The 72,089-nt window shown below is 35.5% G+C and overlaps 2 protein-coding genes across 2 annotated transcripts; one reads left to right on the top strand and one right to left on the bottom strand.

The window, feature by feature from the left end:
- The first annotated feature begins 20,271 nt into the window (after positions 1-20,271).
- On the top strand, positions 20,272-21,310 carry CT83 (cancer/testis antigen 83). Its single transcript, XM_087426417.1, has 2 exons — positions 20,272-20,349; positions 21,104-21,310. The coding sequence occupies exons 1-2, from the start codon at positions 20,272-20,274 to the stop codon at positions 21,308-21,310; spliced, it is 285 nt and encodes a 94-aa protein (XP_087282543.1).
- A 2,280-nt stretch (positions 21,311-23,590) lies between these two features.
- On the bottom strand, positions 23,591-46,724 carry SLC6A14 (solute carrier family 6 member 14). The gene is made up of 14 exons (XM_087427129.1): positions 46,653-46,724; positions 45,521-45,683; positions 42,059-42,190; positions 40,626-40,787; positions 39,681-39,816; positions 38,384-38,516; positions 36,623-36,763; positions 31,473-31,701; positions 29,528-29,653; positions 28,186-28,304; positions 27,587-27,686; positions 27,254-27,363; positions 24,887-25,054; positions 23,591-23,853 (listed from the first exon to the last, which is right to left on the bottom strand). Exons 1-14 carry the CDS (start codon positions 46,704-46,706, stop codon positions 23,701-23,703), a joined length of 1,926 nt encoding a protein of 641 aa, XP_087283255.1. The 5' UTR covers positions 46,707-46,724; the 3' UTR covers positions 23,591-23,700.
- Between the last annotated feature and the right edge of the window lie 25,365 nt (positions 46,725-72,089).

A 72,089-nucleotide genomic window follows, 5' to 3' on the forward strand; every position in this document is an offset into this window, starting at 1 on the left:
TCACCCATGGTCACCATGTTGGACAAATTTCAGCAGAGCTTCCAGGCTAAGAAGAAGGACCTGGCCACCCACTTCTGGAAAAAATGGTCATGAAAACCATATGAATAGCAGCGGAGCATTGTCTGATGAAGTGCTGGAGGGTGAGAGGATGGCACAAAAAGACCGGGCAGGGTTCGGCTGTACTGTACACAGAGTCACTAGGAGTCAGAATCAACTCCACAACACTAACAACAACAAATTCTTTAATGCCTAGGCTTTTAAAAAATTAATGCTTAGTTTTGTTAATTCAGAAATGGGTGTTGAAATTTAGCAAATGCTCTTTTGGACATCTATTGAGATAGTCTTATAACTTAGTTTTCTTTTGACCTATGGATAGATATGGTATACTAAGAGATTTCCTAATGTCGTCCTGACATTCAGAAATAAATTATATTTGATGATATTATTTTCTTTTTAATATTGTCCATATTTTATTTCCTTAGTGCTTTATGTTAGATTTTTGTTTTCATTTTGAGTGATCAGTCTTTAAATTTTTTTGTGCTATAGTTGGCAAGATTTTATATTAGGGTTATGTTAGCTTCAAAAAATGCATTAGAGTGCCTTCCCTCTTTTCCCATAATCTGATTTTTTAAATTACTGGCTAATTACATATTCCAATAAATCTGGAAAAAACCCATAAATAAGTAGTCTGGGAATTTGAATATAGCTTCCCAATAGAAGATAAGCTGCAAGGAGGATTTTTGTCTGTTTTGTTCACTACGGTATCCCTACTGTCTAGAACAGTGCCTGGCACAGAGTAGGTAGTACTCAGTAAATATTTGTTGAATGAATGTAAAGTAATGAATAGTTTCCCCAGACCTTTTGTAGAGTTGTTTGGAAAGTTTCTTTTTTTCTGATTTATCCCATGTTTTGCTCTATAAAGCTTTTTTAGGGTATCACACATGCACACACACACACATCTAAAAAAAACTAGTTTATTTTATACAACTCTAGTATAGATGTTACTAGAAAAACCATGTATTGTACTTAAATTTTCCACGAATATTAAGAACAATTATTAAAGTTTTCCAGTATTTTTCATTATTACAAGTTATAAAAAGGCTTGAAATTATATTTTAAGAAAATTTTCAAGTTGGCATTTTAAAGTTTCAGTGATAGACATAACTGCTAAAGTCTCAGTGTGAGATGGACATGTAGCTCATTCTATTAGTAAAAAAGCTAGAAGTAATTTCTCTTCCAAGTCCATTAATACTTTCCGGACCATGTTATAGATCTAAAGGTTTCTCAAAATAAGCTTTAAATGTCACTTAAAGTAAAACATTGCCACTGAAAATAAAATACCAGATTTAAGCATCATCACTCAGATTATATAATTTTTTTATTTTGACTATATTACAACATTAGAGGTGAAATGGGGGTAGAGGAGCAAAACATGTTTCAGGTTAAGGTTGATCATAGTATATATAGTCTTTATCCCTTTTAAAACAAAGAAAAAAAATACGGTCTAGTAGTTTTAACTCAAATATGATTAATTTTAAAGAGCATGTCCTCAGTAAAATACTATGGTAATTTATATGTAGTGACTTCTGCATTGTGGTGTCATAGATCAATGATCTGTGGTATATTTCGCAAATGTAACATACTACTCATTTATTTGACCCTGGATAATATGGTGCAATTCCAAGTGAAAGGAAGCTATAGCTTAAAAGTACAGCACAACCAAAACATGAAATAAACCTACAATGCCCCCTGTTGATGAAATGTGTGACTAGAGAATGTGTGATCAGAAAGACAAAAATTCAACATACGTTTCTTAGTTAATTTTTGTTTGTTTAAATTAGTTTCTCTAAAATATGTCCTAACTATTTAAGTTCATAAAAATTAATATTATTCTGTTTTTATAGCAGTCAGCTCAAAATTATGTAATTTTAAAGGAAAAAATGGCAAAATATAAATGGTTAATGCAGTAGTTCCGGACACATGGCCTTAAATAGGTATGATCTAGTCTGACCTTGTCTAGGAAAATAGCAGTAGTGAGGGAAGAACCATTTTTAGACAAATTCAATTAAGGCCAGGTGGAAGAGGTAGATGGGTGGTATTCTGAACAAGCCAGACTGCTGTCCTCCCCTTCATTTTCCCTAATCTTCAAATATGAACCAAATCCTCACAAATGATGGAGTTCGTTTGTGGCGTATAGGCACAAGGATGGGCTGGTATCCTGAGACAAAATCTAAATCCCTTCCTCTAGAAGGTTTTACAGCGATTGAGAGACATTCTTCACTAACTCTTTTTCCTCTCCTTTTTTTTTTTTTTTAAAGATTTTATTTATTTATTTATTTTTCCCCCACAAAGCCCCAGTAGATAGTTGTATGTCATAGCTGCACATCCTTCTAGTTGCTGTATGTGGGACACGGCCTCAGCATGGCTGGAGAAGCGGTGCGTCGGTGGGCGCCCGGGGTTCCGAACCCGGGCCGCCAGCAGCGGAGCGCGCGCACTTAACCACTAAGCCACGGGGCCGGCCCTTTCCTCTCCTTCTTAGTAGCATAACCATAAATTTTGGTTGAGCACATGGGTACCCAGAATTAATACTGTATTTCTCAGCCTCCTCTGCAGCTAGGTTTGGCCATGTATCTACATTCTGGCCAGTAAAATGAAAGTGGTAGTATATATGACTTTTGGGAAATGTCCTTAAAAGAGAGGAGGCACATCCTTCTTCAGCTTTTCCACCACCCTGGTAACTGAGAGCAGCCTGGAAACGGGTCAACATCTTGGACCGTGAGGTGAAAGATGTATGTTGAAGATTACAAAGCAACAGAGTATAACAAACTTGCATTCCCAATACATTTATGATCTCCCCTATTCATGCTGGACTGCCTGTCTCCTAATCAACTTTTGTTTTGTTTTGTTTAAGTAATTTTTGTTTTGGATCTCAGCTACAGCTGAATCTAAGCCTAAATGAAACAGAAGGAATATTAGGGTAAAAATTTTCAAAGAGACTATGACTTGTGTGCTATCAAACACCATATGAGTAGGCAATAAAACAACCACCCAAGCTTCCTATCTATTTCATGTACCTGTAGAACCGAAAAGTACAAAAGAGGAAAACAATGACACTATCAAGCATTAAGACGTTGTAAGTTACTTGCATTTACACAACCCTTACTGCATTAATCAAATACACTTGAATTGAATTTTTATTGAGTGTGTTAAAGATATGTTCTATAAACATTAGGGTAAATTTTATTATTACAGAATGAAAAATTTGGTAGACCTTTCCCATTGTAATACTTTCTGGATACCAATTACTTCTGTGGTTATGTTGACTGGTTTGTTAAGGAGAGTTTTCTTGATGATTCAGGTTGAAGATAGGGTGTCCTTTTATGTGCAAATGATTATTTTCAGGACACTAAGGTTTTCACTCTACACTTATACTTTTTTCCTTCAAAATCAAATGGAAATGGGTCCACATCTTCCAGACACCAGCAGCTATTGCACTTTAAGCTTAAGATGTATGACATGGTTACAGATGTGGTTAAATATGATAGCATATCCAAGAGAAATTCCTGATCAATGGCAGAATCTCCAACTAAAAAAGGGCAAACACTTCAGCCACACAAAAATATCTTAATGTCATTTGATATTCCTTCTGTCAGTTTTACAACTAGAGAGATGATGAGTTATCTGTCTATGGACCTGATGGAAAACACACTGAAAGATTTAATACGTATGTAAAATACTGCCAAGATATCTCCATTTATTCACCTTTTCAACACAGGAACAGAAAATTAATACCATAGAATATCTAACTTGTGATTCTTCTCTATTCGAGGATAAACATATGGAGGCAGTATGATGCGAGGACCCAGAATCAGGAAATCAAGTTCCTAGTTAACTAATTCTGAGACCTTAAGCAAAGCAATTTAAATTACACCAATTTCCTCCACTGTAAAATGGAAATTATACCTGTCCCACCTACCACAGAGGGTTGTTGGGAAGATTGAATGAAATCATGTAAATAAAGATGCTTTGAAAACCATGGAAATGATAAACAAATGTAAGGGCATTAACCTGCTATCCAGATTACTAAAGATAGCAAACTGTTACCATAAATAAATTTACCACGTAACAAAATACATTTATCTAACTCCTATCACCATAAAAAGCACTGTCAATAATCTAACTATAAAGTGAAAATCACATATATTCAAACACCAGCCTTGGAAACATTCACCAAGTTGTCCACAAATATTTGATAATGCTATCCAAATGACTGAGGAATCTGTATTGTAAATTCAGTATCGCATGATGTATATTTCAAGTCTTGGGAAAAACTGTGGAGTGGTGATAAAATTTATACTTGATGTCCTCAGCATCTTTTTTTTTCTTGACTCTATCCTACTCCCTACCCTCACATCCTCCATTAAATCTGTTTTCTCATTTTACCCCATCCTACGGGCAAAACCCATCAGATAACTAATGTAATCCAGGTATTAAAAAAAAAACTATTGGAAAATTGGTGTTATATACACCTTAGTATAAATTAGAATCTCAGGAGTAAGAAGTATTTTAAGTCTTATCTCTAAAACGTGGAGTAAACAAAAGCTTTTATAACCTCCCAGGAATTTCAGTTCAGCAGTAGGAGGAGGCAATCTTTTCCTGTGTAAGAATGAAGTGGCAAGGGACACACACAAGGCCTCTAAAACTACGTTCTGTAAGCATATGAGATAAGCCTGATTCTGATGGGAAATCAAAGTGAAAATAAACTTTTTCCATAATCCCCCAACAATAAGATAGTCCTTTGTAATTGCTGTCTGAACTATGTAGGTTAACAAAATAAAGAGAGCCTCTAAGACTGTACCAGTTTAGCTTGTTAATGGCAATTCAATAAGAAGCAGCTATTGGGATTTGTTTCCCATCTTTCCTTTCTTCTGGACGATTTGAGTGCTCTCTTTCATTCTCTCTCTCTCTCTCTCTCTCCCCCACACACACACACACACATAACTGTAAACTCTCACCTCTCGAACATCCTTCTAAGCCACTATTATTTGACTTGTTCCCTCCTACTGCTTTTAATCTTTCCTCCTGCTCCAAGAGGCAGTTATCCTATTACGGAAATTGTATATGTATACTGGATCTCTATCAATGCCAACAACTTGCCTGTGTCTAATGCCTACCATCACAGTCTATAATATCAAACATATCCTCTCTGAGATATCTTTAAAATTAATATTTCAAAAATTTCAATAATCTTTCAAATTTCATAAGATTCAACAAATCAATAATATTTCACATTCACAAACTTGCTAATAGTCACAGTACTTAAACAATAACCAAAAGGATGAGATCTTCATTGACTACACTGAGTTATAAAGGAGTAGGTACTTGTGAAAACATATGTTCTACACAGTATCTTTAAGTTGAACTCATATTGTTAGAGACCCAGAGAAGAAATAGTCATTAGAAGAGGGAAAGACCTGGAAAGCACATTTCCTTTCTGTTTGTTATACGAGGGAATACCTTCTCTGTACATGTAAACAAGAAAAGGTACTACCAGGCAAATGCAAACTTTTCTTTGCATCCACAGTTGTTCACAAAGATAACACATTTGTCAGAAACATCCTTTCATAGCACAAACCAACATTTTTTGGAAAAAAGAGTGGATTTTTTTTTTTAATTTTTTATTTATTGCAGTAACATTGGTTTATAACATTGTATAAATTTCAGGTGTACTTTATTTTATGCTAATACCATAAATAAAATCCTTAAGAGAGGAAGGAAGTAGTAAAGAAATATAAAAAAAAATGGTCATTAAATTAAATAAATTTGCAGCAGAGACAATTGAAACAGTATTTTATAATTCAATAAACGCGTTCCTGCCAAGGACCAAGATGTACAAATTTTGAAATACTTACAGCTAATATTTTGAAAACATATCAATAAGCAACAATGATTGTTAGGAACTTAACTTTTTTCCAAAAATAAGAAACATTTTTAAAGGTGATTTAAATATATGCCAGAAGTACAGATTCAATACTTCAATAATAAAAAGTAACCTGTTTCCTGTGTACAGAATAAGTTGGTCTTTGAACAGAAAGAAAACTCAAATTCTGATTTTATTTTCTGTACACAATTCATGTAATAATTTCCAATAAAGAATTAATAAGACACCTTTATTTTTAACCTTAACATAGCTTTATATTTATGTGTTTGGACACATATAAATGTACAATTATGTGATAATGTGAAGCTTTCCATCTTATTTTTAAAATATAATTAACTTTATAAGCATATTAAATAAAACAATGTATATGTTATGTTGAATTTATCATCTTAATAAAAGTGTAATCATTCCTCCAATAAACAAAAATATAAATTATATTCATTATCTTATATATGTTCATTTGGCTCTAAAACTATCGTACCTAGTCTAAACTCAACCACTTATCTTTACCAGAAACAACCAAACAATTAAAATGTGTTTCCTTACAGAGAAAACTAGAAGCCAGGAAATCACGAACTGTCTAGCTTATTTTCTCCACCACCACACATTTCATACTATTTATAAAATTTTAAAGTAACAATAAACATGTATATTAATACTATCCAAAGGCTTTATTCATCCTATTAATTTATAGTTATTATATAAATAAGGAACAAAGGTAAATGAAAACTATGTGTAGTTACCAATGCTTTGAACAAGTTTCTTGCTTAGAAATTGTCCAAGAATATTCACTAATTAACTCAATTTAATGACATAGTTAACTAAGGATGTGGAACTTACAATTTAAGCAAACACAGTAAGTCTTTATGATTTGTAACATTATAAAAATTCACAAGACTAAACTCTTTAAAATATATCAATTATTGCAGATTTATTTAGTTCAACAAAACTTTATATTTTAGTAATTTAAAACTATTTGTGGAAACAATAATGACAATTTACTTGACCTATAAAACAAAGTAGGAAATTTAAATATTTTAAACTTTTATAAATTAAACTCAGGTCTTGTGCTAACTAGAATATTGTATCTTTATTATTTTCACAGAGAGAAGACAAAAAATTGTTATTATACTAAAATTAAATCACTCTGATCTGTCCCAAGTATCATCTATTTATTTGGAATATTACATGAACTATTTTCTAATACAATTCATAAAACTCATTACTCTTGAAATCATCCCCAAAACTCTGAGTCTCTCATTTTTCTGCTTAGTTTGTTACCTACTAACTTAGGCCATTGCTTGAAGTCACAGTTAAATTTTTTCATCTGAGTTACAGTTTTAGTGATAAAAAAACTTTGAGAGCCAACATATTTAATACCACAAAGCACATATAGTTAAATTTCTTTTTTATTTAGAAGTTCTTGACTGTTTATCTGGAATAAACAAATTCCTAGAGTTTTCACATAATGACAAAATAATTTTTGATCAATTAAACATTAACATTTCCCAAAAGAGACAAAGAGGAAGAAAAAAAAGGGAGAAGAGAGCAAAAGCCAACCCCAGATATGTGTAAAATTATCACAATAAAAAGCTAACTATATTTCCTCTGCAATTTTGGGAGATGGTATAGAGCCAGAAAACCTCATTTTGACACATACATACCAAAAGGGACTATAGCTGGTTTAAACAGTAAGTCAGATGAGTGACAGTTCTAAGGCCATATCTTAGAAAGATACTTATTATTCCCTGAAGTGTGGAAACAAAGGAGGAAGTTTTCAAGTTACAAATGACAAATGGAAAAGAAAAGACAAGAAAAGAAAAATTGGCATCTAATTAACAGGAGGTAACAAAATTGAAAGTTAATCATATGTGTGACATCCATTCCATTATTTATTCATTTATTTTAGTTTCTTACAGATTGGAAGATGCTATACTTTCAATTATTTCTACCAGTTGTTATATTTTAAAAATCAATGGCTAGTCATTGATGTCAACAAGATGGTAGACCAGGAAATGCCAGACCCCATGGAAATATCAAATAAACAACTACAGATTGACTAAAAACATTATAAGAGTTTTATAAACCAGTCAAAGATCTACAACAACCCAGTGATCACCCAATAAAGAAAAAGCCACATTAAAAGCAGTAGGGGCGCCGGACCCATGGCTTATCGATTAAGTGCGTGTGCTCCGCTACTGGCAGCCCAGGTTCGGATCCCGGGCATGCACCAATGCACTGCTTGTCAGACCATGCTGAGGCAGCGTCCCACATACAGCAACCAGAAGGATGTGCAACTATGACATACAACTAGGTAGTGGGGCTTTGGGGAGAAAAAGGGAAAAAAAGGAGGAGGATTGGCAATAGATGTTAGCTCAGGGCTGGTCTTCCTCAGCAAATAAAAAAGAGAGGAGGATTGGCATGGATGTTAGCTCAGGGCTGATCTTCCTCACACACACACACAAAAAAACAGTAGGAAATTTTGTGGCCTTTTCACTCATCCTTGCCTCACCTCCTCCCTGGTGGGGCCACAGTTGGAAAGTAGCAGCCCAATTCCAGGTTTGATCCATTGGGAAGAAGCATCAGAGTGAAATTGCGTACAAGGATTTGATCTGCCCATGGGCTGCTTGAGTGCCTGGTTTCTGTCTTGCATGACTCACAGCTCAGTTTAGGAACAGCAGAAAACTTTGGATCTCAATCTGGAAGTCATGGAAGGCAATGGAGAGTGTCATGGCATGCAAAAACTGCAAGGGGATTGCAGACCTGTGGATGCCTGGGGCCAAGAGATTACAAGTAGAGGAATACAGTAGAATTTCTATGGCCCCAAGAAGAAGCTAGGGTAAGACTTTTTGGGAAATTAAGACATTTAAAAGCAACTGTGGAGATAAAAATGAAAAAATAAAAAAAGCACAACCACAGACCCAAAGAGGACACATGCCCAGAAAAGACCTGAGAAGACCTCAAGCTTTCACCCTGGGCTGATCCCAAGGCTCAGGGGCCCTCTAATTAGCAAAGATCTTCCGTGTCAGTCTGCAAAGACAGGGAAAGGTGGTTGTTTTTTCAAATGCCCAATTTTCAATAAAGTATTAAAAAGCATAGAAAGAAACAAGGATACGTGGCCCATTCAAAGGAACAAAATAAATCTCCAGTAATCATTCCTGAAGGAACACATGCATCAAACGCACTGGACAAAGACTTTAAAAGAACTGTCTTAAATATGCTCAAAGAGTTAAAGGGAAACATGGACAAAGAACTAAAGGAATTAAGGAAAATGATATACGAACAAAATGAGAATATCAACAAAGAGATAGAAATAATAAGAATCAAAGAAATTCTAGATCTGAAAAATACAATAACTGAATTGAAAAATTCACTAAAGGTGTTCAAAAGAAGACTCAAACAAGGATGAGAAAGAATTAGTAAAGTTGAAGACATTGGAAATTATAGAATCTGAGCAGTAATAAGAAAAAAGACTGAAGAAAAGTAAACAGGGCCTAAAGGACTTGTGGGACACCATCAAGTGGACCAATATATGTATTATGCAAGTCCCAAAAGAAGAGAGAGAGAAAGAGGGAGAAAGATTGTGTGAAGAAATAATGACAGAGGGGCTGGCCCCGTGGCTTAGCGGTTAAGTGCGCGCGCTCTGCTACCGGTGGCCCGGGTTCGGATCCCGGGCGCACACTGATGCACCGCTTGTCCGGTCATGCTGAGGTGGTGTCCCACATACAGCAACTAGCAGGATGTGCAACTACGACATACAACTATCTACTTGGGCTTTGGGGAGAAAAAGGGGGAAAAAAAGGAGGAGGATTGGCAATAGATGTTAGCTCAGGGCCAGTCTTCCTCAGCAAAAAGAGGAGGATTGGCATGGATGTTAGCTCAGCACTGATCTTCCTCACAAAACAAACAAACAAACAAACAACAAAAAAGAAAGAATGACAGAAAACTTCTCAAATTTAAGGTAATACATGAATATACAAATCTAAGAAGCTCAATGACTCCACTTAGGCTAAACTCTAAAAGACCTACAGCAAGACACATTATAAGCAAACTGTTGAAAGCCATAGACAAAGAAGGAATAATAATAACATTAAGAGAAAAGTTACTCATGATGTACAAAGAATCCCCAATAAGATTATGGGTGGATTTCCCAGCATAAACCTTGCAGGCCAGTAGGCAGTGGGATAATATATTTAAAGTGCTGAAAGAAATAAACCATCAACTGAGAATTCTATATCCAGCAAATATGTAAGTCAATAATAAATGAGAAATTAAGACATTTCCAGACAAACACATCTGAAGGAGTTCATTACCAATAGACCTTCAAAAAAGGAAATGCTAAAGGGAATCCTTCAAGTTGGTAGTAACTCAAAGTAGGAGACAGTAACTCAAAGCAGGAGACAGTAACTCAAAGCCATAGAAAAATATAAAGATTTCTGGTAAAAGTAAATACACGGGCAAATGTAAAAAATATGATATTGTAGTAATTTTGGTTTGTAACTTCACTTGCTAGTTTCTATAGAATTTAAATGACAAAACCATAAAAAATTATAAATCTATGTAATTGGGTACACAATATGTAAAGATGTAATTTATGACATCGATAAAATGAGGGAGAGCAGAGTTGTAAAGGAATAGAGTTTATGCATGCAATTGAACTTAATTTAGTATCAACTTAAGGTAGAGGATCAGAACTTCAGGATGTATATGTAATCCCCTTGGTAATCACAAAATATCTATAGAATATACACAAAAGGAAATAAAAAATAATCAAAATGTATCACTGTGAAAAATCAACTGAAGACAAAGGAAGTCATTAATGGAGAAAATGAGATACAAAAAAGCTATAAGAAGTGCAGAAAACAACAAGTGAAGTGGCAAAAGTAAGTGCTTCCCTACCAATAATTACTTCAAATGTAAGTGGATTAAACACCCCAATCAAAAGACATAGATTGGCAGAATGCATTAAAAAACAGAATCCAAGTATATGTTGTCTAAAAAAGAGTAATTTTAGATAGAAGGACACACAGAGGTTGGCAGTAAAAGGATGTAATAAGATATTCCATGCAAATAATAATCAAAAGGGATCAGCATTGGCTATATTAATATCAGATAAAAGAGATTTTAAGTCAAAAATTGTTAGAAGAGACAAAGAAGGACATTACATAAAGATAAAGGGTCAATACACCAAGAAGATATATACAGCAAACACTAGAGTTCCTAAATATATGAAGCAATCATTGACGGAATTAAAAGTGGAAAGAGATAGCTCTGCAAATAGTAGGAGACTTCAATAACTCCCTTTCAAAAATCGAACAACCAGACAGGAAATCAATAAGGAAATAGAGAACTTGAACAACACTGTAGACTAATTGGACCTAACAGACACATACAGAACACTCTGCTCAACCACAGCTGAATGCACATTGTCCTCAAGTGCACATGAAATATTCTCCAGGATAGACAATACGTTAGGCCACAAAACAAGTCTTAATAAATATAAAAAGACTGAATCATACAAAGTATCTTTTCCAATCACAATGGATAAAACTAGAAATCAACAGCAGAAGGAAAAATTGGTGCATACACAAACATGTGGCAATGAAACAACATACTCTTAAACAGCCAACCAATGGGTCAAAGATTTAAAAATCTTTGGATTTTTCACAAAAGAAATTAGAAAATATCATGAGGCAAATAAAAATGAAACTACCACCTACCAAAATTTATGGGATGCAGCAAAATCAGGGCTGAGTGGGAAATTTATAGGTTTAAATGCTTTCTTTATCTAAAAAAAAAAAAAAAAAAAAGAAGGAAGATCTGAAATCAACAACCTAACTTTATACCTTAAGGAGCTAGAAAAAGAACAAATTAAACCCAATGTTAGCTAGAGAAAGACAGAAATAACAAATATTAGGACAGAAATAAAGGAAATAGAGAATACCAAAACAAAGGAAAAAACCAAGAGCTGGTAATTCAAAGAGGTCAACAAAATTGACAAATATTTAGCTAGAACTGACTAAGAAAAATGAGATAAGATACAAATAACAAATACCAGAAAGGAAATAGTGGATGTTACTCCTGATTTTACAGAAAAAAAGGATTATAAGAAGGTACTATGAACAACTGTACACCAATAAATTGGATAACCTAGATGAAACAGAAAAGTTTCTAGAAACACTCAACCTACAAAGACTGAATCATGAATAAATATAAAATATGAATATAACTATAACTAGCAAGGAGGTTGACTCAGTATTCAAAAACCTCCCAACAAAGAAATGTCCAGGACCAAATGGCGACGCTGGTTAATTCTACCAAATATTTAAAGAAGAATTAACATCAATCCTTCTCAAACTCTTTCAAAATTTGAAGAGGATGAAAGACTTCCTAATGTCTTCTATGAAGCCAGCATGACCCTGATACTAAAGCCAGACAAAGGGACTATAAAAAAAGAAAACTACTTTGTGAATATTGATGCAAAAATCTTTGACAAAATGCTAGCAAACTGAAACTTTTTGAGACCTCTGGTGTCCAGTCTATCATGTAAGAAGCTTGGAAGTTGCCACTCCATCCTTGCAACAAGTAAAGGCTGAACAAACTTAAAAATCAACAACTCGTCTTAAATCCATAAGAGAAGTGAGGTTACAGGGCAAACATTGCCCCCCAAATTAGAGAGACTGAAAGGAGAATATAAAGAATCACAACTTACCAGAGCAGAAACCAACGAATAGCCACATCAGAGGGAAACAGAGCTGGGGTAAGGAAACCTGAACTGTAATTGACAAATTGCTGGAGGCTCAGTGTAGACAAGCCTGAGAGATAAAAACTTCAGGGAGACCCAGGCATTGGCAGCCCCCCAACTTTTGAGAGTTTTACCATCTAGAGCTCTACAGGGTTATCATAGTGAATATTGGAGAAAAAATCTTCTTATGCTTCTGGCAAGGGAATGAGAAAAGGAATCAACATGAAATATGCCAGGGAATTCTGTTATTGTTAACAAGGTCTGCCCACAGTAGAAATTACTTAGCTGGAGCCTAACCTGCTGGGTTTTATCAGAGGCTAAATGACATGGGGGAATGGAAATACCCAATTCTAGCTGGCTCTAGCCTTCCATGTGGAAAAAGTAAATACTCAACTCCAGCCCCACTTAGCCTTCCACATGAGAGAAGGGAAATACTGAACTCCAGCCCACTCTAGGCATTCTGTCCCACCTAAGGTGGGAGCAGTACTAAGAAGCATGTGTAAAGTTCACAATCTATAGGTACAGGCTCACTAAAACACTGAAACCTAAACATAGGACTATAAAATACCCCCCCTCCCCCACACTTGACCACCACATTACTAAAGGCCTATTTTCAGCAGTTCCTTTTACCAAGTACATCACATCTGGCTATCAAAAAAAGCTTACTGGACATGCTAAAAGGGAAAAACAGTTTGAAGAGACAAAGCAAGCATCAAAACCAGACTCAGATATGACAAGGATGCTGGAATTATCAGACTGGGAATTTAAACAATATGCTAAGGGCTCTAACGTAAAAAGTAGACAGTATGCAAAAACAGAGGGGCAGTGTAAGCAGAGAGATGGAAATTCTAAGAAAAAAAAAGAAGTACTAGAAATCAAAAGCACTATAATAGAAATGAAGAATGCCTTTGATGGGTTTATGAGTAGACTGGTCATGGCTGAGGAAAGAATCTCTGAACTTGAGGATATGTCAATATAAATCCCCAAAACTGAAATGCAAAGAGAAAAAGACTGAAAAGAAACCAGAATAGAATATCCAATGACTGTGGGACAACTACAAGAGGTGTAACACATGCATAGCAGGAATACTAGAAGAAGAAAAAGAGAAAGGGACCAAAGAAATATTTGAAGCAATAAGGACTGAGAATTTCCCTCAAATTAATGTCAGACACAAAACCACAGATCCAGGAAGCTCAGAGAACAATAAGCATGATAAATACCAGAAAAAAATACATGTAGGAATATCATTTTCAAACTATAGAAAATCAAAGATAAAGAAAAATCCTGAAAAAAACCCAAGGAAAAAAACACCTTATCTATAGAGGAGCAAAGATAAGAATTACATCTGACTCCCCTTCAGAACACATGCAAGCAAAAAGAGAGTGAAGTGAAATATTCAAAGTGTTGAGAGAGAAAAACATAAAAAAACCAACAAGAATTCTGTATGCTGTGAAATTACTCTTCAAAAGTGAAGGAGAGATAAAGACGTTCTCAGACAAACAGAAATTGAGGGAATTTGCTGCTAATAGGCCTGCCATGAAAGAAATGTTAAAAGAAATTCTTCAGAGAAAGGAAAATATATAGGTCAGAAACTCAGATCTATTTACAGAAAAGAAAAGCATTAGAGAGGGAATAAATGACACAAATAAAAACTTTTATTTTTCTTAGTCTTAACTGATCTAACAGACAATAATATGTTCAAAATACTAATAGCAGCAATTTATTCCATTATGCACTCTTGTGTGTGTGTCTGTGTGTATATATATACATACATATACACACATATATATATGCTTCTGTATAAGTAAAATGTATATATATATGTGAAATGTAAGTATATATGTATGCTTCTGTATAAGTGAAATGAATGATAGCAATGATACAAGGGATGGAAGGGAGGAATTATGATTATTTTGTTATTATAAGGTGCCAGCACTACATGTGAAGTATTATAGTGTTATTTGAAAATGCACTTGAATTAGTCAAAAATGAATATTGAAAACTCTAGGGCAACCACTAAAAGAAGTAAAAGAAGAAGTACAACTGATATATTAAGAAAGGAGAGGAAAAGAAATCATATAAAATGTTCAATAAAAGCCACAAAAGGAAGAAAAAGAGTGGAAGACAAAAATAGGAATAAAAACAAGGGCAACAAATAGAAAACAGTAACAAATATAGTAGATATTAATCCAACTATATCAGTTATCACTTTAAATGTCAATGGTCTAAATGTATCAATTAAAAGACAAATTCTCAGGGTGGATCAATAAACAAGATGTGTATACAACAAGACCATATGTTGTCTACAAGAAACCACTTTAAATATGAAGACACACACTTAAGACTACGTGAAAACACAGATTAAAAGTAAATGGATGGAGAAAGATATACCATCCTAACACTAATCAAAAGAAAGTGGGATAGCTATATTAATTTTAGACTGAGTAGACTTCAGAGCCAGGAAAATTATCAGGGATAAAGAGGGACATTACTTAATGATAAAAGGGTGAATTCTCCAAAAAGACTTAACAATCCTTAACGGGTATGTACATAATAACAAAGCATAAAAATACATGAGGCAAAAACTGATAGAAGTGCAAGGAGAAATAGATAAATCCACTATCATAGTTGGATACTTCAACACTCCTCTCAGAATGGACAGATCTGACAGGCAGAAAATCAGTAAGGACATAGTTGAACTCAACAACACCATCCATCAATTAAATATAATGGACATCTATAGACTACTTCCTCCAACAACAGCAGAATACACATTCTTCTCAAGCTAACATGGAACATTCACCAAGATGGATCACATTCTGGGCCATAAAACACACTTTAACCCATTTAAAAGAATAGAAATCATACAATGTCTGCTCTCAGACCACAATGGAATTAAACTAGACATCAATAACAGAAAGATAACTAGAAAATCCCAAAATACATGGAGATTAAAGAGCACGCTTCTAAATAAAACATGGGTCAAAGAAGAAATCTCGAGAGAAAGGAAAAAATATTTTGAATTAAATGACAATGAAAACAGCTTATCAAAATGTGTGAGATGCAGCAAAAATAATGTTTAGAGGAAATTTATAGCATTGAATGCGTATATTAGAAAAGAAGAAAGGTCTAAAATCAATAATGTAAGCTTCCACCTTAGGAAACTAAAAAAGAAGTACAAATTAAGTACAAAGTAAGCAAAGGAAAAGAGATAAAAATTAGAGCAGAAATCAATGAAATTGAAAACAGGAAACAAATTTTAAAAATCAACAAAATCAAAGCTGGTTCTTTGAAAAGATCAATAACATTGATAAGCCTCTATCCAGGTTAACCAAGAAAAAGAGAGTTAGGACACAAATTACTAATGTCAAAAATGTAGATAAAGAGGAAACATCATTACAGATCTCATGGACATTAAAAGGATAATCAAGAAACACTATGGACAACTCTATGCCCACAAATTTGATAGCCTGGACAAAATGGACCAATTCCTTGAAAGACATAATCTACAAAAACTCACACAAGAAGAGACAATCTGAATAGGTCTATAATCTACTAAAGAAATTGAATCAGTAATTGATAAGCTTCCAAAACAGAAAGCACCAGGCCATGATGAGTTCACTGGTGAATTCTACTAAATATTAAAGTAAGAAATTATCCCAATTCTCTACAATCTCTTAGAAGCAGAGGAAATATTTCCTAACTTATTTTATGAGGTCAGCATTACCCTGATACCAAAATCAGACAAAGACATTACAAGAACATCTCTCATGAATGTAGATACACAAATCCCCAGAAAAATTTTAGCAAATCAAATACAACAATATATAAAAAGGATTATACACCACACCACAACCAAGTGTGATTTATCCCAAGTATGAAAGGTTGGTTCAGCATTAATATATTGATAAAGAATATCTACAAAATACTTCAGCTAACATCATACTTAATGATGAGATACTAGCAGCTTTCCCATGAAGATCAGGAACAAGGTAAGGATGTCCACTCTCACCACTGCTTTTTGACAGCATACTGGAAGTTCTAGTTAATGCAATAAGAGAAAAAAGTAAATAAAATTTATACTGATTGGGAAGGAAGAAACAAAACTATTTTGTAGAAAATTTGAAAAAATTGACCCAAAAAACCCTTTTGGAACTAAGAAATGATTATAGCAAGGTTGCAGGATACAAAGTTTTTATGCAAAAGTCAATCACCTTTCTATATACCAACAACAATCAAGTGGAATTTTAAATAAAAGCACAATACCATTTACGTTAAAATCCCCCAAAGTGAAATATTTAGGTATAAATCTAGCAAAATACGTACACAATCTATATGAGGTAAATTATAAAACTCTGATGAAAGAAATCAAAGAAAAACTAAATAAATGTAGAGATATTCCATGTTCATGGATAGAAAGACTCAGTATAGTCAAGATGTCTATTCTTATCAGCTTGACCTATAGATTTAATGCAATCTCAATCAAAATCCCAGCAAATTATTTTGTTGATGTCGACAAACTGACTCTTAAGTTCATACAGAGAGGCAAAATACCTAAAAGAGCCAATACAATATTGAAAGAGATGAACAAAGTTGGAGAACTGACAGTACCCAACTTTAAGACTTACTCTAAAGCTACAGTAATCAAGACAGTGTGGTACTGGCAAAAGAATAGACAAATAGATCAATGGAACAGAATAGAGAGCTCATAATTAGACCCACATAAATATAGGCAATAAATCTTTGACAAAGGAACAAAGGCAATTCAACGGAGAAAATGGTGCTAGAAACGGCTGGACATCCATATGCAAAAAAAATGAATCTAGATACAGACCTTCCACACTTCATAAAAATTAAATCAAAATGGATCACAGACTTAAAATAAAATTCAAATCTATAAAACTCCTAGATGATAACATAGGAGAAAATCTAGATGACCCTGGGTTTGGCGATGATTTTTTAGATATAACACCAAAAGCCCTACTCATGAAAGAATGAATTGATAAGCTGGACCTCCTTAAAATTAAAAAATTTCTGCTCTGTGAAAGACATTGTCAAGAAAATAAAAAGACAAGCCACAGGCTGGGGGGAAGTATTTGCAGAAGACATATCCGATAAAGGATTGTTATCTAAAATGTACAAAGAACCCATGTTCACAGCAGCATTATTCGCAATAACCAAAAGGTGGAAGCAACACAGTGTCCATCAATGGATGAGTCGGTAAACAAAATGTGATCTATACATACAATGGAATATTATTTAGCCTTTAAAAGGAAAGAAATTCTTATACGTGCCACAACATGGATGAACCTTGAAGACGTTCTGCTAAGTGAAATAAGCCAGTCACAACATGACAAATATTGTGTAACTCCACTTATATAAGGTACTTAGTGTTGTCAAATTTGTAGAATGGTGGTTTCCAGGGGCTGGGTGGAGGAGAAAATAGGAAGTTAGTGTTGAATGAAATTTTAAGATGGGGAAGATGAAAAAGTTTTGGAGATGGATGGTGGTGATGGTTGCATAACAATATGAATATACCTACTGCCACAGAAGTGTACAGTTAAAATTGGTTAAAATGTTAAATTCTATGTTTTGTATATTTTACCACAATAAAAAATAAATGAAAAAAAATCAATGGTTAGCAACAGTACTCTGACATGGTTGATGAGGATGTGCTTGATGAGAATATTTTCCAAGATCTTTGAAGTGTTCCTTTGGATACCAGTAGGATCAAAATTCAAAATTCTATTGTTAAAGACAATTTTACTGGGCTTCACTCAGTTTTATTTGATGAAACAGGAAATTCACAGATGTCAAGATAACCACAATAAAATACCAAAGGAAGTGTTATTACCAAGCTATTAAATATTGAAATCTTTCAATGCTCTGTTCTAACTTGTATTTCTGTTTGCACACCCTACACTGACATGAGGGGATTTCTTCCATGTCTAGAGCTTCAATTATTTATATGCAGATGCCTCACAAATTTATGTCTTCAATTGTCTCCCTGAGGTCAATTATTTCATGTCCCAAAGTCAGCTCAAACTCAACATATCCACCACCAAATTCATGATCTGCAACTCCATACTTGGTTATTTCCCATCCACCCAACTGAGTAAGCCATAAAGCCAGGAGCTTCACTCTCCTTTACATCCCACGTCCTATTATAATCTCCTGTGCCACCATGTACTTCTTGCTATCACGTATCTCATTAGCACTTGTACAATCATTTCTGTGGGTATTTGATCAATGTCTGTCTCCCACACTAACGTGCACATTTCAGGTGAGCAGAGACTTTATTTTTTCTCATAATCATATTCCCAGAATACACCACAGATCCCATCCTTTACATGGGTGTTTAATAAATACTTGTTGAATAAACAAATCTTTAAGCTTTGAACTCATAATTGGGAAATAAGTTTGATATGAAAGATTTATAAATGTCATTCCTCTCCTTCCTATCTCTATGAAGATAAGAGTTATTCCCCAAGCAGATTCAGTGAGATGCAGTTTTGACACTCATCTTGAGATTACCCCGGCTATTGTTTTTAGTTCAGCGTCATCTTGTACATTTACCTAAATTCGTTGAACATTTCTAAATTGTCTAGTACAATGACTCCTGTGTTTGTTAGCTTTCATTAATACTATCCCAACTATAGTGTTCAATTCCTTGGTTGGAAAATATTAAGTACTTGATGCTCACAAGTCAGCTAGTGGAGGCAGAGATCCCCGGGATGGGGATGAAGGTGAGAGAATGGGGGAGTTGATCTCAGGACTCAAACTCGGTGGATTGAAGTCCCTGCTTTTGCTGCTAGTTTCAAAGGAGTTTACTCAACACCTGAATCTGTTTCTGCATTTCAAAAAGTAGACACAGTATTAAAAATACCTATAGCACAAAATTATTGTGAGAATTATATGGGAAAATGTCCCTGGAATTACTTTTTAAACTGTACAGTGACGCAAATGTACATAATTATCCCAATGCAAATAGGGTCGGAGTGAATCCTAAAATAGGAATGTGAGCATGGAGGAGGCTTCTGGCCAAGTCGTGAGATTTGTGGGTAACTACTTTTCACAGTGCATTTCTGTCTTGTTTTTGAACTTGTTTTTGAAATGAATAATGGAGTGGTTGCAGCAAATATAAACATATCTTTTTAAAAACAAAAAAAGGAGGGAGGAGCACTTTTAAATACTTGTATTTAACCAGTCAATTTAGAGTCTATACTTCTACCGTATTCTAGCTTCCTGGAAATCCCAAACTCCCCCATTGTCTCTCAGTCTCCTCTCTAACTACCTGACACAGTAACCACGTGGGCGGTGACTTAAGTGCCTCCAGGTTTCCTGCAGGCCTGTTTTACGTCATCAGATTGTGACGTAGCGCCCCCACGTGCGTGATCAATTGTGAGGTCACGCGCCCTCTCCAGTATATAAAGGTGGATGCTGAAGCGCTTCCCAGTTGGACCGGGCAGTGCGGGACGCTTAGGGGCTTGGCCCGCGGCTTCCCAGGTCCCGGCAGCTAGCGGCCCTGTGCTTCCCAAGTGCCAGCTGGGTGCCTCAGTGCCCGAGAAGAAGCCAAGGAGGGGCCATGAGCAGCATCCTGTTGCTCCTAGTGAGCGGCGTTTTGTTCGCCTTTATGATTGTCTGCTGGAAAAATCAGCTTCGGGTAAAGTGTGTAAGAGAAATTGGAATTAGACGAAGCTAGATGAATACATGGATTGGAGCGTGTGTGTCTGCAGAAAGACAGTAAAATAATAAAATAAGAGTAAGGGGAGGTTCTCTTTTTCTCTTGAAAGAGCCTCAGATGTTGACTCTACCTCCACACTTCCTTCATATTGACCAGTGATTCCACGGCTGTGGTCTGTTGTAAAAAGCCCCAAGTCACTAAGTGAATATGGTCAGTTTTTCACCCAATTGAAAAGTACAGCTGAAAGTGCCCATTTCCCACCACTATTTTAAAAGTCTGTACCTTCTCTGTTCTCTGGCTTCTACTGCCCGCTCTGTTTCTGTTTGCCTCTTTCTCCCCTGTGTTTTCCTTTTAAGCCACCTTTGTGAGAGTTTTTGGGCATTCACAAATAATTCAGGTCAAAATGTGGGTTTCCTGGTGATATTTAAAATTGCAAGTAATGTGCTTTTAGATAAGGGCCAGACTGCATCCAGATATAGACTTACTAGACTGCCTAAGAACTGTAAGCCAAGGATATGACATTTTGGCATTAAAAGGCTACTTTCATAGATTTTTTTCTGTGTTTGGGAAGAGCATGTTTCCAAATCACTGTAGTCATTCAACATTTAATCTCTAATTCTTAGGGGAGGACAGTCAGTTCATTTTGGTAACCAAGACTAAGCATGTTATTTGGTAGTCTTTGGAAATTGCTAAACTCAATAAACTACATATGTATAATTTCCTTCCCTTACAGAGAAACACTCGTGAAATGTCATCAAATTCGACTTCTCTTGCACTAGTAAGACCATACTCTTCTACTGGGTCAACCAAGAGGATGATGGAATACAAACTGGCTAAATTGGAATGTTTGCTAGTTACTAAGGGTTCAAATGGTGTATTAGTTAACCCGAAATCTACTGACAGGCTTACAGAATGTAATGACCCTAGAAGCAATCATTAAAGACATTTTGAGTGGATTCATTTGATTATACATGTTTATACCAAATGAATTATTGTTTAAAAGAGGAGGGAATGCCAAGTCAGATACAAAATCCAAAATATCAATTTATTTACTCATTTAAGGAATTGATTACATGTAATATATATTTTACTGGGGAAGGAATAAAAGTACAATAGAGAAAGAAAAACAGTTCAAAAGTTTTTTTTAAAAAAATAAGCTACAGTAAAAATAATATAGTTGAGATACAGTGTTTTAATTTCACTCCTGTGAAAAACAGTTTTCTCTAATGGTTGACAATACAATACTGCAAATGTCTCCAAGTTTGTATTAAAGTAAATGGGATTTAATGAGACTTTTTCCATTATGCAGAATTCTCTTTCTTACCATTGTTGAATCTGTGTAATAATAATGAGTTATCATTGAGCACCCTAAAATATACCAGGCACTCTGTTAAGATCTATGCTTTAAAAACACTTGTGAAGATAGTCACCCAAACTCTTAACTACTCTTTGTAGTCAGCTCTTGAAGGAGATTTCCTCCCATCACCCCACCACCACCAATTAGATATTATTATATATTAGAAATGTGCCTAAATCTTTCCTGAGTTGCAAGAGTCACCTATAGAAAATTCCATGCATTTTTCTATTTGGTGAAAAATCCACACCTCAAATAGCACCAAAATATAATGGTAGAATGCGTTTAATGTAATATGGATTAAAATTAATAAAAAGTATTTCTAAGCTCTAAGCAGCCATCTATTTCAAATAATATTTTATAAAATCCATTATAACTGAGGAATCAACAATCTGTTGAAGCTCACTAACAGCATTTGACCTACCCTCAAAGAAAACTCTCAAAATATCTAACACGATTTAATCTTCTATATATGTACATAACCGACTGAGATTGTTCAATTACAGGCCTACCTATTGATCTACTTTCATGTCCCCTCCCCCCAAAATAAATTACCAGTATAAATTAAAGAAATACCTTAATCTCTTACTTCTTTAATCTTCAATCAAAAGGAAGAGGAAAAGGAATTTAAAATGTATAAGAAATTAAGGCTTAAAATGACTCCTTTTATTCCTCACTTGCCAAGAACTAAAAGCCAGCGGTAGTGTATGTCGTTCTTAATTTTTTTTGTCACAGATCCCTTTGATATTCTGATGAAAACTATGGACTCTCTCCTTAGAAAAATACGTGTACACATACACATAGAAAAATATTACTTATAAGCCCAGGTTAAGAACCTTAAGAATAGCTGAAAAGTTTCTTACATATACAGGCAATGTTTATCTTCCTAGGCTGTGACGTTTAAACGAATTGTCCATAATATATAATCAATGTATAAAACTATTAGTGATATGTTTTCATTATCTTTTTTAAGGAAAATTGGGACATAGGATCTTCTAATTTGGCTACCCTTATTCTTGACAAGTTTGACAAGTTTATCTCCTATAAGTATGTAAATGTTATCACCTGTAGATAGTAACTTATTCAAATAAGACAAAATCATCTTACATTTCCTTAGTATTTTGTTCTATGTGAAATTAAACCTAGATTTCAGAGGGTATAATGAACTACTCTTAATTTTGTGAAACATAGTATAATTATATGGGTCATATTTTTCTTCCAAATATAACCCCAGGAAGACATTATATGGGGAAAGAAGTACTCAAACCTTCTGAATTCTATTTTCTAGATTTATCACTTATTGGCCATAGAATCCTTATTAATTACTGGCCATAGGATTCTTATTTTTCTGTCTTATTTCATTATTTGTAAATTAAGAACATAACCACTAAGTTCACATAGAAAAAGTGCATCATAAATACATGAAGTTTTTAGACATATTTGGATCAAAATATTAAACTATAATTCTCGTATTATGTACACAGTCCATTTTTTCCATATATATATGGCATTTCTAACTAAATGAGGCCTTCAGTTTTAATGCTTTTTTTTAAATACACTGATTCATTTTCCCAAGCTTTATGAAAAATAAGGATTGTGTACTAAGAAAATATAAGTAAATAATATTTTAAAACTTGTATGATAGAAAACATAACTATTTTCTAAATAACCACCTCAAAATAAAGTCTTCAATATATTAGAAAAATATTATGATAGTATTTACAAAAATGGAGTGAAATAGAGACAGCTATGTTTGTGTTATATAGATAGGTAATCGAAAAAGAAATATAGTAATCACATTGCTAAACATTAGTTAATTCACATTTTTATATTACATTCCTGCTTAAATAGGAAAAAAGCTCATCATACTATTATGAACATAGTGTATACATTTTTCTACTCAATCAACATACAAATAAATAAAATTTTCCTCTATTCTAAAATAATCACATTATACAACCACATATTTTTAAAAATTAGATCTCATCTGGTTTTCTACTGCCACTAACAGTAGGTATTTCATGGTCCATCTCTTTGTTAGGATCTGCCATTTCTTTATATCTCTCCCCACGGTGTCGTTCCAGGTAGGGACCCCAGTTAGAAGCTGGTCTGCAGCAGCTTACAATGCGCTGAAAAGCAAAAAAAAAAGAAAAAGCTTATCTTAGAACTGAAAGTGCTACAATCTGTAAACAGGCAAACGTCAAACTATATTTTCATTTTAGAATGTTGAGTTTCTTTACTAACTGAAATGAAATAAAAACCATAAAAAAGTAAAAAGCGACTATCTAAATTCTTAATACACAGTCATGATACTCAAATTTAACTCAAATTTGTTAATAGAATTGTATTAACTACAAAGCCAAAATAACTGAGTATGTAAGTGATTTCAAAAGAAAGTATGTGAGCCCATTTGGGCAACAGCATCACTCTATGTACTTTCACTGAATTTTCAGACATTTCCATCCTGGCTTTAGGGTGAGGGTTAGGTGAAGATCTAAACCAGTGTATACCGGGGATGTTTCAAGAACCAACGAAAGGGAGCCCCAGGGTCAAACCATTGATCTGGATCCATTCTTGAATGGGCTTGGGAATTTGTTTAAAATCTGACTCCTGAGCCTCCCTTGTCATTTTCTTAGTGAAGTGTCATAATCAATTCCATATCCCTAGGCCTCTATGGAAGAGTGATTACTCACGGTCTAGATTGGGTTCAAGATAATTTACCAGGCTTTTTCCAGTCTAAACACACTATTAGGACATGTATTATAACTAGACGAAGTTGTAAAAGTGCAGATTATATATATAAGGCAAAAGGTCATTTGCTTTGTGTCATCTTCAGGGACAACTCAGGACAAGTATAGATATCATAACTTTTATGTGCTAAGCACTCTAATAAGGCCTGAGGATACAGCAACAAGCAAGACAAGACTCTTCCTTAAAGGAGCTTATAGTCTAGTACAGGGAGACACACAAATATATATACAGTATAATAACAATGTCATGCACATAGTAACAGATGATCGTATCAGGTATAGAAGTAACCTGAAAGAAAGAGAGATTAATTTGATCTCATGTTCATGATCTTATATTACCATCATATGAGTAAATTAAGCTTCATTTTGATAAGTACTTTATATAAAGTATAAATAATATTAATGAGCTTACTTGAAAGATGTTTCCTTTAGCTTGAATTATTTTTACAGTAGCCATAATTGGAATCCAAATAATGCAGAAAATAATCATACACCAGCCTAGAGCAACTCCCCAGTCAGGGTATGGAATACTAGCATAATCGGGTCTATGAAATTGCACCAGGGACCAGACCAAAATTGTCTGTGAAAGTAAAGTACGAAAAGACAATACTCAAGTTCAGACTTTATTGCACTAATGATTTCAATTGCACTAATTATTAGCAATTTGATTCCATTCCTTAAAAATAATTTATCAAAAGCAGTTAAAATGAAAATACATTCAAACAACTAAGATAATCAGGTAACTCGCTAGAAGATAACAGTACTAAATGAACCAATCTAAATAACTTATATTTGGCTTTGAATAGATTCTTCCAAAAGTAGCACCTCCATGTATTTAGAAAAGATACAAATACTTGTCCAACATGTATTTCAATAAAATACCATGAAATATATCAGATTGAAAGTAAAATAATATCTGAAATGTTTTGTTATTGAACTTTTAACTTTCATTTATAATAGCATGGTTTTATTCTATGCCATAAGCTAGCCAGCAGATCAATTAATTCAATGAGAATGTAAAGTACACTAAAGTGTATATGCTTTGTTCCTTGCTCAGCAATTGTTTCTTTCATTTCTCACTGCACAGAGCACCCCTTACTCCACACCCAAAACACTCATGCATTCACACTCACTACTGGTACATATTTACCAAAGCACACTTTACTTCCCGACTCATATTGAGAAAAAAACAAGCTCAATGTATGTTTGGGTAAAACAGTGAAATCCGAATCTTAAAGATGAAAACACGTTAAGGCCAAGTTTTAAAAAAATGTTTTTAAAAAGCGGACTAGACACATTGCAGCGTAAAAATTAATTATTTAGAAATCTGTAAAGCAAACAAATAAAAGCCAAAAATCACCTAGTAGTTTCTCTAGATTTAGCTGTCTTTGTTTTACTAAAATCAATGAGAATATAGAATGTAAGAATCTTTATGAAATAGGTACTTAAGCTTAACTTTAGTTATGTAGATTAATTCCATTAATTTAATTTAATTACAGTAATTTCAATGTATTTCACAATTACTATAATTTTACATATCTACAGAGAATGGATGAGGGATAGTGGAGTCTAATATACATGACTTTATACAAAATAGATGATAATGTATATTATTTAATATTTAATATCTTTGCATTTTAAAGTAAATCCAGTTGTCAAACCTGTGTATTTAATGAAAATTATCTGGCTAAAAAGTCTAGTTACATCTTATAAGTTGATAAGGGGCTTATTTTATTATGGAGACTTGTCAAATGAGGAAAACAATATTTAGTAGCACTGTCAAAGTCATTTAGCAAGAATATGGAGCATCCAAATATTTTAATTCAGCACATCCAGTCCCAAACTGCACACTGCTTGAAACTGACCTTATAATGCTAAAAAAAATGAAACTTAACACCCTCTAAAAACAAACAAACATGATACCTCAGATATGAAGCGAATTCTAGATCAAACTACTTAATGGCCTTTTCAAGGAAAACCTTTGAAGCATGGAGGCAATGAGAACCAAAACGCATCCTCTGTGAAGCTTTGCCACTGCCCCAACCCCACCATTATCTCTAGTTGATAGTAATTCTCCATCCCATTAAGTGTTCATTTGGGCATTCAGTCATTTACTGTCATGAACTGTTATTTAAAAATATCATGTCTATATTGTCACATCTCTCCAGTAAGACATCTTTTGTTTTCCCTTGGCTCCTAAATAGCACCAATTGTTGAATTTATTAACATTCAGTGTTTCCTCTATTGACACAGGTGAGTTTCTTTTAGTAATTTCAAATACTAAATACCTCCCATAAAGAGAAACAATAGGCATTAAAATCTGAGTGTTGTTTCTTAGCAATTAGTATATTTAGATTGAATTCCTTGAAGGCAGAGTCTGAGTCTTATGCATCTTTGTATTTTCTGTACCTAGTAGGGAGGTTAAGAATATTGTAAATGGCTCAGCATATTTTTTTAGGGAATGAGCAAATGAAGAATTTATTTTTATTTATCCTATTGATAATTTCTAAGTCTGCAAGACTTTTAAGTCTACAGGAGTCTGTTTATTTTCTCAAATGATAAATGTTTAAACCTATGGCCTCAAAAATAATACTGCAAAAGCATTTTAATTTAGGCAACTTGGAGGCACCAGTCATAAAGCAAAAGTTGAAAATCATTCATTTATGACATTAGTTTGCCTTATTGTCTCCAATGTGACTTATTCTTCAAGTTTATCTTAGAAATGTTTAAATATATATATATATTATTGATACCAAACTCATGGCATATTAATACTTACAATCAAAAGGATAGGTGTAATGACAAACCAGCAAGCTCTCCACCATAGCCAGAATGTCCACCTTTTTGCTCCAATCATCATTTCTGTATCTTCAATGAATCTGTTCCCTCCTAAAAAAAAAAAAACAACAACAAAGAGTGAATTCAGCCCTTGCTCATATTTTCCTCCATTAATCATTGTGGCCGCAGATTATCTTTCTATGTCTAAACATTTTCTTATACTACAGCAATGAAGCATATACCTTTAACTACATTTTATTCATAATATATTTTGCCCAGTTATAAATAAATTATTTTAATAAAACGTGTTGATAATTCTATAGTCACTATTTACCATAAATCCAGATGATTCCTATTATTTCCAGTATAGCTGCAATCAATATGCCCCATCCAGCACAGAAGTGGTCAATCAGATGAACCCAGTAAATTCCAGCCTACCAAAAAAAGTCAATTGAATCTATTAATCTGATTTTAACATATGCTTTTCACCTCTGCCAAAATGTGAAAAGGAATGTTTTCAAGTGTAAACACAAATGTGGCTTTAAATATCTCAGAAAGGATGCACAGTTACCTTTCATTCTATACTATGTTACTAGAAAAAAAATAAGCATTTAGAATAGCTGATTATCAAAATTATATGCAGTGTTTGTGTGCTCTCTCATAGCTGCCAAGAAACATATAGTGTATGTTTAAAGTCTATAAGTTTATTCTAACTGTGGAAATTGTCCATTATATTTGGCCTTCTTCCCCTCTGCAAAATATACTATCGAAATTGTGCTATAATGGGAAAACCTAGGCTAAAACTCAGAAAACCTTGATCCAAGTCAGACTTTGACTTGTCTCTAAACATATTCTTAAACCTTGGTTTCCTCATTTAGATTATAAAGTATGTTTCAACTAATATTTTGTCTATGAAAATATACGATAGTATACCTGAGTCACACAGACGAGACCAAGGAGGAAAAAAACCAAGCAGCAACCCAAAGTTATGGGAACTCTCATTTTCTTCATCACTTTGGGAAATAAATCTTGAATCGTTGTTGTAATCGTCTCTTCAGAAGGGAAAAAAATGACATGTTATATGTCAACTCACTTGCCAATCAGTTTAAATACAGAATTCATTCAACTCTGATTAATCAATTTACAAATATATGTTGAGAATATACTCTGGGCCCTATTCTTTGCTTTTAAAAATCCATAAGTTCCTTTCTCTTGGCAGTAACCACTTGTAGGTTCTGATAAAAATCAATGTCTTCTCTATTTGTTGCCTTTAGTCTGTTTTATATGGTTTTTCATTGGCAGCAACTATAAGGTAACAGATCCCTGAAGGCTGAAATACTTTCAAAGAGGGTTATAGGGAGGGAAGAATTCTAGTAGAACTTTTAAATAAGGTGAATATCTGAATAAATGACATGGAGACAAGCCTTCTAGGTTTAAGAAATAAATGTGTTCATGAAACAGGGTACTGGCTAAAAGCAGAAGGATGTATGAATGAAAGGATTCAGAAACACGTTTGAAATTTTTGAGAGCTTTGAAAGTCAACTAGAGGAGGCTAGACTTTATCCTGTAAACAGTAAACTATTAAAATGTTTTATATAAGACAGAGATATGAGAAAAACTGTTTCAGAATTTCTAGGTGTGTACCCTAGGGAAAATCCCTATGAGTACATAGAGCCATGTGCAAGAATAGTCATTACAGCAGTGTGTGTAATAAAAACAAGTTGGAAATAATCCAAATGCCCATCACTATGGCAGCAGATTGTGAATTAACTAGATCTATATGTCCATGTGTCAACATAGATTCATAATACATGTAAAAAACAACGGTCAGAATGATATGTATGCTATGAAACTTCACATTTATGTGAAATTTAAATTTTTTATGTTATTTATGGATACATATAAAACGTATACAAACATGGACTGAATAACATACATAATCCATGGTGACGGTTGCTTCTAGGAAGGAAGAAATGTGAATTGTATTAAGGGGAGAAACATAGGAGACTTCAAATTCATCTGTAACAGTTTATTTTTCTAAAAAGTGTCTGAAACAAATATGATAAAATTTCAATGTTCGTTCTTTTTGGGTGTCTGGTACCTGAGTACTTTGTATTTTTCTGTATTTAAAACTTAAGTTAAAAAGAATTTTCAGAAAGATCATTCTGAGAGTAAAGGCTAGAGGGGGCAAAAAGAGTACGAAGCAATGTTTTTAAATAGAGGAAACATGAGTAAAATATAAAAGGGGCACGTTAACACCGGGAGTATTACTTACCAATGGAAGCAAACTGAGAGTCGAGACCCAAAGTCAAAAGCATGAAGAAAAATAATATGGACCAAAATGGCCCACCTGGGAGCTGGGATAGAGCTTCTGGATAAGCAATGAATGCCAAATCAAAACCTAAGAAAAATATATGGTATTTTAATTTAAATTGATTGCCAAGAAGATTCACATATTTGGACATTTTCAAAATAAGATACTAGAAAAATCTCAGTTTAATTTGGCAACCCAAGCCTATACATTCTTGAGCAACTATTTCACTTTCACCTTTAAAGAAATTTAACTTGGTTGTTCGACAATGTGATAATGTGAATATATGACATGAATTAAGCTAGTGAGGTAAATTTTGTAAATGATACATTTCTCACATAAGAAATCTTAACTATTTCAATGATTTTGTTTAACTGATTTCATTTTTTAAAAAATTCATGAAAAATAACAACTGTCTTAAACTCCAGAAACCTAAATTAGGTCACCTTATCTTAGCCTAGAATTCTAAAAGAATTACACTATCAAGAAAGATATGTTTATGGAACTAACTTTTTAGTCTTCAACCATCTCTCCAAATGTTTACCCAGAATCACTATATGTAGTGCCATTTTAATTAGTATATGGATACCTACAAAATTGTGTGTAATGAAACTATAAATTGAATCTTATTTTCTATTTGATATATGTTACCTTTAGAGATGCATTTTTAAAAAAATTTCAATTATATTATGTGATACTTAGTTTTAAGTATTTTAAGTTTCTCCAACCTCCCAGAGGACTGACCTAAGGTTCAGGAGAATTCGCTTCTAGCCTAGACTCTATCACTTCCTAATTATTTGATCTTCTGCAAGACATAACATTTCTGTGCATCCACCCACTCCTCTGTAAATGAGGAGCTGGACACTAGATGATCTCCAAGATCCCTTCTAGTCCTAACATTCTATTCTCATTCCTCAGTCTCTCCATCAAATGATACTAACCATAAATAAAAATTTAATAAGGAATTCCTACTTAAAAGAAGCCTAAAACTCTTTTCCTAAGAATCTTTAGCCAGATAATTAAGCATTCCTAGCTAATGTCTTTAAAGTTAGGAAGTTCATTAATCAGATTCCTTTAAAACTAGACACAGCTGTACACTTGGTCATTTGAGTTTCTATTTATATGTATATATACATAGTCTCTCATATATTTATATATATATGAATACACACATGTGTGTATATATGTGTGTGTGTGTGTTTTGTTATTGTTCTTGTTAGTGCCGTCTAGTCAATTCCAACTCCTCGCGACCCTGTGTACAGCAGAGAGGAATCCTGCCTGGTCTTTTTGTGCCATCCTCTCATCTTTCGGCGCTGTATCAGACAATGGTCCACTGCTGTTCATAGGGTGTTCATGGCCAATTTTTTTGTAAATGGGTGGCCAGGTCCTTCTCCCCAGTCTGTCTTTGTCTGGAAACTCTGCTGAAACCTGTCCACCACGGCTGACCCTGCTGGTATTTGAAATACTGGTGGCATAGCTTTCAGCATCACAGCAACACGCAGCCACCACAGTGTGACCAGTATGACTGGTGTGGTTCCCTGACCAGAAAAAGAAGTTGGGCTGAGGTGGTGAGAAGTATCAAATCTTAGCCACTAGACCACCAGGGCTGGCTATATATGTGTGTGTGCATATATATATATGTGTGTGTGTATATATGTGTGTGTGTGTGTGAGATACATGCAAATTAAATGAAGATAATGCACATAAAGTGCTTAGCATGATGCCTGATACTTCTAATTGTGTGGTAAATACATCATTAAAACAACCAAATTATATAAGATGAAATAAGAAAGAAAATGCAATACCCTAAATCTTGTGTGCTTTAAGTAAATTACTATAAAATATATTAGTGTTTCTTAAATGAGCTACATTGAATTAATCAAAGTTAATAATATGTAGCATTACATACCTGATTTTACAACTTGAGAGACTTCTTTTCCAGATATATGAGCCATGTGTCCCAATATAGAAAAAATAGCGAATCCAGCGAACACACTAGTGAGGCAGTTTGTCAAACAAACTACAATGGCATCTGAGAAGCAGTTGTTATTGAACTTATTGTAAGATGATAGAGCAACTAAACCACCCCAAGCCACTGAAAGGGAGTAAAATATCTGAGTGGCAGCATCTTTCCAAACCTAAAAGAGAAAATAATTTAATATTTAAAAACTTATACTGTTAATTTTGCATTTGTATAAAATATTTCACATATATAAATGAATAAATAATATAAATAACAATGAAATAAACACCCAAGTACCCACTACTCAGCTTGAGAAATAAAATGTTACCAGTCTTTTAAAGCCTCCATGTACCCCTTCCCGATCATATCACCTTTCCAACCCAGTGCTAACTACTATATTGACTTTTGTGTTTATTTCCTGTTTTTCTTTGTATTTTTACTACATAAATATGTAAATCTAAACAATATGGCATTTAGCTTTGCATGTTTTTGAGCTTACAGAAAAGCTTTCTTAATGCATGTAAACTTATATAACATGCCTTTTTTCATTCAGTATTATATGAGATTTATCCATTATCAATTCGAACCATATGAAATTTCAATTTTGTAAGTCATAAATGAAAGAACATAAGAAAATTCATATGGTTCAATTAAATATATGCAGTTTTGAACATTTTTTTCACTGCTGTATTGCCCCACTATGTATTCCACAGTTTATCTTATTGATGGGCATTTAGTTTGTCTAGTATTTTGCTATTAGAAAAATAGCAAATAATATTCTTGTACATGTCTCCTCATACCTAGTTGTGGAACTGTGATGTCAAAGAGTATATGCATCTTCTCTTTTACTAAATACTATCAAGTTATTCTCCAAAATGGTTGTACCACTGAACTCCCACCAGCTGAGTAGGAGAGTCCCCATTCCTCCACATCCTTGCCAACATTGGTCAAAATGTTTAAGGTGGTCCAATCTAGTGGCTGTGAAATGAGAGTTTTGATTAGCCTAATTATAAGGTTTAGCATGTTTTTATGTGTTTGTATTCCATATTTTTTTCTGTGAAATTCCTGTTCATGTTTTTTGCCAATTTTTTGTTTGGGTTATTTGTCTTATTTGATCTCTAGGAATTCTTTATGTAATTTGGTTTCTAATCCTTTGTTTATTATATATGTTAAATTTTTCCTCCCAATTCGTGGCTTATTTTTTTCACCTCTTAACATTGTGTCCTTTGATGAACCAAAGATTTTGTTGTTGTTTTAATGTAACTGAAGATGTCACCTTTGCTTTTACGTATTGTCCTTGATTTCTCTGACTTAAAAAAATATCCTTAGCCCAAGGTCATAAAAGATAATATCCTGTACTTTTTCCTAAAAGATTTAAAGTTTTTCTTGTATTGTTAAGTTTTCAATTCACCTGAAACCGATATTGTGCATATTAAATTGGAAATCTCAATTCATTTTTTTCTAAATGGAATATCAATTGGATATCACTTATATTGATTGGATGGTCCATCCTTTCCCCGTTGATCTGCATTGCCACCTCCGCCACATATCAAGTTCCATATGTTCATGAATCTATTTCTGAGATTGCTATTCTGTTCCTCTGGTCTATATGTCTATACCTATGCTTACACCACATTAATTTAATTACTATAGCATTATAATATTGTTTCATATCTGGTAGGATAAATCTTTCTCACTTTTTCAGAAACACCTTGTTTTTTCACCTTTTTCTCTTTCACATAAATTTTAGAATCAATTTTCAAGTTCCATGGAAAACTGTGCTGAGAATTTGATTGGAATTCTGTTGACTCTATATATCAATCTGGGGACAATAGGAACATATTAATTCTTAACAAGGATAGTACCAGGCAATTTTGGAAGAATGATGATACACTTAGGCATCACTTAGATTACCCAGTTCCCTCATTCCATGTTTTCATTAGAGCCTCATTTAGCTGGCCTCATCTCTTTAAACAGCCCCCGACACACTTCATCTAATCCTACCATTTTACTGTTCCCCCTTTCACAATTTACCCTTCCTACATCTTTGCTAAAGGGCAATAATTAATCTTAGAAACGAATCGAGATAAATCCATTTAACAGTGAAATTCTGTAGATATAAGATTATCCCAAAGAAAACATCTAATTGTGCAGATTTCAAATAATAGGGTTGGCATATGTTTGGGCAAAAGTGTCTTTTTGGTCCATCTGAAAACAGGACTGGTCAGTGGAAGGCAGGCAGTATAACATGGTGACTAAGTTCTAGCTCTGGAGTCAAAAAGAATGAAGTTTACGTCCAATACCTCTCACTCTCTTGACTTTGATTTATTTAACATCTTTAAGCCTGTTTCTTCATCTATAAAATGAAGATGATGATGATAATAATAATAATAAATGTTCTAGGAATTATGTGAGAATTAAATGAGATAATATATGTAAAGCAATTAACAGGATGCTCAATGGTGGCTATTATTATTATGCAAAATAATCATAAATTTATACTCGGTTTCTTCTATGCAATTTAAAAACAATAATTTTCCCCCTGAAAGGTATGTAATCTATTTCCAATTTCAACAGAAATAAAGTTGTTAGGGAGTAAAATAAATATGACTAGGTCTTCAGAATACAGTTTGATGTTAGATTATTATTACACTCTAATTGCTTTATAATGGCAGGAAGCCAGTAGGAAGAAAAATGGATGGATGGATAGATAGACAGATTAGATAGATATAGAGATAGATGGATGGATGGATGGATAGATAGATAGATAGATAGATAGATAGATAGATAGATAGATAGATAGATAGATCATGGTTATTTGACTTATGTGTAACACAATCATGTTAGAAATAAAATGCTCTCTTATTTCTTAGGCAGTTGTACTTATACATAGTATGTATATGTGAGTTAGGGAGAGCTGGAAGTGGATGTGGCACGTCTGGGTTGTATAAGAATGCTACTGCATACCAAAATGTGTACCTAGGTTGCAAATAAAAGTAAAGTGGAATTCTAAACATAGTTATCATCTCCATATCTGCCAATCTTATAGCTATATGCAAGATTATTAGTTTAGGCATTAGGAAATCTTGATTCAAGATGCACAAACTGGTTGTATAAACTTAACTAAATATAAACCTGTCTGGGTCTCACTATAAAATGAGAGAGTTAGTAAAATAATCACTGAAGACCCCTCTAGCTATAAATTTGTATGATTCTCTACTCTCCTAGAGATCTCAATAGAGTTCAGAAATTCAAAGAAAAGGAAAATATATATACTTATGATCCCATGCTTAGAAAATATGGATTGAGAGGAATAAAAAAATCTAAGGAAAAATTCTCATTGCCAGCATACCCAAAGAAGAAGGAGTAGGGGTAGTGTTTGTGTTGGGGTGGGGAAGTGGCAGGATTAAATTGTATGTTTCACAAGGAGCTTTAGATGTAACTCTGATATTTTAAAGATAATAGAGACATCAAAACACAGACCAATATAAAATAGTCATATAAAGTTTTCAGGATAGTTTCAAGGAACTATAAAGTCCAGATGATCTGAGGCTTATAAAAGCCACTTAAAGAATATCAAAGGGGCTTTTCAACTGTGCTCAAAGTTATGAGGTTTAAAGAAAATGGAGTGTCCACTTCTTAGAAAAAATATTACATCTACAATAATATAGTATAATATAACAACAATAATTGAAATAATTGTGTGCTCATATTTATAAAACAGTTTACCATTTCAAAAGTGCATTAACTTGTTTTATCTTGTTTAATAACCTAACAGAGAGAAGATGATGAATCCCAACTTCCATTTTATCTGTTTCTTATTCACCATCGAAAATGGTCTTCTAGTTGGGAAGAGATTAACAAACAAGGTTAAAAGATGTGAGGCCCTAGATGAATGAAGAAATAAACAGATGGCTTGTGGACACATCAAAGTATGTTAATCTCCAAGACTAAAATAATAAAAGTTCATAGTTCTAAAATGACTTAGGGCTGTTGTGGTTAATTATTGAGTGAAAATTATTTGGGCACAGGAAAGTTAAACCAAAGGCCAGAGATTGACATCTCAATTTTCAAAAAGGTAAAGGATGGATTTCCACTACTAAAAACTGATAAATTTGACTTGCTTACCAGAAAAGTTCTACAACAAATACTTAAATATCCGGATTGTAAGTATTTAGAAAATAGCAATTGCTGGAAATTAGCCTGAGTTCCACAAAGAATAACATAGCAAACTAAAAGTAATATCCATGTTGGATAGCACTACTAGTGTGGTAGATAATATTAACATAGTGTTTCTTGATTTCAACATAAGATTGTGCGGTTTGAGCTGACCAGAAGCTTAATGTGCGCCAAGTATGTGATGCGACTACTAAAAACATGACAGCATTCTTAGGCTGTTTCAATAGAAGCATAGGCTGTAGAGTACATTTACTGTTAATGCTCTCTGTGGTCAAAATGTAAAAGATTTTATGTATCCATGATACACACAGCCATTTTCTGGAGATGGTCTAAAGTTACAAGAGGGTTACCCAATTCATATTCATGACATACGTTTATGTTTCTGGTACAAGTAACAGTTTTGTTTATGGAATGCTTCATCCATTTCAAATTCGTGTTTTAAATTCATAATCCATTAGGCAAAATTTGATCTTACTTTTAGGATGTTAACTTTTGAAGACAATTAAAATATATATGAGACCATTAAAGTTTCAGCTGTAATCTTTAAATCAACTATGAGTTTATCCAATAAGTCACATAGTCCTAGTCATCAATTTGCAGGTATTCATGCATGAAATATTCTTTTCCAGATTAATAAGCCCCAAATCCTTTTGGTGAAATAGAATCAGTTATATGAGTAAAATGACTTTTAACATCCTATTGCTAAAAATGATGATCTCACTTCTAATAAGGGAGAATTAGTGTCACATTAAATAGCTAAGTCAGACATCCTAGTGGACAGAACTACACTAATAAATGTAGCTGCATATTCTTTTGCCAGGTACTACATTATGACATTCTTACATGCAACCAAAAATTGTCAGTACTTGCTTTTAAGGTTTACCTCCTCAGACAATTTGAAATCTAAATTGTCTTACCTCAGCTTCCCTAAGTTTTGTAAAATTTGACTGTGCTCCAATATAGTATGAAATGCCTTTTGATGCACCCTCCAGAGTTGCGCCTCGTATTAACAGGATGAGTAGGACAACATAGGGGAAAAGAGCTGTAAAATATACCACCTACCAAGAAAAACAACCGAAAGTTAACGTTATTTTTTAAAATCATGGTATATAATTGTATACAAAGTTATTAGCCAGATGAGATTAGTAAAATAAAGTACTAAAGATTTCATAAGGTTATTAGTAAGTCTGATAATACCAATACCAAAGTTGGCATAATTTCTACTTGCTGTTCTCACCACTCTCAAAGAATCCATTTTCAAAACACGCTGAGGTATGAAGCAATATTTCCCAGGTTCGTGTTGTAAATACACAATACATCAGCAGTGCTAACTTGGAATCTAGATGGAGTGCTTTCCTAAACATATCCTTATAAATATCTGAGGGGACTGAAGAGTACCTCTTGGCAAATTACTGCATTGAAATGGAAAGGGAAATGATTTTAAGCCCTGCAATGGTTAGTACATGCTCAGTCCCCAAAGAGAAGGAAAATAATCTCCTAGTAGATGTCCAAATCCTATGAAAGTTGAATAAAGTGAATACTGAACACTTGCTATTATTACCCTTAAAGCAAATATTAAAAGAGTTTGATAGCACATATACAAGTTCACTGCTTGTGTCCTAGATAACCCCTGGTTCCAGATGAGTGGATTGCCTCTGAGGCTGGCTTTTCATTAATGTGGATGATTTCTTTGATCTATAGATGTCCTATGTTTGATAATATGCCCAAGGAGACAATTTAAACAAGTCATCCAGAGACCAATAAAAATTAATTGCCTGGGTAAATGGCCTTTAATGGATTCTTTCAATATTAACGTCAAAAAGGAACCAAGGGTTTCAAAAATGTGCAAGTGAAACGTTATTTTGGAAAGTTTCCACTCACTTTGTGACGTTCACAGTCACAAAGTGATCTAACAGCACGTTTGTGATCTAACAGCACGTCTCATTACAATTTGACATTAACTGAATGTGCTAGATATTGCACCAGGAATACAAAGGTAGTATCCACAGTTATTCCTATTCTCCATCTTTAAGAAAATTTCAGTCTAGTAGTTACAAACACATGAACATTCACTTTTCTGGGTACTGTACAACCGCTAGCAGAGAAAATTTGATGTTCTCTGAAATTGCCAAAGATGCTCTCTGAAAGTTTGAAAAATAAAAACAATGAGGTGGGAAAACATAATGTTTTTCAGGAGAGGACTTTTAGCTGAGAGAGAAGGTTCTGAGTCAATTTTGGCAAGCTCTAAGAGAATGATTGCATAGTTTATTTTTTTATATCTCTCTCCAACTAGGGGAATCCTGACACTGTTACGCTATACAATAAAGATCCAGACTTTCCAAACCAAATGCTGCAATATATAATTCCATTCAAGGTGCTTATTTATATAGTAGGACACATTTAAAAATATACTCTCAAGTCTCAGAATGCTGTATCACCTAGAAGGGTCTAAGTTTTGAGTAATTGTACAACTCTAGAACTACTTTTTGCTTGTTTTGTTTTATTTTTAACAGAGTGCTCTTATGTATTTTCTTAGAGCTAGGCTGCCTGCTTAGAAAAGTTTTCACACATTTGAATGTTCCCATTGTAGAAAAACATGCATTTGATAATGCTTAACATTGAACTACAATGAAATTGGAAAACAGCTACATCACTATCTAATGTGTTTTACAAATTACCTTGCCAGAAGACTTGATTCCTTTAAATAGTGCTGCTCCAACTATGAGCCAAGCCAGAAGAAGACAAAGCGCTAAATACCACACAATTACTCCAGTCTCATCCATTCCACTTGACCGTTGGAGTGTCACTTTACTGAAAACACATGAGCCCTTTTGTGAACACGGAATCATTTATCTTAATACATTGAATTTTGTAATATCTTTCATGCGGGGGAAGCTTCATGAGTATTTTATCTTATTAATACATCAATGTCGTGTGAGCCTTTTATTCATACTGTTTTATGGAGGGACAAAAATAGTTCAATGAAAAGCCTGGCTCTGAATTTTAGGGTTAACTGCAGCCCATCCAAAGTTCCAAACCCTAGAATAAAAGATCTACTGATTCCTTTAGCTATGACTTTTTCCTAATATTTCAAAGCTCCTTTATGTAAAGAAATTAACCTTGCCTCAGATTATTTCATTTTACTCATTACGGTATTTTTTCTCAAATTACAATGATGGAGAAAATATTTAAAATTGTATTGAATATTTTCTTATTCATCATACTTGTAGTTATCATCAAACTTAAATGGTCCCATTATTTATACCTTTTTCAAAGACTTTCCGTAAAATTCCATGATTTCCACTAGGGACATCCATGGATCTAGGATTTAGTTCTTAGCTTGATGTTTGGGAACATTTCAAGATCAAAATTTTAAAAGGGTCACACAGAACATGAATATGTAAATGAGCAAGAGCTCATTACAGCAATAGTCAAGGAAGTTAGGTAAGGGTAAAGGATAGGTATACAGTAAGGAGAATAAAGAGAGATCACTTAAAATTAATAAAAGTAAATATAATCCAAAGTGTCTATTTTTAACACATAATGACAATTATAAGCAAATTGAATAATGAAGAATTGCAGCCTTAAATAGCAATTTTGCCCCAAATATTACTCATCACCCAACTGTTTATTATTAAAACTTACTCATTATAGTCTAAAATTTAAATACTTTTTCTTTAAAGCAATACTTTGACTTATAGTTAATAAGCACTAAATATTTCATTACTGACAGTGTTGTGACCACTCAATAACTAATTTATAAATGATGATGTGTTGACTATGAGCTAATTTTACAGGTTACTACTACTCCCACCGGATCAGTAAACATTTGAGTCCAATGAAATATAATTTGTTCTGATTCCCCTTATTTTCTACTTATATTAGTTAAGAAAAGAGCTGATCAATATTTTATTGTTATTTATAAAAACTTATAAATAATATCTGCATAAGAAGTAGATCATCTAGTATACTTACTTCCAATATTGTTCACTGGGAAGCTGCCCTGGCTGATAAACTTCACTTCCATTGATGCAGGTATAATTGTTGGCATCTACCCAGCTTTTGTTGACTTGGATGATCTCTGGTCCTGTGCTTACATTACAGTGAGTTACTAAAAATTATAAAAAAGAATACACAGAGACATGTACTTAGTTTTAGAAAAGTACTTTCCTGGAAAAAAGTCTTAATGATAAAATAAAGTACTGTCTAAAGTGTCACTTGGTAAAGGTGAAGTAGAAATCTTACAAATGGGTTAAGCCATGCACATTCAGCATCTTAAATCTTCTCTACTGCTAAGCTGGGGGTGAGTATGAAAATATATGCCCTTTTAAACCATGATTATATTTATAGTAATAACAGCTAGAGAGTAAAAATCATTTCAGTTGCGATTTAGTGCTCCGAGGGACTTTTAGTATGTGGACTTATTTAACCTATATAGATAAATGACACCTTTATATTCCTAAGAAGCATTAAATCTCTGTCACTTTATCTTCTGATATACATAGGCAATCCCAGTGGTAGTAGTCCACAATATTGATGCTACATTATCCCAAAGATTAGCAACATATGGCATGGACAACACTCACTGTCTCCTGAAACACACTACTACTATCATGGATAGTGCTTTTCTGTCTTTATCACTTTCCTGTTTTCTTCGTTCTCTCCTGCCCATGACTTAGACCTGCAAGAAGGACTCCTAGTCCTGGTTTTGCCTTACTGGCTGCCATCAGAAATTAACGTAGTGCGTTAATCAATTTTCAGTTTACACATGCTTTATTCTGCTTTCATCAATAACCTATGGCTGACTTAAAAGTGACCCTAAATTGGTTAGAAAATGATTTAACCCTTTAAGCTTATTAGAAAATATAAAAGAATGGTGTAGAGTTAATAATATTTTAAAAATAAGTAAATGAACTTTACCTATAGGCGATCTGCTACAGTTTTCATCTGCCCAATAAGCACAATATTTCCATGGTAGTTCACTTCGAAAAGAAGCAAACATGTAGTAAAGACTGTAGGCAATTATGACATTGTAATAGATTGACACAAAAATGGATATCATGACCATTGTAATTCCCACACCTGGAAAAGAGAAAATTAACATAAAAAACAAGTGAAATTTATTTTGTTAATGCATTTAAAAAGCTGCATCTCAATTTCCACAAAATCTATTTTAAAATGAGAAGGCTGTTTCAAACAACTTTTTCTTTTTTGTGGTGGGGGGGAGGGAGTACTACTCTCTGAGCACCTTTCTTCTCAAATTTAAAATTATTTTGAAGATTGGCTTTCTGAGACAGTTGTTTAGTTAGAAAAAGGTACTAAAATCAAGAACAGAAGATCTATATTAATCCATAAAATTCACATAAGGAAAAACCCATGTCCATTACTTTTTCTTATTGTCTGTAAATTCTTGTCAGAGTGGGTACTATTCTTAAAAAAAAAAAAAAGCTATTCAAAGCTCATATCCTATTGACTCACTGACCAATACTTACATCTTCATCTATAAAGCAACGTTTGACAAGTAGAAGATAAAGCCTCTGAATTAATGTCCTGAAAGTATGGTGTACAGCACTTCTACGAGTACATGTAAAGAAAATTCAATAATTCAGCAACAATCTGAATTTAAACTTCTTAAGTTTCCTTAAGTCAGTAGTTTCAAAGTGCAGTTTAGCATACTAAATATAACTCCTATGCTCAAGACTAGCTTTTGAGGTAGCTTCCTTAATAGTCCAGCACAATATTCTATTTACCTTACTATAAATTTATTTTTGATGTTTTGATGTTGTAAAATGCATTGAGGCTTTTACAAATAGTTTGCAGCAGCTAACACATACAAAAATGATATTTAATCTTCAGACAGAAAGCCTGTTTGATGTTTAATAACAATCAAGGCATTTTTTAAAACTTTACCCGTGTCCTATTCTATTAGGAGCATCCAAGAAAAAATAACCACCTGCCCTTCAACTTTTCTGAATGGGGCATTGTAAAAGATATGCAAAAACAAGAAGACAAAGACTGCATATGAAGTGGGAAAAAGCCAGAGCCATGAAGTTAATGCACAACAGGACTATGTGTCAAGAGAATTTAAAAGATGAAAATGGGAAAATAATGACACCCTTACAACTCTCTCTAGTATCCTTCCTAACCCCTTCCATATCTGCAGCCCAAGATAAACAGAAATAAAAATTAACATTGGTTTTTAAATTCTACAGTGGCAAATATTCAGAAAAACAATATACGCTTCTTTGCCTTTAACATATCCAAATTTTAAACATTTTTCTTCCACATAGTGAGGACAGCTATATGCACAGATAGACCAATAAGCACAATAAGGAAAACATTTTAATACCAACCTTGAAACAATGGGAGAATCCTCCAAACTGAAACTGGACCTAAGCTAGCAAATTGTCCCAGTGAACACTCTAGGAAGAACAAAGGTAAACCAGCCAATGCTAGCATAAGCGCATAAGGTATCAAGAAGGCACCTAGAAAATGCAAAAAAGAACCAAAGCACTATTATATCCCAAAATCTTGATGGCGCTTTGACAATCAGCATAATATTTTGAAAGAATTCTAATATCGTATAGTGGAGTCAGAAAGTACTGGGTTTAGTCCCCAAATTTACTACTTTCTGTGGGGAAGTAGTTGATTCTCTAAACCTTGGATTCCTCATCTATGAAATTAGGATGCTAGTATTACCTAATGAGGTTATTGTGATTATTAAAAACAATAGCCTATATTTATTTATTTTTGTGTGTGTGTGTGAGGAAGATCAGCCCTGAGCTAACATCCATGCTAATTCTCCTCTCTTTGCTGAGGAAGACCGGCTCTGAGCTAACATAAAACAATAGCCTATGAAAAGCAATCCAGAGTTGAATGATCATAGGCTTCGGAGCCAGGTAGACCTAGGTTTATATTCTGGCTCCACGATTTACTAGTTATGTGACCAAGGGCAATTTACCCAACCTCTGAACCTTGGGTTCCTCATAAATGGGGAGAATAATACCAACTCTTCAATTTGTGATAAAGGTTCAATTATAGAGCCTATGTGAAGGCACTTGGAAAATAGGCAGGCACATAGTACATGCTCGAAGTGAGTTTCCCTCCTTTCTCCTTTAAAATTAAATGGTCTATTTTTAAGATTTAGGGTGTAAATACTAAATGCGGTTTAGAGTCAAAGTTATTACAGTTAAGTTTATTATTCTCCAAACAGTCATAAGGGTCTTCACTCAATGTTAATAAGAAATCTATTGTTTTTGTTAGAAGAATTTGAACTTTTGAGATACATTCAGAGTTAACTTTCAATTTCATAGGAACTAATTCTCCTACATTTAGATTATCCAGGCTGCTTTTTGTTTATTTTTTTCTTGAGCTCTTTATTATTTTACTTTTTTTTCTGCCCACTTTTGGGGCATAATATTGCTCATTAGAACCTTTACCAGATTGTAGGTAGAAGGAGGGACAGAATACTGAACTTATTGATCAAGTATTCTAGAAGTCTTAACAAAGTTTAGTAAGAAAACATGGGGATCAGTGGGTAAAAATGGGCACGTGGGGGGCCGGCCCGGTGGCATAGCGGTTAAGTTCGCGTGCTCCGCTTTGGAGGCCCAAGGTTTGCAGGTTGGAATCCCTGGCGCAGACAAATGAACCACTCATCAAGCCATGTGTGGCAGCATCCCACATACACAATGGAGGAAGATGGGCACAGATGTTAGCTCAGAGCCAATCTTCTTCTTCAAATAAAAAATATGGGCATTTGGATTATGTACATTTCATTTACCCATATTACATTTTTTCCTCATGTATTTTTCATATTATAATACTGTAAGATCATATCTGGGAATTACATTTTTTACAACCCTCAATATATATTCTACTAAAAATAGTGAGACAATAAAGTACTTGTTATGTACAAGTCTCTAGTCACTAGAATATAGGGACAAATATGTTTTTATAGATGTTGCAATGTACATACCATCATTACTATGACTAATAGAAGTTTAAGTTCTACCAGTGAAGAAAAGAGTAATACAAAATATCCCTATTTAAGTACAACAATAAGCAAAGTTTTACTAGCCCAATGTGAATAGATTTTTTGAAAAAAAAAAAAGAACTATTTTCCTCATTGTTATATATGGCTTTTCACCCATTATATAATTTCATTATTAATAACAACCATAACTGGTTAAGTTGTTAATACAATACAGTGGTCCCAAATTGTTACTGTGTCTACACAGTACCTCAGTACAACACTTCTCTTTCACAAACTGTTAGAAAGAGTCTGTAGATAAAAATGGTTCCAGATTTTAGCAATAATTTTTCAAACCTGACCATATTTGAAAATCTGATCTGTTAACGTTTGACAAATTTGAATTTAATGTTCCTCTTCTACCATTGAGTAAAAGAGAAAGAAGCAATTGAGAGAGCCTAGATCATCCATTACCCAAATGATGTGATCTTTAAAAACTGAGAGCTGATATAATATGTTAATTTTTAGAGGAAATGGTGAAAGAGATAATAGTATACAATAAATAATACTATTTTGTTTTGGCTATATTTAAAAATTCTCTATTAAACCTAGTTTAATATAGTTCCTGGATACCTATGGCAACTACTGGGCCTATGTATAATGTCAAGTCACGGGAAATTTCTTACTCTAAACTTGAACATAAGAGGCTGAAAAGGAGCCTGGATGCTTCTCTTCACTGCACTGGACCTTAGGACATAGACGCCAAAAAGATTGTGATTCCTGACTCATTTTCCAGCTCAAACTTATACCAAACCTATGAGTAAACAACGTAGGCTTTAGATAGGGAAATTTATGCCACGAACACTTAAAGTATTTGATAAACAGAGCTTCTTTCTTAAGTCTCTGAAGGCAGGTATGAATGTTGTAAGGCAACCAATTAACAAGGAATACAAGATTGAAATATCACCACACAAGATCCTATTGTACCAAGAAAAATAATTATAGTGGCACAGTTTCACTGGTACCTAATTATGAAATACAAGGGCATGTCATCTCTACACTTCTAATAGAACCTATAATTTGAAGTAAATAAAATATGGTGTAAGTGAAATGTTGTTTCAACATTACTAGAGAATTGTGCAATTCATTTTGTTTCCCTTTGTGTGTCATCTCAGAGTTATTTTTTTCTCCTTGTTCTAATTGAGTCTTCCTTAACGATCTATGAGGTATAAACAGTTTTATTTTGAAGAAATTAAACATTTAGCCTTGAGCTAAATTCTATTGCATTTTAGAAGGATCTAAATGTTGACATTGTCAATCTAATTTGAAATACATGTAACTGAATATTGCAGCTCAAAATACTAAACCTTTAATTACTCTTTAATCAACTCCTTCCACACTTAAATTTCAAAAATGTAATGCCTTATTCTATTTAGGCAAACAATTTATTTGTGCTTCTTCTTAGAACTAGAATTTCCTGCCTTTTGCTTAGATTCAGCTATCAATTAAGCAAAACATAACTTGAGTCTGAACAGATTATCCTAGGAAGATGTATAAATTAAGAAGAGTATGTGATAGTGGAAGATTACATGGGATCTCAAATCAGAAGCTCACAGGTGCTAAATATACAACTTTTATCAAGTTTATATCTGAGGATTTTTGAAGCCAGCTTCCTAACTTGAGCTAGCAACGTATAATCTAATAATAAATGCAGTAAACTTATTTCCCATCCTCCCACTAACCCAAACTATCATATACTTTTCCTCAGCTCTTAAAATATCCTCAGAGGCCATGTAGCACCCCACTTAAAACTGGAGGAGGAAGAAGTACATATGTGGAGAAATACCTCCGCCATTGCTGTAGGTCAAATATGGGAATCTCCACACGTTCCCCAATCCCACTGCGTATCCAACCATAGATAGAAGGTAATCCGATTTTTTGGACCAGTTACCACGGTCCTGATTCTCATCATTTTCACCAACATGGAAATTCTCAGATGAAGCCAGTTTCTGCAGAAGGAAAAAATATCGACAGCTTGTCTTTCTACTATTAAAAATTCCACAGAAGCATAATTTCACAAATCCATAGAGTGACAGTGAGAGAGACAGACAGACAGAGAAATAGAGAATGAACCCTGAAAACTGTAGCCAAGGGGAACGTTTTCCAAAGTTGGGAAGATTTCTGCTAATGGCTGCGTTTACTTTACAACATTTACTCCTTGAAATGGAAAAAGCTCTGTAGGTGGATATTTTTACTACTTCTTCAATGAGATTATCCAAATTTTGGTGGAAAGGTTACATGTGGCACCCAGCATGAAGGGCAAATGAAAGTGGACAAATAAGGTTTCAAATAGAAAAGTCTTAAAGATGAATTAGGTAAAATCAACACTCTTGAGATTGTAGGAGATCTTTGAGAAGAGAAGCAAATATAGCTTCTACTAAAAAAAAAATAAGAATTCATAGACTCCTTTTCCTATAGGCTTGGATGTTTGGAGTTAATGGAAGTTTATCTTCTCTCCCTATTTTGGAGAGTAAAATCAGTGCTTTTCTAAAAGCCACAGAATAATATTCAGAGACAAATTCTCCTGTCCCACCAGATGGAGCAGCTCTATCCACTTCAGAGGGGAGAGTTCTCTCCCAACCTGCTAGCTGCTCTGGGTATAGAGGGTTCCTCAGGTCAGGTGAGGACAGTGCATTTTCCCACTTCCCTCCAGCATATGGACACAGTCTGGAAAGGGACAGAAAACAGAATTTTGTGGGCACACTCAAGGCAGAGGATGAGGTGACCCTAAGTCTTCAGCTATAAAGTAAGAGCTGTTCTATTTTTCCTCTACTCTCTGGGAACATCTCAGGCACACTTGAAGGCATTTCAACAGAAATGGGAAGAACAAGGAACAGCCACAGAAAATAAAAATTGAGACTTGACTCCCCTTAAGTTTTCCCTTTCCAGGCCCTCCACAGCACCCACAGCTCCCAGACCCCTACCTCCTTCCTTCTGCGATTGAAGAAGCTCGGGCACTTCAACCTGTCCATGCTCCGTTCACTCCCTCTGCTCGCTCCGCCTTGTCTTGCAGTCTGGTTGAGCTTGACTGGTGGCAGGTGCACACTCCCCTGTTGCTACCTGCCAGAGTGAGCCACCTTGCCCAGGGGTGGGACTATTTATGGAGGGAAGCTCTTCCCTCCCCCTGACGGGCGCCCTGTTGTGTCAATTACCGGAAGAGACCAAAGTGAGGCTCTGGTTTTTCCCCAGGTAAGCTGGCATGTAGCAATCCCCTGCCCCGGGAAAGGGCTGGGCTGTGAGAGAGCGGAGCAGCCTGAGCCGAGAATGAGTGACAGCCTTTGACTCAGAGCCGTGCAGGTGCCCTCGCAATCTCGCCTCCTTTCCCGGGTTCCCTACTTCCTCCTAACCTCCTCTCTGAGTCTGGTCTCTGTCCTGGGGCCAAGTGCTGATCTCCACTGGTGCTGGAGGGGGGAAGGGCACCGTCTGTGGGGCCCATTCTGTTCCCCAAGATTCCCCTGAACAGATCATACCGTCCTGGGCCCTGGGATTCCCGGAAGTTTTGCCCCTCACTAGAAAGCACTGGATCCCCTGGGGCAAACGCTGCTCCCAGAGGCAAAGCTCCTGAACTGGGCACCTTGAAAAGCAGCCAGCTGAGATACGATTACTCAGCTGGCTGTGCCTGAAAAGAGCAACTTTGAGCCTATGTCTCAGGCAGCCTTCTCAGCCTTCGGGACAGCATTGCCCTTTACAGGGATTGCTTTGTGTAGTGTTTCAAAGCAGCCAAACAAAAACAAATTATTGAGCAGGTTTGTGGGAAATTCTAACCCTAACAAAGGACTCCACTTTGCAAGAAAAGTGAGGCCTAGAAAGTAAACTATGAGGAAGCATCCGAGCTTGGCCGGAGAGGAAAGAATTCTTATAATGCTGTTTACCAATGTAGCACATTTTCATCGGGAAACTCGAAGGACTTAAATTCAATCGGACCAGGTAGAAGATGGTGGCAGTTCTGTGAAACACAGTACAAATCGGTGCACACAGGGGAGCCAGCAGAGAGCCAAATTCTGTGCCCTGTGTGCTGCTCTTTTGTTCTCCATTGACCCACATAAATTTCCCATTTGCAATAGCAATATGTCCTGGGGAATCTGGGCAGGTAAGGCAGAGGAAAGTCCGTGAGGGTAGTGGGAAGGTAGAAAGGAGAAAGCATCAATAAGTTTCATCTAACTTTGTTTTGAACATAGCACAGGCTGGTGGTGGTGATGGTGTGTGTGTGTGTGTGTATGTGTGTGTGCCTATTAGTATTACAGATCTTTCTCAACTTAGGATGGTGTTAGGTCTCGATAAACCCATTGTAAGTTGAAAATATCCCCAAAACATCCCGAAAATGCGTTTAATATACCTAGCCTACCGAACACCATAGCTTAGCCTAGCCTACCTTAAACGTGCTCAGCACACCACTTACATTAGCCTACAGTTGGGCAAAATCATCCAACACAAAGCCTATTTTATAATAAAGTGTTGAATATTTCATGTAATTTGTTGAATACTGTACTGAAAGTGAACAACAGAATGGTTGTGTGGATACAGAACGATTGCTAGTGTATCTATCAGTTGTTCACCCTCATGATCGCGAGACTGACTGGGAGCTGTGCTCACTGCCACTGCCTAGCATCACGAGAGAGGATTGTATACATATCACCAGCCTGGGAAAAGGGCAAAATTCAAAATTCAAAGTACAGTTTCCACTGAATGCGTCTCACTTTCGCACCATCATAAAGTGGAAAAGTCTTAAGTCGAACCATCATAAGTCAAGGACCATCTGTATATACTACTGGTATGACCTAAAGGCTAAAATGAAGGAATTATTAGTGTGTCTCAGACATAGAAGAGAGGAGAGGAAGAGGGACTTATAAACCTCTTTATTAAAAGATAAGCTGAAAGCAAATCTAATAGTATTCACCAAACTATCAAAGCCCAGTTCACAAGGGGCACTGCAAACAGATGGTAACTCTTGGAATAGAAAGAGAATTGGAATCTTAGGGAGAGATAGACAATGGGGATAGCAAGGCAGGGGTAAGTGGTACACAAAGGAAACAACGAGCAATTTTCCCTGCCCGTTATACAGTAGAGAATCTTTCAACAACTTTGAGAGTTTAGAGCATCAGAGGCATAAAATTTAAGATAGAAGGTATTTTAGAGAATGTGTTGCTTGTTTGAGGGATATTACTCTTATTGCTATGCATGGCTTTTTATGACGTGGCTCCTGCCTACCCTTTTAGTATCATCTCTTACTATTCTCTGCGTCAAACTCTTAAGCTCGTGTGTTCTTCCCTGTGCATGCTCATACACGTTGTTTCTCACCTCTGTGCCTTTGCTCATGCTATTTCTTCTTCTGGAAATTCCCGCCCTCCTCATTTGGCTGACTGCTACTCATCTCTTGAGACTCACCTCCTCCAGCTCTTTCCACAGTAGTTGTGCCTCTGTTACTGCAGACTGGGTTTAGATGTGTCTCCTCTGTAGTCCTATGCTACCCTATACTCATTTTACATTGTGTGAAAATATTTGCTTACAGTACTCTAGACTGCGAGTTCTCTGAGGGCATGGAAACTGTCTTAAGTATTCCCAACACCTAGCACAAAACCTGACACAGAGCAGGCACTCAGTAAATGCTTACTAAAAAATTTGACTTAGAAAGGCCATTTAATCACTTTGTGGTCAAAAAACACAAGTACTTTAGAATCCATCCCCAAGAAATTATAAAATACCAGGAGTGCATTTTCTCTTCCTTAGGGTCTGACTTATTAACTGATGAACAAATTGTGTTTGTGAGTTTTTTATTGATTTGGGACCTGAAGTATAGAAACTGAGTGAGCACGAGAGAGGGAACTACATAAACTCAGTCACAGAGGTATGAATGAGCATGGTGTGGGAGAACATGAGAAGACTCTGTTAATTGTTGGAGTAATAAGAAATAAGTTTAGAAAGAGAAAGTGGCCATTCATGTGCCTTGAAATCCAGGCCTAAACCATGATCTGATGGGCAATAGTAAACTAATTGTTAACTTGGGAATTATACACAGTACACTCTACTTTAGTTGTGCAAAAATGCCTCAAAATTATAATTGATGACCTCCCTGCGCCAAGTTGTGCAATGCTGGCCTTTTAACTGTGGACCATCTCTTCCAGGATACAAACACACCATAGCCATGAATCTGCTTAGCTTAAAAAAAGGCATTGACAGCAATTTAAAGATTTATTTAGTAATAAGTCACCAGCAACTAAAAATCAGCTCATAACTGTGATTTTGTCCAGGAAAAATGTTAAAATAAAAACTGATCCAATAGTTATATCCCACATTCTTTTCCCTTCCTCTTAAGACTAAATTTATGTCATTATCCATGGAAGTCCTTTCAATCTTGTTTTTAGTCACTAAAAATAAAGGAGTCTCATTACCTAAAGCTTTCTTCTAGCTTCTAGATGCTTCTAGATGTGAAGAATTTGCACGAATGAGAGGGTATTTAACTAATCTCACAAAACCAATGCCTTATTTAGCAACACTGTTTCCTAGTCCTCTCCTGGAAGAACCCTATTAAACTCCACCAGCTGAAAGTCTAAGAGAAGGAATCCCGCTAGTCTATCTACAGGAAAAAGAAATATATTTTTAAAAAATCCTATCAATAAATGTGTGCATATTAATTTTCCCCATAAAGTTTATAGTTTCAGACATTAAACACTTTATTAAAAAGTCAGACGCCATCCGTAGTCAAAACATTAATAAATTATTTCTTTAAATTTCCTTCAATCCTAGGAAGAAATACTTATTTAGGAAAGACAATCACATAGATTTCCTTGCTGCTAGCCAAGGAGGTAATGACTCTCTCGCTACATCAACTAGTAAATGGACAGAGAAAAAACACACACTACTTTCCTACAGAATCCTAAAGGATAACATGCCAGAAAACCTTGAAAGAAAATGATAACTCCTGATGCATAATTTCATACTGGTACTTCCTAAACAAGAAAAGAGAATCTTTTAAATTTCATGACTTTTTTTTACATTGACTGTAGCATACCCTAGAGCTTTTCTTAAGTATTGAATGTATAAATCATAGGTGTACTGCTTGATGAATTTTCACAAATATAACCCTCCCATGCATCTAGTGCCAAGTTCAAGAAACAACAGTACCAGAACCCCAGAAGACCACTCCTTACTCTCCTTAAGGTTAACCACTCTCTTGAATTGTAACATCATAAATTAGTTTTGCCAGTTTTTGAACTTTTTTTGTGTGTGTGTGAGGAAGATCAGCCCTGAGCTAACGTCTGTTGACAATTCTCTTTTTGCTGAGGAAGATTGGCCCTGGGCTAACATCCGTGCCCATCCTCCTCCACTTTATATGGGACGCCGCCACAGCATGGCTTGACAAGCAGTGCGTCAGTGCACGCCCGTGATCGAACCTGCGAAACCTCGGGCCGCTGAATCGGAGCGAGCGCACTTAACTGCTGTGCCACCGGGCTGGCCCTGAACTTTTTATAAAGGGAATATTATGGCATGTACACTTTTATATCTGACTTCTTTTGGCTCAGCATTATGTTTTGGAGATCCAACCATATTGTAACATAGATCTGTAGTTCATCTAATATGATTCTATATAGTATTCCAATGTATGAATATACCACAATTTATTTATCTGTTTTACTGATGGACATTTGGACTGCTTCCAGATTGGGGCTATTTTGAACAGTGCAGCTATGAACTTTCCTGTAACATGTTTTCTCTGTGTATTTCTGTTAGATAGAGACCTAGAGCAGACTTTCTGGATCACAGAGTATACCCTGTTTAGCTTAGTAGATGTTGTCAGTTTTCCAAAGAGATATTCCAATTTACACTCCCACCAGCACTACCACATCGATTTTTAAAGGCCACATGGAATGGAATGGGCTGTAGAAGGAAAAGAAAAAAGATGGAAAGAAGGAGGTGCTTGACAGGAAAAGAGAAGAAATAGTTATTACTAAGCCAGGTACTGTGTCAAGTGATCCACATTTATGATCTCATTTAATTTTCATAGAACTTCTTTGAGATAGGAACTATTATAATCCCCATTTTATAAATGAAAAAACAGAGGCTCAGAGAAGTTAAATGACTTGCTCAAAGTTATACAACTAGTAAGTGACAAGTCTGATATTTGAACCCAGACTATCTGACTCTAAAGTCTATGCTCTCAAACCACTTTACTATAAGAACATGAGGACAACATGTTAGAAAATGCTTTGTGGCATTCCTGCTGCACAGGGCTTGATACTCCATCAACATTAATGATGATATGATAATGATAATTAGGCATCATTTGACCCTCCATATCCAGTAGAACAGCACACATAGATGAAACTATTTTGTCTCATCTTCAGTAAGATTGAGTACGTTTATCTGTATTTCGTCCTTGAAGGAGAAGTCACAACTTAGACAACATTGGTGCTTCCTTCCCAGCTGAGTCTCACATTGCCAATTTGCAAGAGTCACCATCGAGAGATTTGGATTCAACTGATTCATAGTGAGATCAATCAGTACTGGATGTTCAGGGTGTCGGCTGGATTTCGGTAGCTAGAGCTTGGAAACAAAGAGAGACACCTATTGTTCTTTGAGGTGTAACAAACACATAGGGTTTGGAGCCTATGGAACACTTGGATGCATCACTAACCATCCCATGCAATGCGGCTTTTTTTTTTCCCAAATATCTTTAGCCAAACCAATTCTTAATATAAGAGATATCTGAATCACACTAGGCAATGGAGCTAATGTGGATTTCTTTTAAAAAAGAAATCGAGAATTTTCTCTCCCAAGACAGAGAGAGTCTTTCTTCAGTACGTCAATATTCATTCTTACTATCACCCTGAAACTTTGATTATGTAGCCACTAGAGGTACTCTTTAAGTTGTTAGTAACAATGAGTAAACATTTTAATTTGACCTAGTTATCTGATACTACTGTAATGATGCATTAAAGGGGAGAAATATTTAGTCTTCACCCTAGATACACTGATATTTCTCCTTTTAAAAGCATTGCTGTGTGGCACGCTTGCTGCTAGTTTGCATTCACAATAATAAACTGTATCAGAACTATGTGCTATAGCTCTTTAACATCAGGCCCTTTAGAGATCCTGGCGCCTAATCTTTTGCTTTCCCACCTAAGGAAATCATTTACTTCATACAATCCACAGAATAATTGCTCTTGTTAGCTTCTTAAATAAAACAAGCATAAAAAAATTATTTCTTGATGGGACTTAACTGAAATCCACCAACTAGAGTCCTTTGAGAAGGTAAAGTCAATTAAAGAATAGTTATGTTAATACTATCTGTGTTCAAGTGCAGGAATTTTCAATATCTTATTCGAATTAATAAAGACCAAATTGGGAGTTGCCATTGCTACATATTCTAAAGAACTGGAAAAGGCAGCGCCATGAAAAAAATCAATCATGTGCATAAAGTATAGCATTTATTTTTTCTTCCTTGGCTGAAGTCCTTTAATGTAAAAGTGATGTGCACTAGAATGTCTAATATGTGGATAATACAATGCAATTCTTTCCTCCTTCACCATACACAATGATGTTTTAGCTTCTTTTGCTAAAATTGACATCTGAAGGGCTATCTGAGGCCTCCCTCATCACTTTCTTTCTTCTTTTTTTTTTTTTTTTTGGTGAGGCAGATTGGCCCTGAGCTAACATCTGTTGCCAGTCCTCCTCTTTTTGCTTGAGGAAGATTGCCTCTGAGCTAACATCTGTGCCAATCTTCCTCTATTTTGTATATGGGATGCCACCACAGCATGGCTTGATGAGCGGTGTGTCGGTCCATGCCTGGGATCCAAACCCGCGAACCCCAGGCCGCTGAAGCAGAGCACACGAACTTAACTACCCACACCACCAGGCTGGCCCCCTTCATCACCTTCTTTTATTGCTGAATGTTGTGGCAACTGATTTCTTTGTGTTTTATTAGCATCAAACAATACTGTCACTAACAACAACAATGTTACAGCCTCTAACAATAACAGTAACCACTACAACAGTAATAATATCAGCTACCCTTTGAGCAGCTGCCATATGCCATACACTTTATGTGTGTTATTTTCAATCTTTACAACTTTACCAAATTGGTACTATTATTATCCCCCATTTTACAAATTAATAAGCAGGCACAGAGTGGTAAAATAACTTATCCAAGATCAGAGGGCTGGAAAATGCAGGGGCTGATATTCAAACTCAGATTTGACAAAATCTGAGCGTTTCTCAGTAATCATACTATGGGGCTTCTCCTTCCCACCTCAACCTTTCTTGATTATTCTATAACTTCTCTCCCTCCTCTCAGCATTCTTCCCTTTTGTTGTTTACTTCTATTTCTCCTTCCTTTATCCCATATCATGACTAACCCAGGTCTTCTTACAAATTGTTTTCACTTTCTTGACAGTCTCCCCTTCTTCCAGCCCTCCCCTCTCAATCAGTCTCTCCTTGAAACACAAACAAAGGGTAATTAGTATTCCTCACCAGCCTGAACACCTGCCAGATATCTCACTTCTCCAACCTGGGGATCCCTTTTCAGAGACTGTTGAAAAGAGCAGGGGTGATTCAGTGTATAAACCAACTGGATCGATTCCATGGGCTTCCTACAATCAGAGATCAGTTTATGAAACCAGTGCCAAGACCTCTGCCAATACCCATGGGAGAGAGGGCTTATAAATAAAATGGAGTCCGGCTCTATAGTCAGTATCTTCAAAGTTATTAACATCACTGGGGTGCAACAATCAGTCACTGGTGGTCAGGATTTCAGGCTGCCCACGACCCTGTTATTGGGAATCTTTTGTTTTGAGGCTTGGGAGTGGTGATACACCTGTCTTGTAATTATGCAACACCAGCTAATGCCTCAGTGTGGGTTACAGACTGACTCATTTGTTTAGATCTTTTGTGTCTAGAAATGAAGAGAGCTATATGACTAAGACTTTCTGGGAAATATTATTGAAAACTGCAGAAAAAAAGAAAACACAACCTCTTACATAATACTTGTCCATTAAATCATTTTACCAGTTTGAGTTGCTCATTCCAATGAGGTGTGCCAAGTGAAATAGATGCAATGTGTATTAGGCTACTTTTTTAAACAGTTAAGAGAAAAACACTCACATGGCTGTCTTACAACTTATTGATGCAAAAAAAAAAAATCTGTGGAGCTAGAAAAATAGCAACATTTCCTGATACAGGTGCTAAATCCTATTACCTCTTCTAACTAGGATGTTCTTTAGGAAATAAAAAATATATCTATATTGATATCCAGTTTATTGAACAGTGGTAGGTACACATGTACTATTTTTCTAGTGCTTTTAACCATGATATGTTGAATCTCCATTTCCTGACCCTTAAAAATGCCTCAGGAGAAAAATTGTCATTATTTGCAGATGACATGATATTATATATTAAAAAACCCTAAATACTTCACCAAAAAATTGTTAGAACTAATAAACGAATTCAGTAAAGTTGCAGGATACAAAATCAATATACAAAAATTTGTTGTGTTTCTATACACTAAGAATGATCTATCAGAAAGAGAAGTTAAGAAAACAATCCCATTTCCAATTGCATCAAAAAGCATAAAATACCTAGGAATAAATTTAATCAAGGAGGTGAAATATTTTTACACTGAAAGCTATAAGACATTAATGAAAGAAATTGAAGAAGATGCAAATAAATGGAAAAATATTCTGTGCTCATGGATTGGAAGAATTAATATTGTTAAAATGTCCATACTACCCAAAGCAATCTACAGATTCAATGCAATCCCTATCAAAATTCCAACTGCATTTTTCACAGAAATAGAACAAACAATCCTAAAATTTGTGTGGAACCACAAAAGACCCTGAATAGCCAAAGCAATCTTGAGAAAGAAGAAAAAAGCTGGAAGCATCACGTGTCCTGATTTCAAACTGTACTACAAAGCTGTAGTAATCAAAACAGTATGGTACTGGTACAAAAACAGACACACAGATCAACGGAACAGAATAGAGCCCAGAAATAAGCCCATGCATATTTGGTCAGTTAATTTATGACAAAGGAGGCAAGAATATACAATGGGGAAAGGACAGTCTCTTCAATAACTGGTGCTGGGAAAACTGGACAGCCACATGCAAAAGAATGAAATTGGACCACTATTTTACACTATACACAAAAATTAACTCAAAATGGATTAAAGAATATAAGATCTGAAACCATGAAACTCCTAGAAGAAAATCTAAGTGGTAAGCTCCTTGACATTGGTCTTGGCAATGACTTTTTAGCTCCATCACCAAGAGCAAAGTCAACAAAAGCAAAAATAAACACGTGGGACTCCATCAAACTAAAAAACTTCTGCACAGCAAAAGAAATCATCAACAAAATGAAAAGGAAACCAACTGAATGGGAGAAAATATTTACAAATCATAAATCTGAGAAGGGGATAATATCCAAAATATATAGAGAACTCATATAACTCAATAGCAAAAAACCACAATCTGATTAAAAAATGGGCAAAAGGGGCCGGCCTGGGGGTGTAGTGGTTAAGTTCGTGTGCTCTGCTTCTAGCAGCCCAGGGTTCACAGGTTCAGATCCCGGGCTCGGACATACACACCTCTTGTCAAGCCACTCTGCTGCAGGCATCCCACATAAAGTGGAGGAAGATGGGCATAGATGTTAGCCCAGAACCAATCTTTCTCAGCAAAAAAGAGGAGGATTGGCAACAGGTGTTAGCTCAGGGCTAATCTTCCTCGCACACACACACAAAAAAATGGGCAGAAGATATGAATAGACGTTTTTCCAAAGAGGATATACAGATGGCGAGCAGGTACATGAAAAGATGCTCAACATCACTAATCATCAGGGAAATACAAATCAAAACCACCATGAGATATCACCCCACACCTGTTAGAATGGCTATTATCAAAAAGACAACAAATAACAAGTGTTGATGAGGAAGTGGATAAAAGGGAACCCTTGTGCACTGTTGGTGGAATGTAAATCAGTGCAGCCACTATGGAAAGCAGTATAGAGGTCCCTCAAAAAATTGAAAATAGAACTACAATATGATTCAGCAATTCTGCTTCTGGGTATTCATTCAAAGAAAACAAAAACACTAACTTGAAAAGATATATGCACCCCCATGTTCATTGCAGCATTATTTACAATAGCCAAGATATGGACACAATCTAAATGTCCATCGATGGATGAATGCATAAAGAAAATGTGGTATATATACAGAATGGAATATTATTCAGCCATAAAAAAGAATTAAATCTTACCATTTATGATAACATGGATGGACCTTGAAGGCACTATGCTAAGTGAAATAAGTCAGACACCAAAAGACAAATACCATATGATGTCACTTATATGTGGAATCTAAAACAAAACAAACCCAAGTTCATAGACCTAGAGAACAGATTGGTGGTTGCCAGAGGCAGGGTCTGGGGAGGGTGGGCAAAATGGGTGAAGGTGGCCAAAAGGTACAAACATTCAGTTATAAAATGAATGTCATGGGGATGTAATGTACAGCATGGTGACTACAGTTAATAATACAGTATTGCATATTTGAAAGTTGCTATGAGAGTAAATCTTAAAAGTTCTCATCACAAGAAAAAAAAATTTCTACCTATTTAAAGTGATGTATATTAACTAGACTTATTGTGGTGATCATTTCACAATATATATCAATATAAGATGATTATGTTGTACACCTGAAACTAATATAATGTTATATGTCAATTATATCTCAAAAAAAGTGAAGGACACATGAGAAAAACAAAACACCTCAGGCATATTCTATAGATTTTTGGTCACTTTTAGGTATTAAAATTCCAACCTACTACAAAAAAAAAGCTTCAGTTCATTGCCAATTTACTGTTCATCTTCTCTACCCCCAGTGACAGCCAGACTTTAGCTCAAGAGACTTGGAATGGTGAGAAAATACAACTGTCTTTTTCATTCCTCCCCTCTTTTCAGAGTCCCTTTCTCCTCTGCAGGGTTGGAGATAGGAAGAGCTACTGGTATACTCTGCATTCAGCTGTCACTGCTTCCCTGGCTATGAATGACTGGTCATCAATGTCCTCTGCAAGGCAAGTATCCAAATCATGGGTGCAGGCGAGGTTGTCTGGAGCTGTATGGACATGTGGCCCTTCCTTGCACTATTCTCTGACATCCGGTTATGACCTCTTCCAAGCTGGCCTCTAGTAGTATACCTCGGAGCCTCTAGCTCCTGGGAACACCTTCATCAATTGGCAGCCCTCTTGCATAGCATACTGGCAAGATACCTTTGGTGGCATCCGTTTGACCAACGAGAAACACATACATACTTTCTATGCCAAACTGGGGGTTCAGGCTGTTCCACTGACATCTCCTCTCTTTGCCTTGCCATCTCTCTTCCATTATTTTCTCCTGCTGCTCAAAGAGTCATAAAAGACAGATCAGATGGTCCACTAGATGAGCAGAGGTTAAAACAAAAAATGACATGCCAGTGTCCTTTTTGCCAAGCCCTGCAATTTCTGGCAAATCGTTACCTTGTCGTCATCTCCATCCTTACTTGGTTTTAGAGCAGTCCCCCTCTTCTCCTTTAAGAAGAGGAAAACTATAACACTTCACACATATAACTTTTTATGTATAACTTCTCATATGATCCTCCTAACAATACTATGAAATACATAGCAAATGTATCATTGTTCCCATTTTACAAAGGAATCTAAAACACAAGGAGTATAACATTCTCTCAAGATATTTTGTTTTCAAAGGCCCCATCTGTGAGTGGCAGAACCAGGAACCAGCTCTGCTTCCCTGATTGCCAGGCCCATGCTCTTTGCTGGAGCCTTACTCTAACACTGACTTCAGGGGCTCTGCCTTATACTTGCAACTAGACTGACATGAAGACTTTTGGGACCTCTGTATTGAAATCTCCTTGGGTTGGGTTGGTCCAAGACAGAGAAGCCTTATTCAAAATCTCATCCAACTGTATTAAAGCAAGGTTCTGGTAAAGAAAAGGCTCCTTGGTGCATACAATACACCAGGTGCTATGGGGAAGCTGTGCATAAGGAGCTTGCAGTCTTTCTCAGGAGAGTATTAGAAAGTTGAATAAGACAATGAATAATCAAGTGCTAAATTGTGAGTACAGACGTAAGTGCTCAGATGATTGGAATAGCCAGAGTTTCACAGGGGACTTAGGATAAGCCTTGGCTGAAAGGATTAGGGCTTATGGGACAAGATAACTGTAACTAGGCAAGAACGAGCATAAAGTGGCATAATACAGGTTGACTAGAGTAAAAGATTTTGTGTTGGGGCGGGGGAGTAGAAGGAAAGGTTGGCTCACTGCAGTGGGATTACCAGACTGCAAGATTTGTGACGGAGGGACCTTGTCTTGTTCACCACTGTATCCCCAGTGCCTTGAAGGAGGCCTGGAGCATAGCAGGCTCAATAAATATCCGTTGCTTGCTGAGTCTGAGAATAGAGATGCTTGAATCTGGATTCCACCCCATAGGTCAGAGGGAGCCTTCAGAGTTGTCATCAAGAACAGAATCACTTGAGCATTTTCCAAAGTGCCTTTAGAGTTATTTCAAATTTTATTTTGTACCCAGTCTTCATCCTCCACCCTTATTCTACCTAAGGATAGCTCAAAGCAGATAAGGGCAAAACAGTAGTCCCAGCCCATGAAATGAGGCTGAGGAATGACCAAAGTAACATTCATTTTTATTTTTTGGCTGTCATCGAATTGAATTTATTATAATATTTGTGTTATTTCTTGTGGTTTGAAAAGCCAGATTAACATTCATTTGCATAGTTGATAGGACTGTAAATTGGTGTAAATTTCTGGAGGGCAATTTGGCAACATGTATGAAAAATTTGAAGAATGTTCATATCCTTTGACCTGGAACTTTTTAATTCTAGGAATGTAGCCTGAGGAAACAAAGATGTGAACAAAAATTTAACGTAATTGAGAAAAACTAGTAATGCACTGAATGATTAAACATTTTGTGAATTTTTAAGTAAATTTTATATTATTCAACCAAAAAAATTTCTATTGTAGAATAATGACATACAGAAATGTAAACATATGGGGCCGGCCCAGTGGCATAGTGGTTAAGTTAGCGCATTCCGCTTCTGTGGCCCGGGATTCGCTGGTTCGAATCCTGGGCATGGAGCTACTCACCGCTCATCAAGCCATGCTGAGGCGGCATCCCACATAGAAGAGCTACAGCTATGACACACAACTATGTACTGGGGCTTTGGGGAGAAAAAATAAACAAAGATTGACAACAGATGTTAGCACAGGGCCAATCTTCCTCAAAACAAAACAAAACAAAAATGTAAACATATACACAAATAGATTGGAAAAAGTCTGGAAGAAATTATGCTGAAATATTAGGGGGAGGTTTTTCTCCAGATGGTGAGATTATTAACAATTTATATTTCCAATTATCATGTATATTTTTATAATCAGAGAATACCTACACTTTCTGAGTTTATTTTTTTAATCTATCTTTGATCTTATCTTTTCATCCCTTCTGCAGAGGCAAAAAAATGAAAGGGGACAGAGAAATGGAAGTGACAATAAATTCAATGCAATTGAAGAACATACCAGTAGGTATGTATGGACTATGCCTAGGTATTCTAAGCCCATTCCCGGAGTAATCCTACAGATTCCTCCCTCATCTTAATGTTCTTGCCCCAATATGGCTGTCCATGCAAATAGCATGGTTTGCTGCTTAAGCCTGCTTCCTCCCAACTTCGAAGTAATTGAGTGTATTAGGAAATAGGACTACTAACCTCAAACAGGCAGTTCCCTGCTGGCTAACTTTCTGCTGACATCATCCAAGGTAATGCCTGGGTACAGAGGGGAGGGTGGTTCTTTTCTGAACTCCATGCCCTATGGCCCACAGTCTTTCGTCTTTCCTTCTCCCTTGCCTCCCTCCTCTGCACAATGTCTACTGCTCACACGTGCTCAGTCAGCCAGCTGGAGTGAAAAACTACTTACAGAGCGTGGCAACTTCAAGGTATAAACTATACAGAGATTAGGTAAATTGCAGGTACGCAAGCTTATTATTTAAATTAGCTAGATACAGCTTACTTGTTAATTGGCCCTTAAAGAGGCTGTTGCTCTAGATTTTTCTCCAAGGCTGGACAGCTCACTCATTTAGCCCTCTTCTTTCCTGACAGACCAGCAGGCCCACCCCTCAGGGCCAAGGTAAAACTGCACCTTCTTTAAGCACTCCAAAACCATAGAGCATATAGTATTTATTTTACCTACTAACTATAAAAGTAATTTTTTGTGTTAAAAATTTCACAAAATAAGAAAAGTAGTCATAATACCTCCACCCAGAGACAACCACTGTTGTTTGGATATATGCTTTATGTATATGTAAATATATACATGTGTAAACAAAATAAAATCAGTTTTATGTTGTAAGAAATTTTTAGATCCCATATTTTTACACCTAGCATTATATTGTGAGCATTTTTTATGTCAACATCTTTTAAAATGGCTTCCTAGCATCCTATTGCATGGCTATTACAATTTGTTTGACCTAGTCTTGGTGATGTATCATTTTTCAACTTTTCATTACTATAAATGATGTTTAAATAAGCATCTTTGTCTATAAATTATTAAAGATTTTTTCCTCAGGGTAAATTCCTAGAAATGTGATTAGAGATCAAAAGGAATGATTGTTTTAAGGTTTAAAACATATTTCTAAATTACCATCTAAAATTGTACCAATTCACATTACCCCCAGAAGTACATCAGAGAACTCTAGCAATTCTTGGTACCTGACAGCCATGGGCCAATATTTTCAGTATGGCCCTGACCCAGTCCCAGATATACAGGGGTCTTACCTATTTATTTGCATCCCACATTTACTTCAATTTACCACCTATAATCAGAAAAATTCTCTACGGATTGTTATGGAAAAGGACTTTTTGATATGGCCATGAAGTCAAATTAGTGGGATTTTTAAAATTTTATATCTCTTAGTTACCTTTCTCTGTAAATTCCACTTACGTCCTAAATCTCACCAGAATATGATAAAAATTATAGAACAAAGATCCATGGGAAAATCTTTACCAGCTGCTAGTGTGATTTCAGATGGCCAAATTGGCCGACAAATAAATGTAAAGTGTAATTCCCTAATGTTTTGTGTGTTGTTTCACTACCTTCAGTCAATTCCTGTGAAAGTTATATGGGAGAAGACTAACATTTCTTGAGTGGTAGCGTGTCCGGGAGTGTCTGCTTCTCATCGTACACGCATAATCTCATTTAACTTTCACAAGGTGAAGTTCTCAGTGTGCTGTTTTACTGATGAGGAAACTGAGGCTTAGAGAGGCTAAGTAACGCTACTCCAACCACTAGACAATGGCAGAGCCACAGGTGAGACCTAGGTCTATATCTGACACTACAGCTAGAGCTCTTTCCACTTCACCACATGAAATTCTGAAAGGTTAAGTTGAAATAGAGATATCACCTCTTATGATCAATAATTTTCATTTTTACCCTAATATCTCATACTATGTTTGATTCTATTTCTGGCCAAAAACCTTCTACCATGAATCATTAGTACCCCAGGAATAGTCTGAAGATGAACCAATAAGTGATTGGAGAGCACATTAGAAGTCCAAATACAGCCACCTAATAACACAACACACCTATAAAGTATACGACATTAAAGCTGCTGTAAGACAGAATGAATTACACCCAGTGGCTCCAATTTTAATGTTATCTATTAGTCTATCTGTAGACGTGCACTTTCTTATTTTATAATATTGGAAGAGGATATTTATCCTCAGATAACCCTTGTTGTAACTCTTGCTGACGTCTAAGAGTTCTACACAAATATCTGGGGGCAGAATTTGACTATCTGTATGTCAAGGTACAAGTTATTAAATATAGGGTCAGAACTAATCTAATGTATGAATCAACTGCTTTCAGAGCACCTCCTTCCCTCCTTTTCCCTTAAGTGCTTTGCTTTCAATTGTTTGTTTCTTTGAATAAATTATTAACCACTTGCATGAGAATCCTATAAACATTTGGGAAACAATATTTAAGACAATTCTTTTTGTCCACAGGAGCCATCTTGAGTACAATAAAGCTGTTGGAATTTATAAGATAGCAGCCCAGTTACAGAACTGCTATTGTCCTAGATAAGCTCATGCAACGAGCCTTACAAGGCAATTGATGATTATCCCTCTAAGTCAAAGTTTCTCAACCTCAACACTATTGATATTTTGGGCCAAATGATTCTCTTTTATTGGGAGGGATTCCCGTGCATCATAGGATGTTCAGCAGCATCTCTGGCTTCTACCTAGTAGATGCCAGAAGCAACCTCCACCCCAAATCTATTACAGAATAGAAAAATGGAATAACAGAATGATAGAAAAGTGCCCATCAGGGCAAAAAAGAAAGCACCCCAAAAAGGTAGCTCCCTGTATGTAAACAACAAAGAAAACTCTTGGAAAGTTGTTTAACTGGTTTTTTTTTTTTTTTCTCACCTTAATGTTTTGATTTTGGAAATACAAAAAAAAAAGTGGTGCTAAATCCATTTTTATGAGTTAAACCAAAGAAACTTTCCTGAACAATCTTTCTAATAGTCTTTTTGCCTGAATGGAATTCAGCTGTCTTATTTGTAATAGAAAAATGATTTCCTGAATTTTTACCCTAGGTGTGGTTATCAAAGAATAGGCTACGACCATGGTGGAACCCGCTGAAGCTGCTCAAAGGACCTGTACTTCATGTGCACCCATGCACCTGGAACTAGAGAGCCCCAGTCACTCTGGAGCCACTACAAAGATTAGTCAAAACTTATGAGGGAAGAGACAGTGCAGCAGAGGCTGGCTGGCTTTTGGCCAGTAAAATCATGTTAGACCTGTTGGTTCATGTGTGATTGAATCGGCTTGCCACAAAACACAATTATGAGGCCAAAACTTTGACCTTTTCTAGATCACTTAAAGAAATCCACCAAAATCAAATCCAATTGAACTGAAACATTGAAGTCCAAGCTCATGTACGTCCCCATTAAATCACAGGAAATTTAATATCTAAGGTCCAACTACAAAGTAGGCAGTTATGCATTTGAAGGGAAAAGAAAGAAGAAAGTTGGTTTCAATGTACATAGAGATTTGGCAGTCAAAAAGTTCTGTCACAAATGTCTCCTATATTTCTCAGCCCCTCCCTTTTCATTCTCTTTTGTTAAGGCACCAACTCTAAGATCCCTTAAGGGCCATGAGAATAATATGAAAAATGTTCTGTTCCTGTCTCAGCTTCCTTAAATCACCTTCAAGTTACAACGTTAATATTACCTCAACCAAGTAACTAGGTACTTCACAAAAGAGAAGTGTTGTACCAGCAGAGAGGAGATCTATACAATCGGCCTTCCGTGTCTGCGAGTTCCGAGTCTGGGGGTGCTTGAATCCGTGGATATGGAGGGCAGACTAAGGGACTTGAGCATCCGCAGATTTTGGTATCCACAGTGAGACAACTGTACTGAGCCTTCGACAATGCACTCCTGCGCAGACCTTGAAACCCAGAAGCTTCTGCTGACTGAAGTAATGATTGCAACTAAGGAGAAACTGAGATATTTCTCTAGCATTTGCCTCTCTTGCCAGCCTGATTCGAATCTGTTGAACTTCAAGGCATAGTACAGGTCTCTCTGTTTTACCGAAGTCATGTTCACGTGTTTCTACATTACTCCCACTCCCAAGAAATAAAAGTACAAAGCAGAAAATCAAATTCATCAATAATCCCACCCACCAAAATGTAGCATTTTGGTATATAAATAATTTAAAATTTTTTCTATGGAGATATGTATTTTAAACAAACAAACAAAGGATCATTGGCCCTATTATTTTAACAAGTGTCTTTCCTTATCTATTATATATATATATATATATATATATATATATATATATATATACACAACACACTTACAGAGAAATGCACAAATTGTAAGTATATAGTTGGATGATTTTTCACAAAGTGAACGTGCCCCAGTAATCATCAACCAGGTCAAGAAATAAAATATTACTGGCTTCCCAGTGTTTTGTGCTTCCTCTCCGTCAGACTACCCATGCCAAAAGTAAAACTCTATCCTGACTTCTTTTACCGTCCACTACTTTTACGTTTCTGAACTTTTTATAAGTGGAATTACAGAGTATGCACTAGTTTTTGTATCTAGCTTCTTTTGTGTCTTAATATATTTATGAGATTCATCCAGTGGGTGCATGTGACAGTAATCACTCTCCCTTATTACTGTACAGAAGTCTATTGTGTGACTATACAACAAGTTATTTATTCATTCTATACTTGATGAACATTTGGGATGTTTTCAATTCTTGGCTATTATGAATAGTGCCGCTAAGAGTATTCTTGTACATGTCTTTAGTGCATTTACGTTCACATTTCTATTGTATATCATTAAAAGTGGAATTGCTGGATTATAGGGTATGTTAGCTTTAGTATAGAATGTCAAATCATTTTCCAAAGTGGTTGTGTGAGTTTACACTCCCACCAGCAGTTCAATGGGCATCCCAGTTGCTTTACATCCTCACCAAAACTTATTATCTGTCTTTTTCTTTCTAGCCATTCAAGTGGATGCGTATTCACATCTCAAGTTGTTTTCAGTTTGCAATTCCCTGATGACTGATGATGCTGAGGAGCTTTTCATAAGTTCATCAGACATCCTCTTTTGTGACGTATCTGGTCAAGTATTTTACCTTTTGTCTATTGGGTTGTCTGTCTTTATTGATGTGCAGGAATTCTTTAGATATTCTGGCTACACCAACTTTGTTGGTTTCATGTATTGTAAACATCTTCTCCCAATCTGCAGCTTGTTTTTCATTCGCTTAATGATGCTTTTGAGTAACGCAAGTTCTTAATTTAATGTCCAATTTTATAGCATCGTCTTTTTTCAATAGTGTTTTTGTGACCTGTTTAAGAAATCTTTGCCCAAAGTCAGTAAGATATTCTCCTATGTTTTTTTTCTAGAAACTTTCTTGTTTTATCTTTCATATTTAGATCTACAGTCCATCTGGAATTGATTTGTATATGGTGTAATATGGAGGGGAGATTTCCCGTGTTTCTATTTGTAACCCAATAGACGGCGACTCCAACACCATTTATTGAAAAAGTCATCTTTCCCTGCTGCACTGTAGTGCCACTTTTGTCATAAATCAAGTAACCATATATGTGTGGATCGGTTTCTGAACTCTCTATTCTGCCCCATTGCTCTATTTATCTCATTTTGTGCCAACGTCATGCTATCTTAATTATTATAACTTTATAACGTCTTGTTATCAGGCAGTGCACTTCCTCCACCTTTATTCTTCTTGTCTTGACTATTCTTGGCACTTTCCATTTCCATAAAAACTGTAGAATAAGTACGTCAATTCCCACAAAAACACTTGCTACAGTTTTAAGACTGCTATGGAATTTATAGATCAATTTGGAAAAATTGATATCTTTACAACAATGAGTCTTCCAATCTATGTGCATGATATATATCTCCATTTATTTAGGTCTTTTTAATATCGTTAGGTGATTTTTTGTAGTTTACTGTGTATTGATCTGGAGTATATTTCATTTGATATTTCCTAGGTATTTGATATTTTTATGGTATTTTAAATGCTATCTTTTAAAATTTCATATTCTATGATTGTTTCTGGCATATAAATACAATGTATATTTGATCTTCTAGTCAATAACCCTAATAATTCACTTATTAATTACGAGAGCTTGCTTATGGATTCTTTTGGATTTTCTACACACATAATCTCATCTGTGAATAATGACAGTTTTATTTCTTCCTTTCCAACCCTTATACCATTTTTTCCCTGTCTTGTTGCATTGGCTAGGACCTCTGCTACAATGATAAATGAGCATCCTTGTCTCATCCCCAATCTTGGTGTGTACTAGGAGAGAGGGCCTTTCAACATTTTATTGTTAAACATGTTTCTTGTAGGCTTTCGACATATACTTCTTATCAGACTAAACAATTTCTTCTCTCTTCTTAGTTTTCTACAAATTTTATTTTTTTAATTTGAATGGATTTTATCAAATGTCTTTTTTCTGTGTCTCGTGAGATAAAATATGAATTTCTCCTTGATCCTCTTAATGTGAATTACATTCATTGATTTGAAAATGTTAAACTACCCTTGCATTTCTGAAATAAACCTAACCTATTTGGGATATATTATCTTTTTTGATATAGCACTGCCTTTTATTTGGTAATGTGTTAAGATTTTCCATTTTACAAAATTTAACATGCTGTGTATATCTAACCATGTTAATAAATATAGGTCTATTTTATAAATTTTAATGATTGAATTTGTTCCCATATTGATGTACCATAATGTAAGTTGTTTTCAAAATTTTGCCATCATAAACAACATTGTGCTGAATACCCTTGTGCATACGTATTTAACTTGTACTTGTTTTCCAAAGTACTAAGTAGCACTGCCTTCTTGGTTTCACTTGAACTCAGCATTAGCTTTATAAGTCTCAATTGTCAAGAATCAGAATCCAGATTTCCTGGTTGCTTTCTATAGGTTTCTTGGGTAGCAGAAGCTTCCTAATATATAATCTTGAGCTTGCTACTATTGGCCTGCCTGAAGATTGATATCTATTCAAAGGACAAAGGATCTGGGAAGTGAAAAATCTAAACAACTTAGTGCTAAAATGGAAAATAATCTGAGAAAATATTTTATGAAACAATTGAATGTGATCTCAGGAAAACTTAAATAGATAATGACAAAAGCAAGGCAAATGAAGTCAGAAACACTGGGTTCACAGACCAACTATCAGCTGTATAATCTTAGGTGTATAGCGTTTGCTGTAACCTTGAGTTTCTTCACCAATAAAATAGGGATATACTAACATTAGAGGATTTTTAAGAGGATAAAACGAGCAGCTTCTACTACTGCATCTTTTACAGATTTGGCATTCAGTAAATGACAGCTCCTTTAGTTTCGCTTTAGTTAAGAGGCTGTTTAAAAAAAAGAAAAGGAAAAATCTAGAAAGGATTCACAGTTTTCCTTTGAAAAGACTCGGAAAAAAAAGTCTTTTCCTACATAAAGATCTCCTCTTGAACTTTAATATATGCAAACAAATAGAACGCTTCCTATACTTGAACACTGCCTGGAGCAAAAAAGGATCTCTATTATTAACGACATCATTTATTTTGCATGGTCATCAAAATGTCCATGCAAATATCTTCTCTTTGTGACTTTTTAATTTGTCATGCAAGGCTAAAAAGTCAGAGTGAAGTTCTAGTTTAGAGATGATTAATTAGGTTCAGATTAGATACTTTTGAGTTATGAAATAATTGAGTCACACTCTCAGTCTACACCTTTTTTTTTTTTTTTAGATTCCACATATAAGTGAGATCATACAGTATTTGTCTTTCTCTGTCTGACTTATCTCACTTTGGAGAATGCCCTCAAGGTTCATCCACGAATGGTAGGATTTCCTCATTTTTTATGGTTGAATAATATTCCATTGTGTGTGTATATATATATATATTTATATACATATATATCACATTTTCTTTATCCATTCATCCATCAATGGGCACTTAGGTTGTTTCCATGTCTTGGCTATTATAAATAATGCTGCTATGAACATGAGGGTACAGATATTTTTTTGAGTTAGTATTTTAGTTACCCAAATTAGAATTGCTGGATCATATGGTAATTCTGTTTTTAATTTTTTGAGGAACCTCCATACTGTTTTCCATAGTGGCTGCACCAATTTACAATCCCACCAACAGTGCACAAGGGTTCCCTTTTCTCCACATCCTCACCAGCATTTGTAATCTCTTGTCTTTTTGCTGATGGCCAGTCTATACCTTTTGGTCTGAGGGTGGTAATATAAGATTAGCAGAAAGCACTTGGGGTATGATGCATTGATTATTTAAACTTACTGGCACTTATGCCAGAAATACCTTATCCTTAATGGCAACCATAAGTCTGGAGGGTAATGTCCAGTGTGCTCATCTCTTTTCACTTCCACTCCTGCTTCTAGTTCTATCTTCTGGAGCTAGAAAAGTTAATGTAAACCTCATTTATGTGACAATATTTCAACTATTTAAAGTTAGTGCTCATTTCTCAGTGCACTTTTTAATAAGGATCATTATATAAGTCCAGTTTACAGAAGAACAGTAAACTTATAAAAGCACAGGTAAACTCATTTTCAAGAAATAATTCACAATACCTGGTCCTATAGGATGAGGTTATTCCCATGTTTATCAAATCAATACTCCTGTAAAACAAGTAGTCAGCTAAAAAAAATGTGATAAAGTTGACCTTTGCTAATATCTTTTTGTATAGCAGCAACATTTGAATATCTGTACAATTTTTAAATTTCTTAATAAATGCTTAACGTTGAACTGATGATTTAGGAAAAAGAAAGGAGAGGTTATAAATGTCTTCCTCACTTTTTTATTTATTTTTGGTAGAGAATAAAGAACAGTCCAGCCTGTAGGAAAACTGCTGAAGTACCATTGATCCTGGGAATTACCCTTCTCGAAACCAAAAATTTTAGAGCTCTAAAAGAACTTTAAAATCACTAGTTCAACCCTCTTATTTTACAGATGAGGAAATCTAGCCACAGAGAAAGAAAATGACTTGTTTTAAGGTCATTCAACCAGTCAGAAGTGGGACTGACTTCCCAATTCCAATTTATTGCTCTTTCCACCATTCTTAGCTACTATCTGTTGAGGGAAAAAGAAGAGCTGTTGTGAAATCCATAAGAATCCGAACGTTTTATATCTCAGTAAAGGAACACAACAGCCTAACTTGGCTTGGATGGTTTGGTTTTGGGGACCATCATATCTACCATACTCAGCAACAAAGTACCTTGGACTTCAAGATTCCTGGGTTAAGAACTGTAGGGAAGGACAGAGTGTGTGAACTTCCAAGCCACCAGTTAAGCCTGACTACAATGTGAACTCACACATTCTTCCCATTGCAAGGCTGCCTGGGGTATGAAAAACCACTTTCCCAAAGAAAACCAATTTACAGACGGGTTGGTTATTTTCCTTCTGCACCACCTTCCCAAATCCATTAAACTCCCTTCTCTGCCCCACAGGGTTGCACCAGCAGTGGCCAGGTTCCTTTGTGACTCCGGCTCCTGCCTGGTACTCCCCACCGCCTTCCACAGATCTTAGCTCTCTCTGGTTTAAGGTGAGAGCTTCCCAGTGTTGCTAGTCTCTGGGTACCTCAGCATACATTCTAGTTCCCTTAATCTTGCCTGTACTTCTGTATGTAGTCCCTTCAGACTATTTTTTATTCAGAATCCAAATTGAATGTATGTTGCGTATCTTGCTAGTATCCTGGCTGATACACAAGCCTCCCTACATCTTTCCCATATAATACCTCAAATTGTATTGAGGTTTTATGTTGCATCCCTTAGGAAGATAAAAACAGGCACACTGTGCCCCACACAGCGAGTTGGCCTCTCAAATTCCTTCTCTGGAAATCACTGGATATCCCTATTTGCCTATTTTTACCTCCATTATATTGCTGTTGGAGGAAAATAAACATCAAATATTTGCTTTATGTAAGCAGACAGGAAATCTGTAAACACCTGAGAGCACCAGTTCTGCACATTGTAACAACAGGCTCCCAATTGAATAAGGCTTAAATTTATTATTGTTAGTGCCATCAATTCAATTCTGACTCCTAGCAACACTGTGTACAGCAGAGACCCTGCCCTGGTCTTTTTGTGCCATCCTCTCACCTTCCAGCGCTATATCAGACAATGCTCCGCTGCTATTCATAGGGTTTTCATGGTCATTTTTTTCAGAATTGGGTGGCCAGGCCCTTCTCCCTAGTCTATCTTGGTCTGGAAGCTCTGCTGAAACCTATCACCACGGGGGATCCTGCTGATATTTGAAATGCTGGTGGCAAGGCTCTCAGCATCACAGCCACAGGCAGCCACCACAGTATGACGGGTGGTGTGGTTCCTTGACCGGGAAACAAACCTGGGCCACAGTGGTGAGAGCACTGAATCTTAACCACTAGACCACCAGAGCTGGCTAAGGCTTGAATATAATGAAACAATTTCAATGTCTTGTCAAAACTCATTACAGTAGAATATGCATCTGTGCAGCTACTTCCATCAAGAACCATTTTTAGATAGTAGCTGGCAAAATAGTTTTTTATGAAAAATATTCCATAGTATTCCTTAAAAGTAGTCCCACTTCTCTAGGAACTTTGGAGTATCTCTAGCATGCTTTAGTATCACGGAGAGACAGGGAGAGGCCTGAGTATGAACCCAACTTAATCAAGGCCAAGGAGAGGATAATTTGCTTCTTCTGGACATTAGGGATTTAATATAGCTATTTTGCCACAAGAGCTAAGGCAACAACTACACACGCATACAAACACACACATTCACCAAGTTCCATTAGGGATCCTCTACACCCTCCTCTACTTTGAAGCTTTTTTTAGCAAGATATCTCTGCAATAAGCCCTTGTCATACAATCATGGAATTTATGATTGAGTATTAGATATCATGGAGACTAGCCCCTTAGTCAATGCATAGATACCCACCCCCCAAATTACTCCTGACACTCTCAACACCTTGTAATTGCTCCAGATCTTCCTCATGGGCTTTCTTCCAAGCCATTGTAACAGCCTCCTAATTCATAAAATCACTTTCCTGAATTTAAAAAACAAACACACACAAAAGCTTCAATGACTTTTCATTACCCACAAAATAAAGCTCAAATTCCTTATATGGCATGCAAGGTCCTTCATAATCTAGCTCCTTCTAATGTCTTCATACTCTTCTCTCACAGTCCTCCCATTTTAATTCTGGGGTCCAGCCACACACAGCGCTCTCATCCTCTAGGTTCTAGCTCATACTATGCTTTTTACCCCTCCCTCCTTCTCTTTTTGACCTAATTACTATCTTCAGGTGTAAGCTTAGATATCACCTGTTCCAGGAAGTCTTCCCTAATACCCCAAGTTTAAGTTAGGTGACTGTTTACTGTGCTTCCATACTATCCTACAATTTCTCTTTTTTGGTGCTTATCATAGCCTAATGTAAATATCTATTTGTCTGTCTCCCCCACTAAACTAGAAGTTCCTCAGGAATGAGAACTACATCTAAGTAGGTTATTATTGAATCCCAAGCTCCTAGCACAGTGCATGGTACATGGAAAGTGTGCAATAAATGTTTATTAAATAAATGAGATAACATCTGCTTTCCTGTGGTGTTATACCAATTTGTCTGCCTCTAGAGACACACAGTCCCATTCTTAGATCAATAGGTGGTAAGTTACAGGGAAGCATCCTTGAGAAGAAGTCTTACCCCAGCTCTAAGTCATCTCTGTTCCCTCCAAATGCCAAGGTACTTTTGAGCCACTGCATAGTGGGTCCTTGA

Source organism: Ceratotherium simum, chromosome X (genome assembly GCF_057802395.1).
Source record: "Ceratotherium simum simum isolate JZ-2026a chromosome X, ASM5780239v1, whole genome shotgun sequence".
Lineage (NCBI taxonomy): Eukaryota > Metazoa > Chordata > Mammalia > Perissodactyla > Rhinocerotidae > Ceratotherium > Ceratotherium simum.

What these genes read in the sequence shown, in the direction of transcription:
- CT83 (XM_087426417.1), top strand. Translation starts at nt 20,272, where the DNA reads ATGAGCAGCATCCTGTTGCTCCTAGTGAGCGGCGTTTTGTTCGCCTTT. An exon ending in GCTGGAAAAATCAGCTTCGG is followed by an intron (nt 20,350 to 21,103) that starts GTAAAGTGTGTA and finishes CTTCCCTTACAG; the next exon opens with AGAAACACTCGTGAAATGTC.
- SLC6A14 (XM_087427129.1), bottom strand. Translation starts at nt 46,706, where the DNA reads ATGGACAGGTTGAAGTGCCCGAGCTTCTTCAATCGCAGAAGGAAGGAG. An exon ending in GATTCTCCCATTGTTTCAAG is followed by an intron (nt 40,788 to 42,058) that starts GTTGGTATTAAA and finishes TCTCTTTTCCAG; the next exon opens with GTGTGGGAATTACAATGGTC. An exon ending in CTCTCAGTTTGCTTCCATTG is followed by an intron (nt 28,305 to 29,527) that starts GTAAGTAATACT and finishes TCCCTTCTGAAG; the next exon opens with AGACGATTACAACAACGATT.